Below are 72089 nucleotides of genomic sequence, written 5' to 3'. Positions count from 1 at the left end.
AAATTTCAAAATCCAAATACAAGCAGTTTTATCTTAGACAATTCCAGACTGAGCACCATTTAGATATCAATATGTCTTTTACACCGAACAAACAAACACAACTCGTTCAAATCAACCATGAAAAGAGGACTCCAAGAATATTCCAATATCATTATTTCTATTCTTTTATTGTAAATCCATACATTTTTATGACATGGGAGTCTGAGATATGTAAGAAATATTAATATTCACTTTATGATTTGGCCAGAAAACTATCAATAATAATGGCAACACCAGAAATATCAAATTGTTGAGAAACCTTTCTAAATGATTGTTTTCCTCTTCAAACAGAGTATAACTTTCAATTTATCCTTTACGTCTGACAAGATACATTCAATTTTTTCTTCCTCAACAATACAATGTGTCTATATGTATTTTTTCATGGGTATTAAGTTTTTCTTCAGTGGACACAGATCCTGTTCTGGTTTATTCTTTGATCCTATTAAATTGTTCATCACTCTAAATGAGTTTATCCCATGGTACTGAGCAAATATTGTCCTACCCAATATTATTCATGCAAAACTTGTCTTCAATTTTTTCCAAAAACAAACCAATGTGCTAAAAATTTACCCTCATTTTACAGATTCTGATGATATCCTTTCTATTACTGATGCTGTCTTGATATACAATATGGCGACACCATTTTTATCATACAGATATCCTGATGAACTTCTTATATCCAGATGACAATTGTTACACAAAGAGTCAAAATTTATATTGTTTCCTAAAAACAGGTTCAGGTCCTGATTAGTATTTCTTGAAACCCTGATCCTGATCATTGATCATCATACACAAAACATAAATTCTGGCGATAAGGACCTGACACAGAAAAGTTCAATCATTAAATGATCCAACTAATTTTTTCCTTTTCAATCACTCAACATAAATCCATAACCAATGATTACATGCAGCATTATCCAATCAACCACTTCTGTTACACTTTGTCCAGTCACAGAAATGCAAAATAGTAGTACAAAAAGTAAAAATGAGAAAATTATCCCATTGTTAAATAATGATTACAGATGATTATTTTTAGCTAGAGAGGATAATACATTAACATTAGGATAGCCACATCAATCAAGTAATTGTTAAAGTTGACTTTGTTCATCTAAACTTGTTTGTATAATAGCTACACTTATTTACTATTTCAAACTTTCACACTTATAAAAAACCTTTTCTATCTTTAATCAGGCTATGACAAATAATCTACCTGTTTTAACTCAAGATTACTGGTTTACCAACAGTAGTTAGTAACTCAGTTCTTATTCTTTTTTTTGGGACTGACTGAATTGTTTCATTTCAGGTAACCGATCCTGTTGTTTGGAAACTGTTCCATCAACAAAGACAACAGCACTAGATGTTAATTGTATGCATTGAATGCAACTTCTATGCTAGAAAAATATCAAATTCCTAACTGAGAAACATCTCCATCATTCTAAACTTTATATAAGTAAAGGAAAGACAGGAAAATGTGATCATAAGCTACTGAAGTATTTCTGAAGAAGGCAGTTAGCCGAAACGTTAACCAACAGGACAATAGTACATACTTTTATTGTTTCCCTATTTTATGGGAAATTTGTGATATAATCAAATTCCTATGTCCATAATTTCAGGATGCTATGATAAATGTTTTAGCAATTTTAAAACTCTGCAAGACAAAACTTTATGAACTCAGGAACAATCTGCATACATTTCTTTTTAAATTTGAGACATGATTTCAAATCCTTTGTTGTGTAATATGTGCACTTTTGTTTAAGATGAAATATTAGAGGTTCAATGAGACCATTTCCTTTCTTTGTCCCAAACCTGAATTAAGTAATAAATTTTTCTCACTCTGGCTTCAAATGAGTTTCATCTTTGAAAAGAGATGTATCAATCAATATTGAATCAAACTATCAGTCAGTCAATTTTAGATGCTTTATGTCATTTCTTTTTAGTCTGGCCATAAGTTTTGATTGTATAAACTAATACTAATTAAGTACATGGTTATAAAACTCAAGCACACAAATTGACAAATTAAATTACTCAAATTGATTGTAATTGTACTTTATGACTTAAGAAATTTCAAGTATTTGAATAAAAAATTTATACTTTACAAAAACTGACCTAATCCTTGAGAATGTTTTAAGTCCTTCCCTTTGTGAAACACACTACAATCAGCAAAATTACCCCAAAAAAAAAACAGAATATGAAAATTAAATAATTCACATTATCCTTAAAACTGATAATTTCGTATGTGTGTACCAGTTTTTTTTTTCACCAATTCAATCTTGAGTAATTTTGATTCTTCCTCTTTAACTCAATATATTATATTGGAGTGAAGAGATATAGGCTAAGTAAATAATATGTATTTATATATGTCTATATTATTCAAATAGATACTTAATCAATATTGCCCTGCAACAAAAACCCAAAAGCCATTTTTTAATGTTAAAATATTTACATTAAAGGAATGCTTTCTAGAAATTTGTATTTTTTTGAGAAATTTAATAAATAAATAAATATATTCTTCTAACTCTAACTTCTAGTTAACTGATCCAGGCCAATCTACAATCAAAATAATATTGAAAATTAAAATTGATGTAACATGGACACCAGTCATTCCAACATTTACACAAATAATCTAAATTAATTTTTAGAAAGTTTACATTCAGTAATGCCTTAAATCAGGGGTTTTCAACCTTTTTCTTTCTAATACCCCTTGCAAAATTCTTGATCAATTGCATTAGCCATCCTTCCTCCTATAAATCCTTACCATTACCCCCCTTACCTATATATCCTTACCATTACCCCCTTTACCTATAAATCCTTACCATTACCCCCTTACCTATAAATCCTTACCATTTCCCCCTTACCTATAAATCCTTACCATTACCCCCCTTACCTATATATCCTTACCATTACCCCCTTACCTATATATCCTTACAATTACCCCCTTACCTATATATCCTTACCATTACCCCCCTTACCTATAAATCCTTACAATTACCCCCCTTACCTACATATCCTTACCATTACCCCCTTTACCTATAAATCCTTACCATTACCCCCCTTACCTATAAATCATTACAATTACCCCCCTTACCTATATATCCTTACCATTACCCCCTTTACCTATGAATCCTTACCATTATCTCTCCCCCTTTAAATCTTTATTTCTTGATTTTCTCTAAGTTTGTTTTCCCTGCAATAAATTTCATGTCGGACAATATAAAAAAAAATTACCCCCTTAAGGATAATAACCCCCTGGTTGGAAACCCCTGCCTTAATTATTACATGACTGTAGGCTTCTACCTTTCTCTTGACATACAAAATATCAAATCAATTTTAACATCTTTTTCATCTAGCCCTTCCAAAATTGATATATAGAGAATACCACTATTTGACTACTTTAATGAGAAATATTCATTTACTAGGTCAGCTAATATATCTCAAGTTAAGATATCTGACTTCAGATTTTATTTCTGAAAAAGTTCTTCTATAGCCTTATTAGCTAGTAAAGCAAATATTGTGATGACTGTACCCTTTTAAAATGGTACTTTCAATTTGTTTATATAGGCCAAAATCACATGAAACAATACCTTTAATATGATGAATCTATTGTTATATTACATACTGACCACTCCTAGTCAATCAAAATACAAGATATTTCCCAGGCAGGACATTAAGAGTGTATTCCTCTCACACTTCTACTTAAGATCAAGTTAATAAATATTATTGTATACTATTTATTATTAACATATTAAAGAGAGATTCCCCTCCAGGGATTAATAAAAGGCCATCAGTCATGTCTGGTCTTCTAATTATCATATGTAATATGGAAACAAGGTTATTCATTATTATAACATAACAAAAAACCAGACTGCCATTATTAAACAAAACATCAATATCACCAGTCCTTTTTGAGATTTGCCTTATTTCGCCATTTATTTGACATTGTGAACCATTACAGGGAAATGACAGTCACACAATATAAAGGTATTACAAAGTCCATGAAATACCTTGACATCCATAGGCACTTTCCTAGTATCACAGAAGTTTATGATTTGATTGGATCAGTACAGAAATCAGATCCCTCGGCAGCAAGACTGTATATAATATGTGTTGTTAACTCACATTACAATTAACAGAATAAACCGGACTGTATTTATATAAAATTATGTAAGAAAGAGCCCGATGATGCCAAGGTATAAGACAGAGTATGTAATACCTTGACATTGTAAAGATGTCAGAAAACAAAATCACATTGTGCTCCAATTTAATCTGGCAAATTCCCCTTTTTATACTGTGTTGCTTGTTGTATCATCATTTAACTACTAACATATAAAACAGCTTCATAAAGCTACAGCTCTTACAAAAAAACTCTCCAACTTTAATCCACAGTCAGTGTCAAATTATATTTTACCTGATACTTAATGACACCTGTCAGTGTTAAGATCTTTATAATGATGTACATGATTTCCTTATAATAACATGTAGATGAATAATAACTTTCCTTAAACATTACATGATGACAATATATAAATATTATTTTTAATATCAATCATTTAGTTCATGACAATTCCTGATTTATCAAAAAATAACTGGAGCACATTAAATTATCAGGCTTTGTTCTCATATGAAATATATATACAGTTCCAAACATTCAGATAATAGAGCACATCAATAAGCCTACCTCAGAATGTGCTGAGTAAACAAGAAAATGTTCATATTCTATAAATAATCAGTAAGCACCCAATTTCTAAAAAGTTCACAAATTCTTGTTGTTTAAATTTCAATTTGGTATTCAGGGCAAGATTAAATTTGTACACTTTGTGTTAATATGAAGATTGGCAAACTACATGGTAGCCTTTTAAAATATTGAAATCTTCTGTGTACATACATGAACATACAAAAAGCTTAGATAATTATCATAATCAACTGTCATGTATGTTTAATTATTTCTTACAGCTTAATTCCATATTCTTTTGCAAGGTCGTTGAAAATAGTCAAAAGTACGGATTAGATGTCAAACAATAGCCATACAAAAGATAGCTTGCCAGGCAAGGTTAGTTACACCCACTTGCGGCGGTCAGAAAAGATGATACAGTGACTGATTTTTCTCATATTTAAGATATAATGCATTTGCAGTTTGAATTCATTGACATATATTTACTGTTAGTTATTTATACCAAATGGAGTAGTATATGAAATTTTTCCACAATAATTTTTAGAACCAACATCATTAATACATGTACATCAAATTTATAAATCACACTGCTCTATTGTCAAGGGCAATAACTCAAATTTGCTGAGTGAGAAATTGTCAAAATTCAACTAGATCTCATCAATATCAATTAATAGGATGTAAAGCTCTGTTCATTTCATTTCATTTCATTTATCAATATAACCAAAATACCAAATATCATAAAAAAACAGTAGAAAACTGTAGTTTCTATTGTGGTCATGAACAAAAAATAAATATAGGGCAACAACTCAAAATCCATTCATCAAAAAATAATCAAATTTAAACTTGACCAATATATCATCAATATATGAGATCACACCAAAATGTCTTAAAAATCATATAAAAACTGTAGTCTGTATTGTGTTCACTGATATATTTTGATGCATTTTATCTCAGTTAAGGGCAATAACCCCAAAAACTGTTAATTGAAAATTCTTCAAATTCGAACAAGTCTATGATTTCATCATTATACTCACACAAAATTTCATTAAAATCAGATAAATGTAGTCTTTTTTTTGCTCAAGAACAAATTTTGATTCGTTTTGACTTAGACAAGGGCAATAACTCAAAAACCCTTCATATAAAAATCTTCAAATTTCGAACATATCCAAGACCTTATCAATGTATATAAGCACACCAAATTTCATTTTAACCGGATGAAAACTGTACTCTCTGTTGTGCCAAACCAATTTTATCAAGGGCAATAACACCGTTTATCAAAAAGTTTCGTCAAAATTAATGATCATACCCAGTTTCAAAACTGTAGTTTCTATTGTGCTCACAAGAAATGTTGACAAACAGACCGACAAAGCAACAGACTGACAGGGGCAACGGCAATATACTTCCACATGTCTAAGTGGGTGTATAAAAACTTGGTATCAGGTTATGAGGGGAAATAGTTTGCGATATCAGCATCTGCTGGAAGTGAACGCTAACTTATCATCTACCAATCTTATGAGGGGAAAAAAGGCTCACTTTGATTCAAGCTTCAAATATATCTCCAAAAGTTACACTACAAACTCCCCAGAAGGCATGATACCTTGACAAATTACCAATGAGATGGAAATGATTCATTAACAAATTTGGTTTTATGTCATTTTCAATGGAAAAGATTAAACAAGCTGACTCTTTTTCCGATTACGATATAAAAAAATATTTCAAGATTTTAACAGATTTTCTGAAAGAATTTTTATAGTTATGGAATCTTGCTACTTATTTCAATCAAATGGAAGAAACTTGGTGAGGTGGAATAATGAGGAAAGATGACTTATTCACCATCAGACGCTGTCGATTGGAGTTTGAATTCAATATTTCTCAATAATCCTACAGCCACGACAGGTTCATTTCCTTTATTTCAGGCGTTTAATTAATTCTAGAGAGATTTAAGTCTGTGTGGAAAGAATAAAATTTAATTGGTAAAACCTCATACCTCCTGACACATGTTTAGAATATACAATCCATCATATCTTTAATTAACCACAAATCATCTACATATCGTTATCTATTTTCTTCTCTCGGTGGAGAACTTATTTTATATTACCAATAGTGCAATAATTTCTGATTCTCAAAACTACTGAACACACCCACACAGCAACAATTTTGTCACATTTTTTGGTTCAAGGGTTTGACCATCCATACTGGAAATGGGAATTTTTTCAGTTAAGCTAATTAGTAAAAGTGTTCACAGCTCATCTTCAAAATTTGAGCCTTCAAATCCATGTGTGTTCGGAATTATCTGCATTTGAATGTTAAAATAACTTGTCTTTTTTTGAGACTCTACCATATGAAGAAAAGACATATAAAAAAACAGAAAGTGAAATTTCTAGTTTGAGGTATATTTAAAGGGATTATGCCATTATCCTGCAGTTCTGAAGATTATTTACATAAATGCAAGACCCCAATAAATCTCGGAAAACGGCAAACTATTTTTCAACTGTCATGTTTATTAAAGAATTGAAGTCATACAAAACGAAATTTTGTTTAAATGTGATCAAAACTGTAGCTCTATCATAATCACGGCAGAGACAACAATATATATTTTGACCCAAATTTTTTTTTGGTTTCTCAGACACTTTATTTAATAATCATTGTTATCATTTTTCCTGAAAATATAATATCAACCAAATAAAGTTAATATTTAAATAGCATAAATACATTCTTTCATGTTTTAAGAATTTTCCTGTGTTAAAAACTAGAGAAAAAAATAATAATTATAATTGGTAATAAATGAGAACTTGCATCATTCACACCTCAATAGAAGTGTTAATGGGATTTTAATAACATGTCATACTCCATTCCATGTACTGCATTTTTTTGCATTCTTTTACAGGGAATGACTTAAAGAAATTGTCTGTCTTTTCTGAAGAAAAGTGGGTTGAATGTGTTTGTTATAATAATTTGATTTTTAAGTTCTTTTAAGATCTTTTAAGATGTCTGTTCTTGCTCATCTTTCTAGAGAACTTGTCGATTTGACATCATTTCAGAAACTCCAATCAATATTATTTTGGAATGAGATTAAACAAAATGGCCAAAGTACAACAAACTGTGGATATCAAAAATTCTTTGACATCCTTGCGTTAAAATGCATAAACAGGAGGTTAAATCAATACAGTTTCATTCATTGCCAACTTCATGATATTACTTGTTCCCATGAGCTAAGTAAGTACTTCTGATTCATCTAACTGAGCTGACACACAATTAAAAAACATTTTTACTTGAATAACAGTTATCATCAAATCTGATAACCTTTTCATTTTCTATAAATACCCTTTTTTCTTAAATTTAGAATAATGAGAATTCATTTAAAAAAAATAATCGATAAATAGATTGTATAGCTACAGGAACTTATTACTTCAATCTATCATCAATTTACTACAACACACACAGAGTAACATATACCCACATTAATGTTATCATATTTTTGGCTGACAATGTCTAGAAGAACCATTACAGAGCAACAATTCTCATATTTGTCGGTTGATTTGGGTCCTATATATATGTACATAGTTTTCAGAAGTATTAGAAATGTAAGAAAATCCCATAATCAGATGACTATACCAGAAACTAGAAATTTCATTTTCATTTCTATCTTCTCCGGTTTCACCCTACCTTAATATTGTAAATCTTGTCCAAAACATCTATAATAGGAATTAATGTGTGCATGCGCTGCCTAGTAGAAACTTGTGCCAGGTTGTTGAAATTTGAAAAATACATGTACTATTATTTAAGTAATAGATTCTGTTTCCTGACATTTTCCAATAAATTTGAATTAGAAAACTTGATATTTTACATGTAGTACATATAGACATTCACAAATCTTGAAGGTAATCTTAAAGGGATTGTAAATTGATTTTCTAAAAGTTTTATGTGTATTGGTGAAACTGATAGCATCAATTTGCACCATTCCAATTTTCAATCAGACGTCTGTGGTTCCTGCAATTCTAATAAAACTTAGTGTTTGATGACATCACAAATCGCGATTGGCCTCATGTGATAAAACATATTTTGCAATTAGTGACGTCATCAAAAACTTCATTTTAGTGGAATTGCAGGAAAAACAGTCTGATTGAAAATTTGAATGGTCCCCAATACACATAAAAACTTTAAAAAACCTTTTTACAACCCCTTTAAGTAATTGTATCTTCAATAGTTTCTTCAAATAGCGAATTTCATCATTTTGTTACTTTGGTCTTTTAACATTTCAGAGCCAATTTCAGGAATGCTTCCTTTGTTCCCGTGATGTAGTATTCTGTAGAGACCATTATACCCTTAGTATGAAATTAACTCTTGTACATTGATGACAAAATTATTTCCTTCCCAGTTTCTATGTGGGTGTAGAAAAGTAGACAAAATGACCGACATGACTTCCATAGCCCAGATATAATCACTTGTCACTATATATTTCAGATTGTGGCAACTTCAATTAATATGTTGGTAGTCATTTCCTTTCTTCAGCTTCTGGCTATATATAGATTGATTTGACCTTTTTCAAATTATGAACCTATTAATATCCAGACAAATATCGTGCTCTATAAATCTTTATGGAGGGGAAATATCAACCAGACATTTTTGTCAGAATTTAAATATCACCACTTTTTTGTTTGTCATTTTTTGCTTTTTAGAACGTGACTAAAGAATGTAATACTTCCAGGAATACAGGTTTTTCTTCAACATGGCATTGCTCTCAGTTTTTAATATTATCAATTACTATTAGACCTACAGCAATGTCTACTTCATTGTTCTAGCAGTAGGTGGTAATATTCTTCACAAAATACCATTGTTTCAAAAATAAAATAGTGCTTACTACATTTTAGAGTTCTGGGCATCATTGAGTTGGCACAATCCGAAATGCTCTGTATGTAATGTCAATGATTTAACTGGACAGTAGTAGTCTCCCTTAAACGCTGAGGTAAATATGGTCTGTAACACATTGTGTAGATCACAAGGGGTATATCAGGTGACAAATAAAAACATTATACCTTTCATTACATAGTTAAAGTCCACAATGTGGTACTCACAAGAAAGATTTGAATGATAAAACAGCTGTCTTCAAAGAAAAAGAACTGAAGGACAGAATAAGGAAGAAATGTAAAAAAAAACTCCAAAGTAAAGTGTCCTTGGAATTACAATGGCATTCACTTTATTGACAAACAAGTTTTAAAAATGCTGCTTTTTCAAAGGGATTCAAAATATGACGATAATTTTTGAATGTCTGGCATCTCTAAAATTATGAGGTAAGGGGACTATGGTCTTAGCTTTGATTCTTTATGATAAAACTTAAATGAAAAGTTATCATATTTTGAGCTACTAATTATATTTCAAAACAGAATTTTCCAATCACTGCAAATATCAAACAAAAACCTATCTGGTTAGAAACAATCACAACTTGATGTGAAAGATTCAAAGTAATGAAACAAGGACTCATTCGACTACAGGTATAGTTCTGCACTTAAATAAGTCAGAAACATTTGCCTCTATTTCAGCCTCTGATAGCTAATTTGAAAGTTGTCTGGTGGAGAGATAGAAAAACTAGGCATTGTTTTATGGGATATTTCTAAAAATGTAATTTAATATTATGTTAGAAAAATGCATCTTCAGAGGTGTGGAAAATCCCCATAAAACAGGGTCTAGTTTTTCTGATTCTACACCAGCCATTAACTGTCAAAATATCTATCAGAGGCCAGAATTGAGTTTCAAACTACACTTCAATGTAACCAAAAGTATATAACCAAAAATCAAGAGATTCATTGATAAATATATAAGAGATTCACATATTAAGTGATCATTTTGACTGTCAGGTATGAGGATATACTTGTAGACTAAAGTTAGTGGTGGACAGTTCGCCATTCCAAGATGAGTCTTTTCTGAATACCAGGAAACACATGTTATCATTATATCTGTAATACTTGCTAGCCCAAACAACCATTATCATTGATTGTATTTCTCTGTTAACCTCAGTACCACCAATCATAACATAATTCTATTAAAATATGCCTGTACAAAACTCAGGAAACTATTAATAGACAGAAATTAAGGACTTAGAAGTGCAGGTTATATGATTAAGGTACCTAATGAAAAGGGGATAAATTGAAAATATACTTACATTGAGCATTTAAAACAGTTAATATGGTATAGATTTCCTCTTATTGACACATGTTTATCTGTGATAGGAAATCCACATTCAGTACATTTATAGTCTTCAATACTGCTAGAACTACCACAACTTCGTGTTCTTTTAGCCCAGTTCTCACGACTACGTCTAAGTAATGATGGGGAAAAACTTTTCCTCAGTAATGATGGAGTAAATGAACGTCTTAATTTAGGACTTGGGCTGGATGGTGTTGATGGAGGCAGGTTGTCCACTACTGTGACTAAAGCATTGCGTTCAGTAATTGGAGTATTGGGTGGGTTGCGATTTTCAGCATCTGAAATATAAAACACACAATCATTATGTTATATGACTGTCTCCTTACTATTTATACATTGAGGTAAATTAGATATATTATATTAGGAATTTCCTTCTATACTTCCCAAAGCATTTCAAATCAAAATGTGAAATCAAACCATATTCAGGGTGGAACACTAAACACATCATTCCATGTAAGGAGGGACAAATACAAAGCTATAATTTTTTTTGCTTAATTTGTCTGATTTTACATATTATGAAATATATTTCACTTTCTTATGCTTGTAAGTTTTAAAAACAGAATCTTTTAAGTTCCACATTTCCACTCATTTCTGCATTTTATTCATTTCACTTTCCCATAATGGCTGAGAACAATTTTTAAAGAACCACCCTAGTTCATATCCACACTACACTACCATAGAAGGTAATTTTCAGTCAATAACATATTCTGATAGTTAGTAAATCTTCCACATTTCCAATAGTTTTCAAGGAAATTTTACAAAGAAATACTGAAATCTGTTTATATTATTCAATATATGATGTCCAAAATCTTAGATAAGAAAAATACTTATATCCTTGTTAACAGAAAAAAATTATCATTCACAAACAAACAAACAATCTAAGTACCTGCTTTTAACATACAGAACAATGCTTGGTATTTCCTAATTAGAGATTAGTTGATGAAAAGTGTAAAGTTGCTACTCAACAGCACAATTATCACAAAGTACCAGGTGAATCCTATATACTCCTGAGTAAAACATTTTGCAGACACAAACTGAGTAAGGATAACCCCAGTGTATTTCACGTGATTAAACAGACTATGAGGAAACTAAGACTTACAGATTGATTTGAAGAGTAGAAATGGAAACATGTAAATGATCTAATCAAGTTATGGTCACTAACTACTCATACACACTAGAAAAATTATCTTGTTACTCTTCATTGAAAATTCTCATCTTGTCTTACCCCCAAATGACTAATTATCTTAATCATATCTGACGTAAGTTAATTAGATACAGATTAGTGCTAATTACTGAGATATTGATTATGATATTGACCTCTTAACATATAAACAGACTGATAAATCAACATTAATAGACATATCGCTCACTTGGTTATATTATTACTTAATAGTTACCGACCCTGTTGGTTGATATGCAGTAATTGGGTTTAATTATACAATTTCAAAAAATAAAATTGAGGCTTGAACATATCATATATATACAACTATAAACTACATTTAAATGCATGATTATATAACATTATTAAATCACCATTGACCTTAAATGTAGTAATAACCTACTGATTATGTGAAATTTTATCAAAATAGCTTAGATGAGAGACAATTATGATATATCCCAAAATTCAATGGAAGTAATGTGGCTACTATGAAGTAACATGTATTGAATGTGAAATAATGAACACATAAAATAATTTGATATACGTCTGGATTTTCTTTGATATAAAGATAACAGGAGTACGAAAAATACCTCAACAGAACAAAAAAACAAGCTCTTATATTTATCCAAAGATCAAAAATGATACAGAGATCATTGATGCAAAAGCAGAATGTTCAGAATGATCATCTATACTAATAAGCTGTTTAATCGAAGATGACACTTGGTTTGTCCAAAACATATTGGCTTTTCTTGGATCAGAAAATGTTCTCTTCCAGTTATATAAGATCAAATTTCTCAACATTAAATTTATTTCTTTTCTCAAAATCTCTTTATTCACTGTCATTCACATGTGTTTTATGCTAGAACATCCAGACTATTATACTTTAAATTTATGTGTGACACTAATTTTCAATAGTTCAGTTCACATTACCTAATATCTACACTTGAGTCTAATGTTTTTCCCCAATAATCACTAACTGGTACTTTCTTTTTAACTTGAACAATAAAAATCATTAAACCAAGAAATCTATATCCTTATTTCTATTTGTTTTCACCATGTATTTATTGATAATAAAATTCAATAAGGAAATACAGTCATTTGTCAATACTTATTATCCTTATATTGACACCATGTACAAACACATAATCTTTATTCTATAGGGATAATTTTCTATGGTTATCGAATGAGTTGAAATGGTTTTGCTTTGCCAGATGTTTTTTATGCCCTGTCTATATTTTAAATGTAAAATTTCAGTTTCATATTTCTAGACCAGCCGTTTTGCATCTGGTTGAAATTTTGATCATGTGAGAGACCAATTTCAAACAGTAAGATTACTTTACATGGTGATATAACTACTGCAGTAAGAAATGGGAAAGGGGGATATTTTGAAATAAAAAAAAAAGAGGTTGTGGGTATGAATTCTTGATCAAATTCTTATATTAATCTATCTAAATTTCTCCATTCAAATTTTTCAACCACACCCTTCCATTTTTAATGGAATTCAAGGTCACATAGACAAATTGTTAATATGAGGAAATGAATATGAAATGAATTCTTAAATCTTAAATTCAGTACAAAATGGTTATTTACATACGAGGAATCTTATCTTTCCATCTAATCTCCTCTTTTAATCTTACACAGAAGCAGGAATTTTTATTCAAGCAATTTGGACAAAAATTAAGAAAATACTCTAAAGTTAGGAAGACAGGATTACTAGAAAATAGCAAGAAATATTTAATTGGTTAAGGAGATTAAGAGTCAAATCCTTGTTTGCAGTTTAAATTATCTTAAACTTGTCTTATATACGTACTTAAATTTATTAAGAAGGGATTAAATTGTAGACTTATCTTATATTAAAGGTAATACTAAGTCTACATAAACTTTCAATTATTTTCAGAGTTATAAAACTTATATGAAATGTGGATTTTTGGTGTATAAAACCAAAAGTCTTTCAACATTTATATCAGCTGTAATACTGCTTGTTCAATAGTTGATCTGAATTTGAAGTCAGCAATAATGACCCTGATAATAAATAGTTTATGAGCCAATGTTATTTTGTTTAAAATATAAATATTTATGTTTTTCAATAATGATCACCTTTATAACTCTCTATCACTAATGTGTCAAGATTTGATAAAAACAGATGTAAATTGTCAAATTCTGACTCAAGTTTAACCATTCTGCTAATAAGTAAAATATATATAAAATCCACACTTTAAATTACTTTTTTTTACCTTCACTTCTAGTTTCCAAAAGTGATTTTTGGAGTGAGAATCCAGCAGCCAACTGCTCTCACTGGAGCCTACATAAGTTTCTAAGTAACTATCCTGATGAGATTCTGATATCCAAAACATGTTTCAAAACTCTTACATGAACATTAAACATACATTTTATAGCACAATTTTTGCATCTGAATATTACAATGTTGTAGCTGAACTTATTGTGTTGATTTAGAATTGAAGTTTTAGTATCAAATTAGACTTACCCATTTTACCCATAAAAATATAAAAACTCCTGCTAAAAATATATTCTTTTCAATTCCTTTGAGATAACATATCAAGATTTAAAAACAGCAATTAAGAACATGTATTATTGTACTTGATACCAAATGTATTAACGTCTTATTATTTTAGTAATCATGTGTGCCTGGTGTTTTCAGGAAGTGAAATTGTGTCAGTATTTTACTAGTTGATATGGTAACTTCCTAAAATATGATCTCACAACACAAGAATGACGGTCCGACTCTTAGACTCATTGAAATTAGAGTTTCGAACCTATCAAATGTATAAAAATATATTACACCATCAAAAACCTTCATCATATTTCCATCCTTTCATGTGGTTTATTATTTCTGTCTAACATGTTATATTTAAAGCATTCTGCAATCATATGGCCTACATTTTTATTTCATCAAGTTAGCTTATCAAACCTTTACCAAGAACAAGTCACTATAATTGAAAGAAATATGACAAAAAAATGGTTCACCTTATCGTACAGTATGTAAATATTTTAAACTTGGACATTATTAGTTACATTGGTAGCTGTCTGTTTTAGATCTCAAGTTTTCAGAACATTTAAAAATGCATAACCTATATGAAAACATATCATTTTGTCCAGTGTCAAGTGTCACTTTGTGTGAAAAATGCAAGGTAACATAAGCCCACTGGTGGCTGTCAGAAATGATAACAAAGCCTTTAGTGACTAACTTTTATTGATATCTCATCAATTTACTTGGGTGATTACAAACAATCAAACCAAGTATTGTCAAAATCAGTCAAGAATTGTGCCTTCTAAAGTGTTTACGAGCAATTGTGGACAGACCAACATGCGTAACGGCAATATACGACCCCCATTTCATGTGGGCATATAAAAATGAACAAGTTTTCATTAACATACACATTTGTTTCAACTTTGATCAAATTGTATAATTGTAGCCTCTATCATATTTCAAACCAAAACTGTCAATTCAAACTTGATCAATGATATATATACTTGAACACACTCTTTCGTGTCTACAATGTCAATGTAGTGTTTTACAATGTCAAGAGCATTAACTCTAAAACCCTTTATACGAAAATTACCAAATTTAAAATTGACCGAGATCTCATCAATATATTCATTTATATCATATAACTCAAAGACAGTTCATCCAATTATTACCATATTCGAACTTGACCAAGATTTTATAAATATATACATGAATGCCAAGTTCCATCAAGATCAGATAAAAACTGTGTTAGCTTATATCATTTTCAAGTCAAATTTGACACATTTTTACTAAGTCAAGTGCAATAACTCATCATTCACATTATTATTACCCATTGGAATTAAACTTAGATTTCATCAATATATCATGCATACCAAGTTTCATCAAGATACGATAAAAAACAAATTAGACGGATGACGGACAATATTACATTGGCATATAAAAAGCAAAATGTGATGGAATGATTAACATTAACATGTTTGCAATAAAAATTCTATGGTACTGGTACGGTACTCACCAAGCAAGCTGGAGTGACTATGATGTTCATAATCTTGTATAGCAGCTGAATAATTTTTATAATGATTATAGATAGTTAGATCTAGTCTTCTCAACTCTTCTCTATAATAAGATGGATAAGGGTAGGGATATAGGTCTTGAGAATCCACAGGATACAGCCATTGTTCATCCAGATCATCCAGGTAATTAGCATGTTCCTCACCACCTTCATAACTACTCGGCAAAATATAATCAAAACTGTCTATATCTGTAAAGAAATTAATATCAAATAAAACAAAACGAAATTGAATTTTAATAAATAAAATAATAAAATAAAAGGTAAAATGGATCCATTTCACTTTACCCAATTTAAAATTAAACCCCATTAACCAAAAATTAGATGTCAGATTTCTTAAAAAACAGTAAAGTTTGCTTCAAGCAGTAAGTCACGGAACATCGTCAAACTATTTGCTTGCTGGAGGTGGTTGATTATTGAAGTATTTAGTAAATAAAAGAACCTGAGCTAAAGTGTCCTCATGCTTCACAATATCAAGGACACATCTAGAGGCAACCACATTCAATAAGTAGTCAGTAACCAATGCTTCAATTTATTTATGGATATTCAAAGCTACTTGAAACTCCTCTTAATAATTTTCTGAAGTCAGAATGTCATTCTGATTGTTTAAATTGGTCCTCAGCTATTGTTGCCAAAGGAAATTTACATGTCTTCTTTGCATTCCAAGACCTTATTTTCAAATATGTCAAATGTAATCAACTGTTATGAAAAGAAACAAAGTCACAAGACTAATTAAACTAAACATTGTGAGACTATAATCAGACCTGACTGGTAATTACTCAAAATGATCAAATGAACAGCATTGTGCGTAATGGATACGAGAACGACATTTTTATAGACATCTACATAAGGTCAATGTATTAAGCACGAGTACCTCGACACAGTATACCATAACATGACATTGTTCAATGAAACCATGATTAGTATGCTGCCATGACGATGTCAAATTATCTGCTGAATAGATGTTCCCATTTAAAAAAAATTAGCCTTGCTTCTCTGTAGAGACTCAATGAATCTCCAGTTTAAATCAGGCTTAGGATTAATTTGAAAGCCTATATCTTACCATAAACAGGATTCATACTGGTTGCTTCACAACATAAGAGGGTAAAGTAGCCTCTTTTAAAAGGATATATAGGTTGCATGGAGTCAGTAATTCTGAGATAGCACGAGATAAAATAGTTGAACTATTGGCACAATGTTAAATAACAAACATGTATATTACAGCAAACTCTTATCACAGACAAATCTTTCTTTACGACTTAATTCCAGGAATCCAATGGCAGCTTTAATTACATACATTGTGACTGCCAAATCAATTCCAAATTCATAAAAAACAAACAGAAGCTATCATTCGTTAGGAATAAAGTTGAGATGATTATTACCGCATAAATTGACAGCAGATATTTTATAAGTTTTTCAAAATCTTGACACAGCTTTGCATGCTTATGGTACACATGAAATAATTCCACTTTGAATTTGTATCAATTTCATAAAATTTGTAACTAATATTCATATATCAAAAAGAAAGAAATACACAATAAATTTGAGAGTAACCTCACAGCTCATCCAGTATTTGAAACTTTCAAACAAAGAAAAGTGATAACTTCACAACTTCACAACTGTACAATAATTCCAAAAATCACATCTATTCTTTAATTAAAGAACTAGAGGAAATATGAACACTATATAACAATTCAAAGAAAAGAACCACTGCTATTATTGTTAGGATAGAAAGTAGTTTAGTATATAGAAAGATGTGAAGATTATTTAGCTATATGATGAGAGAGCTATTATTAGTTCCAATATATTGGCCTAATTCCTCATTTTACAGTAGCAGACAGAAAGTAAAAGGTGCTAAACATTGAGATATATAGTTATAAAAACAGATAACATTCTTTTCATTTCACTTACTAAAATTACACTTTTCATATTGGCTTAGATTTGATATTGTCTTGAACAAACTATCTTTTCATTTCATATGATAAAGAAATTGTTTACTCCAACTTTGGAATGCTGTTGTGTCCAGTTTGATTCCACATTATCAAAGCCCAATTCTAAAGAGCATTCAAATTCTTGCAAACCACTTTCAATTTGATAAGGACTTTAACAGCACTCTTAATTTTCATTCAGTTTTCATAAAGCTCAAACTTTATCAAATACATATTATTCAAGTTTTTTGACAAAAAAAAACTGGCTGAAACATTTATAATCTATGAGATCACAGGGTTGAACCCTTTTAATATTTTAAGTCTCCACCATCATAAGGTTAAGCAGTAAAACCTCCATACAGAAAGATGTAAGGGGTATGAAACTTGTCATCTACCAGCAAAACCAAACTTTTTAAAAAAAGGTATAGAGATGAAGTGACAGTTACATTTGACAGTAAGATTGTTCTGTACACATGTTAAATAGGTTCACCTTCCTAACTTTGACAGACACTGATTTCAAGGAACAATTTTCAACATTTTCACTGTCACCATTTAATTCAGTTAATGTCTCTTGTATCATTAATTTAAAAATTTAAAAAAAAAAAAAATCTAAGGAATGCTTACTCAATTTTGTTCAGTTTCTTCAACAAAAACAGTCATTAAGCTGAAGCAGACCTTTCTGTGTAAAAAGAGAAAAATAGAGCTTGATGAATGTTCAGAGTGATGAACAAAGCTCACCAATTGATTAAGTATGAAGGAAACAGGGTAAAGATATTTGAGTTGATTGTTAGTATTTGTGACTGCTTAGTGTGTAATCTTGTAAATCATTTAAGTGATACTGAAATGCTTAAAACCTGTACACTATATTACAAAACTAAAAGACAATCAGAATGCTGGTTTCATTCATTCAATATCAAAAAAACTGATAAACATCAACTTGAAAGTCTGTCTATTGACCACCAAATTCAATCAAAGGATATATGATTGTATAAATAGTTACAATATACATGTATATACATTATAAAAGTTTTTCTTCTTTTAATAACTATCATAGCTAAACATCTGTTTACAATTTCACCATTCCGTGCATATTTTAACAGGTAAGTTAATAATTAAAAACAGTATCTGTACATCATTTACCTTTACCAGTTCAACATTATGAAATAAATCAAACATTGGGGCCATGAACTCCTCCTCACCTAGGGGATAATCGATGATAGGATAATCACTACCCATTCACTTTTACAATGAGGAAAGATGACTTATTCAAGGTCACCAACTGAGATTAGAGCCCACGAACACTGATGTTCAACATAACCAAGCACATGACATCACGTAAAGATTCTAGTTCACTAACTAACTATTATAGCTAATAAGTATAACAATGTCTGTTCACTGTTACACCATTCCACTAAATGATTAAAGGGAGATAAACTCTAATTACACTAGCCTTAACAGTCTGCTTGGGATTTTCCTCAGTTTCAATGAACTTGAAGAGACAAAACAGTACAACTGAGCTACGATTATAATATCGCATCAATAGATAATAAAAAGAGACAAATTTTCAATTGTTGGTTTTTCTTGTGTCTCTATTACTAAGAATGTTCTAATATCCAACTGCTTAGCCTACGTCAGTTGGAAGAAGCGGCTCCATCAATTGTAAAGTTAAGATAGTATTAACAAAAAAATATAACATAAAAAAAACAAGCACGAACGATCAGAACTGCATAACGACAGTTTGGCAATACATTGGTAGCTAAAAATGAACTATTCATATGAAGAAGTATAATAAAGAGAAGAAATATCAGGTATTAAGAGGAGAAAACATACCACACCTGGTGTCACGCTGCCCAAAATTATTCTTAACTCAAGATTGTTGAACGCCAACACTATGATACCTAAAACTAACGTATAGTCAGACTCTAGCTGGTTCCACAGGTTGTTGCTGAAGCAAAATTATCATTCTGAATCAGATGATGGATGGCTGATGTAGAGGTCATGGAATGTCAACATCAGACAACCTAGATTCTATCATCCATACTCATTTAACGAAAATACTGAGGGTCAGTGACTATCGGCTAATTTTACATTGTTCATCGGCTCCTGTAACAGTATTTGAACGCTGAGTTATGCAGTTTGATAATCTTATTAGCCACAAAAATTGGTGAAGACCAACTCTATCGTGTCCCAACCACTGTAAAAAGTGGTGGGACCGGTCCCTGTGCTATCTGCGCCCTTGGTGCCGGGGCTCAGATTTTGTACTCAGAACATTAGAAGAATTTTAAGTCCCAGAGAACTCATTTCTGACTAATTTGAGATACCAAAAACGTATAAAAATCTATGATGACTCTACAAATGAATCTGAAGAGAAAAATGAATGAGAAAAATTGACCTTTAAATGATGCATTCTGTAGTTAATCTGAATAAATATGTAGGCCTAACCCATGTTATCAAATCAGAGATCCTCATACGGCGTCCGAATTTCTCATCGTCTTAGTCATGTGACTCAAATTCAGGGGTCACGTATTTGTATTCGCTTTATTATCCATGCTTATTTGAGGTTCTGGTGTTGTTTTGTGGCAGTGCGATGTTAGATCTGATTGGATAAAAGCAATTATTGTATTTACAAATCAATGGTACTCGCCAAGCTGTCTCCTATTTCGGTCCCTCCTAGAAGGAGAAGTAATAGAATGCGAGCTTTTTTCGCGTACGATAGGCCTACGTTCTGGTTCGTGTTTTGTGACTCTGTGATATTTCGCGTTGATGCAAACATTTCGACTTTAACTGTGATACTAATACCCCTCGTCACACCGGACTTTGGCTATTTGATATTTTTTGCCGAAAAAACATATTGCACTCCCGAAGCGCGCCCACCTTGACTTATACGTATTCAAGGCTCTTTGTGACTCTTTTGGGTGGCTATCCCCAGTCTACTACGCCTATTGATGGCGCGCTGTGAGATTTTTAGATTATAGAATATGTAATTGTATAATGAAGTCAAGGTCTTTGAAATTAATTTCCGTGTTGTCGACAAACAACAGCTAGGTACTTACTTAGTCCATGCATTTTTAAAATCTAATCAGCGTCGTTCAATAGAGAATTAATATAATTGTGCTAAAATTGTATAAAAATGAGTTAAATATAGACTTACGTCTTTGTATTGGGAAGAAATTAAAGGTGTTTTAATTATTGCTCTGAAAGACGTTTGTTACTATGGAGGTCAATCGTATTCAGAATTAGATGCTATGTACTTATGTCTAATACATACGACACGACACATCTGTGCAATGTTCAAAGACAAAATAGATAATGCAGTCGAGATAAAAACACGTTCGCTAATGCAATGTAGAAGATACTAAGACGAAGATGTAATGTAACTAGTGCAATGTAAAAGACAATTATGCTTTGTTCAATGTACAATGTCGAAAGTGAAAAGACATTGCACGTATAATTTTAGGTATTGTGTCGGTGGTTTTATGTAATTTAACATTTGCATTATGAATTAGACGTATTATGACATAAGTAAAAGAGGTATTTTGTCTTTGAACATTGCACAGATGTATTGTGTCGTATGTATTAGACACAAGTACATAGAATCTAATTCAGAATACGATTGACCTCCATATTATGTTACAACCTGTTAAATTGGAATCGTCTATTAAAGACGACGTTAAGAAAGAATCCGGGTGTCCCGGCGATCCTTTGCGGAATTTAGAGGGCACTAGTCATTGTGGGTGTCCTAATGTGGGATGGCGGAGAAAACATCTAACGCGATTTTGGTAGGAAAAAATGTCTCTATGTATAGACTTAATATGTTTTCGTGTTTCAGAGTTGTCTAAATTTTTGCTCTGAAAGACATTTGCTATAACCTGTAAAATTGGAATCACCCATTAAATAATTGTCCCAATTTTTCATCAACTTTTTTTCATTTTGAATATTTTTTTTACATGATAGAGCAACTTCAAAAATTAAAAGTAGAGGTATTTTCTTGAAAGCTGAGCGTATATACTTTAATCGTCGTAGTTGTTAATCTGTAAAGAGATTGCCTCAGTGTATTGATTTCTATTTCAAATTTTAATACCAGCTAACGTTGTTTTTTTTTTACCCCTGATTGATGACCTTGGTAGACATATTAACATTTAAATCATGTAAGCAGTACAATGAACTGAAGGTACAATATTTATGCGGATCAATATTTCATGATTGGGTTCGTTTGAAAATAGGTTACTATGGGAAAAAATCATTTACACTGCATAGTTCACGTCACGCACTTCAGGAAAATCACACTATCGTTGGGACAGTCATGTGGGCTGGTTGAAAAGTTCCAAGCATAACTTTGAAACTTCTGTACCATGTCGGTGGTTTTCATTTTTCTTTTTTACAAAACCTCTTCCCAATGTCTAACTATTGCGAACTTCGTCTTATACCTTGACTGCAATAACCACCTTTCTTCCAAAGGGGAAGAATGAAATATTGTCTGTCCAACTATTCCCTGAGAGTTTAATTACGATAAAAATAGTACAAGGGTTAAGTTTTTAAAGCCTCTATTCCACCTTCTAACAACGATTTTGACAGTTATATAGCTATGCTATGGACAGAAACCTATGGAGTCCTCGCTTTTGAAAAAACGAAACTTGAAAAGTGTCTTATTTTCATCATGTATTTTAAATCCACCCATACCCCATTTGCCACATCTCAACTTGAAATCAGTCACGGCATTACAAATCATTACAGATCAGATGTCGCATTTTGAAAAAACGATCGCCAAATATCCTACCAAAATAATTTTTACCTCCTCATATTCATCCCTCGAATTCCCCTAATAAATTGTAATTTTTTTTAAAATATCTGTGGGGAAACCCCCTTAAAACCTTTATTGAAGGCCTACGCTAAGGGTGCTTTCGCATTTAGAATCTCAACTCGGAAAGTTAATCACTCTGCCCCCCTGTTTTTACCCCCAAGATCCAAGAGGCTGGAGCCGCCAACTGTACCTACTAATTTTGAACTTCCGTGATGAATACTGTAAAATCAGGTTCAAATAAGCAATTATCTCAAACTGTTATATCATCAAGAAATCTAACAGCGTCATCACCTCCTTGGTCAATGCACAGGAGACAATTACAGGCTATTCTTAACCCAATTAATTAAAAATTGATGTCCATTTCTATCGCTGACTTTAATTAAATCCTTCTGTCGTCACCATGTTTACAAGCAATCTATAAGATATGTAAATTGGGTGTCTTTTAGATTTGGCTGTTCGATTATTTAACACTTTTCATTAATTGAGGTGTCTTCAGTTGTTACAATTTCGTTCAGTATGCCAATAAGAATAAGGCTTTGACATCAGCTTCAGTAAAATGGGGATTCGATTTTTAAATAGACCTAAAAAACGACAATTTTTGTGTCTGTTGTCGCTTTTATGGATGTCTGCAAGTATTATTATATGTAAGTATATTGACGAATTCTTTTACGCTATGCACATTTTCAATAATGTTAATGTTAAAGGGGTCGAGGTATTATCGAGGGGTATTATGTGGAAGGCAGTGTAGGGCTAAAGGACCAAATGCATTTTAAACTTAAGCCTCAGAAACGGGATTTTTTTTTTAGCTAAGCCAATCAGTTATAGTGTTCAAGGCTTCTCGTCGGAATTTGAGCCTTGACATCCATGTGTGTCCAGAATTATCCGCGATTGAATGTTAAAATATCCATGTGTGCCCAGAATTATCCGCGATTGAATGTTAAAATGACGACTCGTCAATTTAAGATACTCTGTGATATATAGGCTAAAAAATACATATATAGGAAAAGTGAGTAAAATTCCTAGTTTGAAGTATTTTAAAGGAATTATGCGAATTTCGTACATTTCTATTACTTCTGGAGACTATTTATACATATAATCAAGATTAAAACCAATCCCTTAAGATGGCGCATCTGTCCCCGTTAACTCTTACATATATTGCATATCTTAAATTAGGCCTACTTTGAGGGTGAACAGGCCAGTGGCCATTGAGACACATTTGTAAAGGTCGATTCGACAACTATGTAAAATTGTAAGTTTTAAAATAGGGTGGGTACCTACACCTATTATGGTAGGCCTACTTCCATCTTCACAATGTCAAAATATTACCAACTTCGTCTAATACCTTGACTACAATAGCCACCTTTCTCGTACACGGAAGTTTGTAAATGCAGCGATTTGTTTCGATTAGGCCTACGGTAGCGAATTCAGCGAGTTCTTGACAGAAACAATAAGCCATAATGTTTTCTGTCAAAACGCTGCATTCCGTGATACAAGAAAGGTGGTTATTGCAGTCAAGGTAGGCCTTAATACCTTGACCATTGGGAAGTCAATCAATCCATAGACTAACTTCATTCAACATAAGTTTGAAGCTAAACACACTAAACAATTTTGAATAATTAGGCCCAAACCACCCCCTCCCCCTGGAGAAAGAATCATTCAGCTAGTATTAGTGACACTTAGTGCGAAAGGTATTTTCTGCTCAAGGCTGGTGTTATGTCAAGCCAGCTATAGCCACCAAAGGTGTTGGCTTAGCTGTAGCCAGCTGATACAACACCTCAACCAGCCGAAAATTGGCTCATGTAACCTATAGCTGTAAATAATCCTGGAGACCGCCTGTGAATTTAAGTAAAAACTTGTTAGAAGGAAATTATTGTTGTCTGGTTTCAAAGGGTTATCAATCTTTTGTATTCTTTTATACAAAGAGGCAGATTCTGTCGTCCGTAGAAATCTATTTCTTGTGGCTTTAATAGTTTGCTTATTTCTTCAGATGAACCATTAGTTATGAATATGTGACATAATTTAAAAATGATAAATTGTTCACCTCTGACTCAAAATAATTGACATGTCATATAGAACCACTTGACCACTTGAAAACACCATGTCTTTGTCTTTAGTTTTTCGTGATTATTCAACCAGTCTTACATGATAGTAAATATCTTAAAATTAAATGAATTTGTGTTGAAATGTCATGGGATCCATAGAAATGAAAGGTTTGATAATTGATACCTTGAAATGAAAACACTTCCCTCCAAACCCTCCCCTCCAAACCCTCCCCTCCAAACCCTCCCAACTGTCCCAGGAATTGCACACAGAAGTAGTAACAGTGGGATTCAGTGAGATTCTTTTCATCTAGTATAGGCCCAGTCTGTGTATTTTGGCAAAATGCAACTGTCAGCATTGTGGTCAAACAGACACTTGCACTCTAACTGAGGGTCCTATGCCACGAGATCTAGAAAAAAAGTTCAAGATTTAGTTACTCCTTTAAACTTTAAGGGACAGACTTGCCATTTTTGGAGGTTGGACTTGGGTCTTCAAAAGTACTGGATATGTACAAACATTGCATAATTCCTTCAAAAATACCACAAACTATTTCTATTTATGTTTTTTGTATATATGACAATCTTCATTGTAAAAAATGATAATTCTCAACAAACATGGACTTGAAGGCTCAAATTTTGATGGTGAGCTGTGAACACTATTACTGATTAACTTAGCCAAAAATTCTAGTCTCTGAGACTAAGGTATGACTGGTCAAACAGATGGTGAATTTGTCCCTTTAAGTCTTAAGATTTGTCTCTGCTAAGACATGAATTTAAGACTGATCATGAAATGACTTAGCCAACTATGAAATTTTGTGTTCATAATGTATGCATGAGTAATGACATGGCATACACAATTATGTCAGCCTTGTCATTACACCGCAAAAAATGACTGGAACATTGTCTTGAAATACAGCATTGTTACATGTATGTCAATTAACAATATAGCCTTCGGATCAAATCTCACCGAAAATGAAAAATGCACTACAAATCTCATAAAATTTTCTTTGCTCATTCAGACTAAACCTTGCTTTCACACCTAAGCAGAAATGAGGGAATAGGTTTATTTTTAAAGGAAATTGATTATGATTAAATATCTTTCTAAAAACTGTTATGAAAGTAGCCCCATGGATTTAATCTGTCATCCATTTGTAACAGTAAATTCTCTTTTGCAATACTTTAGTAAGGCACATTCACCATCAGCGTTGAACAAGACAGACCCACTTTTTATCAAACAATTTTTTTTTCGCATAGAAGTAGGCTTTATATTCATTGATATGAAAGTTATTTAAAACTTTTGAAACTTTTGAAAGCATTTAACCAAATCTTATAAAATGGACTCTTGTTCATACTTCGCAATAAGGTATATATCTGCACCTATGTTATATGATATGAATGTAATATTCATGATAATTATTAAAATACCATTCTAAATAAAAGTTCACATGAAGCATTGCCCTTGAAAATAATGTACATTTCATTGTATTTCCTCAGTCACTCTTCAGTGATTATATTTATAAGTAATCTAGTAGTATCCTGTAAAATTTTGGTAAAATATTGGACTGACTGTGTATATATTCCCTTCATCAATACAAAATATGGAAACAATATATATATATATGATAATAAAGATTATAGATAGATATCCTGAAACTGTATACAAAATGTTTTTGAATAACTTAATTTTAAGTGTAGGCTATGATTAATTTACTAAATTAAGTAGATAGAATTAATAGAATATATATATATGGTTTATAAGACATATAGAAATAGGCATAGATAAAGAAGCACAAGATTTATCATTTTTCTATTTTTAACTTTTAACATGCTCATACAGACTTTTCTCTTGACAGTGTGCCTATATGAGTATGCAAAATGTTAATAAATGTTACAATTAGTATATCCATGTAATATATATATTATATATAATATATTATCTTGTGCTTTAAAACAGATTTGTAATGAAATACATTAGATATTTTAAACCACAATGAAATATTGTGCTTGACAATAATATATTCATACTACTCTGTTCTACTTCATTAATTCAATTACCAGTATATCAGTTTTCATATCTATAGGAGCATTAATTCTTTAGGTTACAGCTGTAGTATAAGGCTGACTGTTGAACTTTACAGGTTACAATAAGTAGTGGGAATGTGACATATATATATATAACAAATAACTGTGCACTGTTTGGAGATATGATTCTACGTTGTAAAAGGATGTGGTACTATTACTATAGACAGTCTTCATTTGTACTGTGCCTTAGTTTCTTAACACTATGTCTTATATTACTATGTAAGTTAGTGCAACTTTAAAGTATGATTTTTATAATAGAAAACCATTATGAGCTACTGTATTTTAAAACATGGTGATCTGGTAAGCTAGGCATGACATGACCTGTTTGAGTTGTCTGACAGAATTTAAAGTGATTGTGCAGGCATAGAACTGTATTACAATTCTATGGTGCAGATTGATATACATAGAATAGTTTAAGCTTACAGGCTTTGTTTTGAAAATACTTATAATGATTTATAGTTTTCATAAAAAATTAAAAAAAGGGTTGCCTTTGGTGAAAAATTTGACAGTACAACTGTTTTTGACAAAATTATCAGCATACATATGTTATATTATACATGTATAAGCTTAAACTAGTACTATTCTATTGACAATATATACAGTATTATCAAAAACTGGTAATTTGTGTTCAATGGGAGAAAAGGAAAGATCTAGCACAACCATTTTAAATATAGTAAACTAACTAGTATCATTCTGGAGATAAATATATTTTTAAAATGAACTTAATACAGAGTTTCTTCTATTTCAGATTTATTTTTACTTGAAGACACTAAAAAGCCAGAAAAGCATTATGTGTTTCAAAAAGAAGTGTTCAATGAAAATAAGAAAGATCTTCAAGCAGCACCCCCTGTTCCACAAGAAATTGATAGAAACAATGAAAACAGCGATGGAGGTGTATTGAAATCTAACACTGAAGAATATTGTAATATTCCGAGCTTTTCAGAATCTGGATATGAAGGTGAAAATTTATTAACATTTCAAGTTTTGTTCAGAAATATCTCAGACAAAATATTGTACCCCTTCAAAGCTTAAAAGTGTCTGTCATTAATTGTTGAGATAAGAATGTTTTTGTAATTTGTTGTTTTTTAATGATAATATTAGACAGCATGGAATGGCAGTGAATCATGTCAACAGTGGTCAAAATTTACTATAGAAACATTGCTAACTGCCTTCTACTTTATATGCTGTGGAGATCAAAATAAATTATGTACATAGTTTGAAGATTACAACTAAATTTACTTTGTGGAAAATTCAAGAGGCGTGACTAATTTTTTGACCGATCGTACCTTAGTCACAGAAATTTGAATTTTTTTTTATCTAAGCTAATCAGTAATAGTGTTCACAGCTCACTGTTGAAATTTCAGCCTTCAAATCCGTGTGTGTCCAGAATTATCCACACGACAACTCATATATTTTAAGATACTCTGTGATATAGAGAAAAGACATATAGAAATAAAGGGTAGCATTACTAGTTTGAAGTATTTTTAAAGGAATTATGCAATTTTTGTACATTCTATTACTTTTGAAGACATATATTCAAGACCCAATCAACCCCAAAAAATGGCGAACTTGAACTTGTCCCTTTAAGGAAAATGTTGTTTAAACACCTAATGCTTTTATTGTGGATGGTTCTCTTTTCAGGTGAAGGTGCTGAAGGATATGAGTTAAAAGCAGTTTACACTGTAATACGTCATGGTGATCGTACTACATTATATTCATTCCCTAAAACTTCCAATCCATCTATTAGTTGTCATATTGATCAATCTCTTCATCCTAGATTGACAGACTTCATAGACACCATGCAGATTAATACTGGTAAACAGAATATAGGAAGTCAGTTTGAAAGCTGGGCATTGTATCCCAATCGTCAAATCTGTGACAATTCATTCTTAACACCTTCAGGCTCCTTACAGCATATATTAAATGGGGTACACTTAAATGAGAAATATGTGAAAAAGTTAAACTTGTTTAATGGTGAATTTACCCCAGATAAAGTTAAAATCAAAGTCACTGAATATTCACGAACTTATCAAAGTGCTGTAGCGTTATTATATGGATTCTTACCACATTTTAATTTAACTCAGCTCGATATACAACTGTCAAGGGGTGTATTATTTTGTTCTACTAAAACTGTTGGATCTGTGTGTTCATGTCCAGCAATACAATATTACAAAGGACGTGGTGTCCAAGAAGTTGCTCAACAAATACGATGGAAAAAGGGTAAATTAAGAAATGTCTTAAAAACAATTGCCAATGTTTTGAACATAGAAACAAGTCAACTACCATTTAATTTTGCTGTTTTTGATATACTATCTTCATTTGTTTGTCATAATATACCACTGCCTTGTAATGAAGACAATCAGTGTATAACAAAAGAACATATAGTGGACTTGATGGATTATCTGAATGAACATGCTAGAGTGTTACATAACTCAGCCAGTTTTAGAAAACATAACAGTTTATCAAGCTATGCTATATTAATGGACATAGCTCATCATATGATAGATGTGGCTCAAGAAAGAACTAATCAAGTGTTTTCTCTGTATTCTGGACATGATAAAACTGTGGCACCCATTCTATCTGTGTTTGGTTTAAACATTGGTAATAGTGTGAAATATGGAGCCAGAATAGTTTTTGAACTATACAAACATCATCATGATAAAGATCATTATTTTATAAAGATTTTACATCATGGCAAGGATGTTACTGCTCAAGTGAATTTCTGTAAAGGAAGAACAAGAAATGGTGTATGCAAAATCAAATACTTTCTTGACTTCTTAAAAGTTGACCTTTTACAGGAAACTGGACAAAAAACATTTGCAGATGCCTGTAAAATTGTCAGAAAAAAATGAACAGATTTTTTCTAAATTGTTTAGTTTTTATTGTGAAAATGATATTATTTATTTAAGTTTCTTTAATTCCCAACCTTATAGCCTTTCCAAGCCCAAGCAAAAAAAAAGAACAAAAATTTGTACATCTGTACCAGAAACATTAAAGTCTACAGAGATATTGGAATCATTCCTAGATCATTACATACATGTACATACATACCTTGCTATTACCCTGTGTATACATTTGAGGATGGAGATCATACTAGGTTACACCATGAAGAATGATTTTAGAAGAATTTATACACAATTTCTGAACTGGGCCTACAACCCTTGTAAAGCACCTTAACTTCTTGTAAAAAAATATTTGTAGAGGAAAGCCAAATCTATAAACAGGTTGAAATCTACAGATGTATGCTTTAAAGAATTCCTTATCCTTGGTATAAAAATAAGATTTAATTAAATATGAGATACATATTTAATCACACTTTATTCTGAGATATCACTGAAATATTTTATGTGGTCATATTTCATATTAAATATTGTCATTGTTTGATACAATGAAGTTATTAAAGTATCTCGTCCAAATCTGTAAATTGATAGTTGGGAGATTACAATTAGATTAAGCTCAATCAAATTATGGTTTTAATCACTTCAATTCATGACAGTTGACAACGCACGCGTTTAAGCTGACTGATTAGTTACAAAAGAAAAGAAATATTGTTTTATTTTTGTTGCTATGTCGATATATCACGTTATATATTGATTGTAATCTAAGGTAAGAACATTTCGGATTATATGCTGGTTTTAGTGTCTGGATGTTCGTGAGTTATTGATGTGTCAACAAGAAAGATGGCAGCCAACAACAAAACCGATTTCAACTTGGAGACACTTTTAACTGTATTCAAAAATTGCAGAGGAGAAGACAACAGTCTCAATATTGATAGATATAATGATGCTTATGAAGAACTATGCAAGTATGTGTATTGTTTGTTTTTTTTATTAGAATGGTAAGTTATTACAGTTCTACACAGGTGTACGATTCGTTTTCATGACAATCTCTCAATGCAATCACTATCGTGGCGATACCAAGGCTTGATCAATAAATTCCACGTTAATACTTAACGCAGAAACTTTTAGTCCGAATCATCCACCTCTATTCCAGCCTCTGGTTGATATTTGACAGTTGTCGGTTGGAATAGGGGCAGAAAAAATAGGCCCGGGTAAATGGGTATTTTCCGCACCTTCGAGGATAAGGTTTTTCTAACATAATATTAAATTGCCTTTACGATGACTTAATATTAAATTACCTTTATGATGACTGTAAATTTGTGTTGGGCATCACCATGACTTTCGTTTTGTTAGTATAATGTGACTCTGTGCACCAAACTTTGAACTTTTATAAACTGAGGCCCCGTGTGCTACAGGCTGTGCACGTTAAAGATCCCTTGACAGTTGGAAATCAAAAAAGAGCTGGCTAATGCCGCTGTCCTTGCAAAATTTCCCTCACTGTACCCTGCATGGCGTTGCCCACATGGTGCAGAAAAGTAGAATGTAAAAAATTCATTTCATTTCATAGGGTTAAAACCTTAGCTGCAGAAGGTCCCCTTCTAACAAGGCCTATTTTTTCTGCTTCTGCACCAGCTGTCCAAACAGCTATCAGATGCTGGAAGAAAGACATATGTTTCGGTCTGTAACGGATTGAACTGCATGTGTGAGATCAGTAGATTTTTTGTAAATAATTAGGCCTTCAGAAATAGTACCTGTGCTCTGTCTGGAAGGAATTACAATGCTTACCTTGCCCGACAATTTCATATTTGTTTGACTGTTTTAGAAGATTATCATATAATAAATCATCAAATTTTATTGTACAAGAGAATGATATCAATGTAGTCTGTACTTGTGTAAATCCATTAAATATCTTAGTGTGCTTCAGATGTTACTTTTTATGTTGTAGATTGTTTTATTTGTTGGGAAAAGTTTTCTCCTTTGTCGCATCTGATGTTGAAGAAAAGATTGGTATTTTACGAGAGTACAGAAAAAATGATGAATCAAATCATTATAGGACTATAGACAGTATGATTCAATATGAAGTTGATAACAAAATTACTAATAACAAGAAAAAAGCGTCTGGTTGTCGAACATTATTACGACTTCATCGCGCGTTAGAATTTACTTATGAGTTTATGATTGAAATTAACAAAGCTGATATAAAGGATAAAATGTCCACTGCTGCCTCAGAATCATATGGTAGATCATTAGCCAAATTTCATCCATTTTTAATACGTCAGGCAGTTTATTTAGCAGTTCATACTTTACCCAGGAAAGAACTACTGATGAAAAACATGAATATTACAGATGAAGAGAGTGGAAAAATAACCTTGGAGCAAACTATTCAAGAAATGAAAAAAGTTTATGATATTACCCAAGATATTTATACTAAAAATAAATTATTAGACTTACCTTAATGTGCAATAAACTTTCATTATTTTTTATTTTCATTTGTGTTTACATCCATCTGCTGTTTTGTCATAATGCACTGTTTATGTTAGAAAAGGATTGAATACAAATAAAGGGGAAGTTTTTAGTAGAAATGTATATTATCTCAGGTTATAATGAAGCATAATAACAAACCATTCCAGTATGTATGCTTAGAGAAAATAATATTTATTGAATTTTAAGATTTTTGTGAAGAATGTTTTCATTTTAAGGAATTAATAAATTTTTTTAATGTTTAAAGATTTGAAATTATCATGTAGAAATATTATTTATTATTAACTGTCTTACTCAAGTTGCACAAACTGAAATAATATTCATTTTAAATTCTTTTATTTGTAATTTGTTACCTTTCCACCACCTTAACCTGTATATTTTTTATATTGATTCCTATGTTAGAGCCATCAAGTCTAATTAAATTTGTAGGGTATTGTTCAATATTGATTTTGAATAAGTTAAGGATTGTAAATGTATTAATTTCTTACCACATATGTTAAATTTTTCAATTAGTGAATAGATTATATGTTGAACATGGAGAAAATAATGTATTGCATACTATTTAGCTTGTTCAAGACAAGTGCCGTTATATATCTTGAAATGTATATTGAAATATTTTTGTCTGTGATAAAATAATAAAATACTTGACATAATGATATTTAATGATAGCAGAAATTCTGCTTTACACATCTTTAAAGAGAATCTGAAAAGTTGGGTTAATCAGGTTAAGAGAAAGTGGTGTACAATAAAACTCAGGAATAGTATACCATACAATTGCGTTTGTTATTTAATGTGATGTCTACCTCTTAATCCTAGCGGTGGCTTTTACTGGCCATGTAATTACACAATATCATAGGCCTACCTGAGCAACCGGTAAAACACTTTAAATTATATTACTTATTGTTAGCCATCACAGGGCAATCTTTCAGACAAACTCCATGTGAGAATAAGAGGACAACCTTGAGAAAATGGTCCGAGAGTGTTAATCCTTGAAACAAATAGGAACTGATGTAGGGGAACTGATGTAGGGGAACTGGTGTATTGTTAAAATGTGTAAGTTTAATTGGAATTACTGATGCATTGTGTGATCCTTTAAATGGAAATGGTAGTACAATAACTGTTTCCACAAGTTCAGATTCAGTGGAAATGTAGTGGTGTATGATTCTGAGATACAAATATACAGCTTATAGAAGAAGACTATGATTTTATTCTAAGTGTACATAGTAAAATAGAGATAAAAGTAATAAAGGATTGAAAAGTTTAACAATATATTTACTAAAACTATCAAGTGACTAAATAATATTAAAAAAGGTTTGAGTAAAATAAAATATTTCTTGAAAAACTTATATATAAAAAAACACATGGCCATAAGGTATCAATTTGTTAAAGTTGGAGATATTCACCAAATTATATATTCATCATTAAAATAGACACAATATCACAGAAGTCAACATATCACAGACAAACATAAAAACATAGAAGTGTCGAAAATATAGATTTGTATATAAGATTAGTTACTATCTGTATATCCACATATAAAAATATTGTTATATTTATTTCTGGTAAATTTAGTGTAATAGCTCTAAATGTAGAAATGGGAGTATCAAGCCTTTAAAATTTATTGAGAAACTAATTCTATTTCTGAACTAGAGGAATTCTATCATTCAACTTAAAACAAAACAGTATGCAACTAGAGGTCACAAGAAATGTAGAGGTCAGATCTTGGTTAGAATCTCAATAGAAATAAGAATATTTTAAAGAATAAAAAGTTTGATATACATTGTAAAATAACAGATATAAAAATTAAACACGTGACATGGTGATTGTTAACAAAAGATCTATATAGTAATACTACACCACATCAATTTTATATTCAGTTTATTTAACACAATAATGAGGTTGATGAAATTGCATAATCTTGCTCTAAATTTCCCAAGCCAAATATGTTAACAGTAGTGGTAAAATCAAAAGTTTCGTAAAAAGTCATATGCCATCAAAAATATGAAACAAAGGATTACCTTAAACATGTAATTTCACAAAGTGCAAGATAATTTTTTGTACATTAACAGCAGTGGACCAATCATAACCTTATTTAGCACTTATTCTGTATGATGTTATATATGTATTTTACTCTACATAATGTTGGAAAATATATGAAGAGCAAAGAGAACATTGTGTGGCCATCATATAAATAACTATCATCTAAAGTAATAATCATACATAAATACTTAAATATAAATAAAATAAATTAATATAAAAATTAAAGCATAGGTCGTGCATTTCAAGCTTCCAGTAAGGCATTGAAACATTGGCAACATTTGATAAAGTTCATTATAGAACATGCAGTTACATCAATATAATTCTAAATGAGTACATTGACCTCTACAAATAATACTTTGGTAAATTAAATTAAAAGTGAAAACTATATATAACTATACATATAAAGCTAAAACCATATTTACAATCACATTGATAAAGTGAGTAATTTGGAAGAAAAGTGATTTGTAAATGAGCACAAATACATGTTATTTGATTCCATATTCCCTCTACTTCTAAGTTTGATTAGCTCACAATTCCAAATATAATTTTACTTCATTGCCTACTTTACCAGGTAGACTTCTATTATAAATAAACTCCTTAACATCTTGTATATCATATCAAATATAATCTTCTTATATCATATCAATTTTATCCATGTTTACATAGAAATAAAGAATAAAGAAATTAAATCTAAAAATGTGTATTGAATCTTTGAAATAAGATAAGTTGTGAAAGTATTGTTGACAAATTTGTTTCAAAAATGATATTCTAACAAATGTGTACATATATATCTAATATTTAAATTTGACAATTTTCAAACCAATATGAATCAATAATTAGACTTTCTGGCACTAGAAGGTCTGGCGCTAAATCGTGACTGTTTAGGTGAAGATCCAGTAACATGAGCTAAATATGGACTACGGTGATATTGGACTGGTAATGAACTTGCTGAGATAGGTCGTTGATCCACTGATATTCTTGAGTTACTTTTCTTATAAGCTGGTTTATGTCTGATAAATATTCTATCTGAACCACTACTAGTATCATCTCTAGTAGGAGACATGTTCCTTCCACCATGTATTGATAATAATGCTGAGTCATCAAATGCTATTCTCACATTTTTAGCTGTGGAATTTTTTGGTTCATGAGCTAGGAATCCTGCAAAAATAGATTTTGGAATGATAATATTATCATGGTGTATATACTTTAAAAATATAATCTGTTATTATAAATTATAAACAATAGCATGGATATTCATAGTTTATATCCCATATTTTTGCAACACCATAGCCATACTTGATTGTTTGTAAGGGCAAGTAATATATCAGTGGGCCAATAGGGTTGGTTTTAGTTGCAGTGATGATATCAGTAAGCGGTGAGAATTTGTTGTTTTTCTATCAGGGACCAGCTACCATCCATCCAGTACCATTTCAGCAATTACTAACATAAAATGAGGAGATATTTCAAATCATTATTACCTAGCGCCTCTTCATCAATAGACATATTGTTATTACAACAATCACAATTAGATACAGGACAGGGTTGATGTATTACTTCATTCAGGGTATGTTTCATAAAACCATTAAATGATGTATAGTCGTATGCACAGTAACGTCCATGCCAAGCCATGTACCCTGAAAAATAACAGGAAATGTTTATTATGCTCTGTTGACTAAGCCAAATGGGTCATCAAAGAGAACCCTTTTGAAGAAAAAGATGAAATGAAGAAGACTGACGAGGGAGCTGCAGAGAGTCCCAGAAAAATTCTTCCAGGAGTACTTGCAAGAGTGGCAGAGAAGAGTGGGAAAGTACGACTCCATGGAGATTTCTTTCTAGATGGAAACTCAGATTTTGAAGTTTGGATAAGTTGTGATCACTGTAGTACAATAAAATGAGATATGTTGTGATCACTGTAGTACAATAAAATGAGATATGTTGTCATCACTGTAGTACAATAAAATGAGATATGTTGTCATCACTGTAGTACAATAAAATGAGATATGTTGTCATCACTGTAGTACAATAAATGAGATGTTGTCATCAATGTTAAGAGAGATATGTTTGTTGAAACTATAAGTGAATTATCTTGACAGCAGTGTCACTATATAATAAATTAATACACTAACCTTGTGGATGTATAATAAACATAGTAGGTACACCAACAACTCCTAATAATTCTGTTAAATCCATTTGTTTGTCTCTTTCTTCCTCATTGATATCTATATCTCTTCCTACAAAAGTTAATTCATGACTGATTAAACAAAATGTTATTACAGGTCTTAAGATAATAACATCGTTTTAGAGGGGGTAAATTAGGTTTTCAGGATAAATCATTAAATTTTAACATGTCAACAAAATTAAACCGAAAACCTGAATGTTATCAGGCAAAAATATATTAAAAAGCCTTCAAGAGTAATTTTCGAAAAAGTTTGTTGTTTACAATCAGTTTTAAAATCTTCCATCTAAGTATTAAATGCTTCAGAAAACAAATAGTGGACTTACCTGAAGAGTTATAAATGATATCATTTCTAGTTCTACTAGAAGAACATTCACTGGTGACATGCCACACACAATTATCATCTCTCCATCCTTTAGCTGTTAATAGATCAGCTAGGTACTTTCTATTGGTAGCTTGTATACCAGATATACCACATGTTACACCAATAAAACTGGCCTGTAATATATTCATTCTTTATAGTTCAGTCAGTAAAGCCAAGACCACTCAGCAAGGTCGTCCAGGGTCCAGGTTTCAGACGTTGAAAATTTTTCAACCCAGTGTCTTTTAAAAATAGTTTAGTTATCAATCTTTTGATATCATGAAAGCCCTTTCTTACCTCACTGTTTGAAGATTTGGCAAATCTGATAAAATGATCAAATATTTTCTTGGAAGCTTCACACCTGAAATAAAAAGAAAACTAAAACATTCCTTTCTGAAACTGCATGGTTCAATCAAGAAATCTGGGCTGCATAAAAATAATCAAAGTTATACATACATTTATAAAATCTCATGCTCAAGAAACAATATTTGCTGTCAACTCTTGAAAATTAATGATTTTTGCTTTGTGTTATAATTACTTACCAAGGTGTCCAGAACAAGACTACTGTAGGGAACTGTGGTTTATGAGTTGACATGAATGGTTTAAAATCTCCATCAAATATATCTAATATGTTACATACAGGGGGTGGTACATGTTTCTGTAATAAACCCTGATTGGCTAATTTCTTGGCTACCTGTCGTTCATAGGAAGTAGAATCTTCAAATTTACAGCAACCAGGATTGGGCCATCTGAAATATTAAAAAAACAGAATTAAAACTCCTAAATAATGCTATTTTTTCTGCTGCTTCTGTAGATTTTCATCAACAAGGTAGAAAGTAAAGAATTAACAAATTTAAAGTTACAAGGAAGTGCATACATGTACATGAACGTCACATAATGAGAGAGTATTACATTGATGCAACCTATTTTGGGATTATAAGGAAATTTGGCCGATAAAAAATGGTGACGTTTGGTAATAACTGAAATCCGCCATTTTGTATTTGTCAAAGTATACATTAATACATTTTACCTTGCTTGAAACTACTGGATTCATTCTACTAGCTGACATTGTACAGAAAACCAATGTTTATCAAAACTAGCAAATGCAGAGGTCAAGCGAGGTCGCACATGTAAATTATCAATCCTTTCAGGAAATGCACGAAAAATAGGTCAGCACGAAATTAGGTTACTTGACTGTATGATAGGGGTCGAAAACGGACTGGACAGACTCTTAAAAACACTTGTTGTGGCATCCGAATTTTTCATACCTTGAGGGAGATTCAAACCACAGCACCTTGCAGACAACAATCCAACTTACTACTGTGTTCCATCCCAACCTAAGAGGAGAAGTACTTACACAGTTCATAAGTTGTTAAAATCAGTGTAAACTATGGTAACTGTGGTAACCACAAAATGTTTCATACTCACTTGGCTGTTTTGTTATGAATACCATGGTAACAATAGAATGAGAATGGTTTAAATGGTGAGGTGAGTAGTTCTACCATGTTAGATTCATCACTACAACCTTGTGGTTTGTCTGTCATAGCTACCATGGTCAACTTATAACTGGGTTCACTAAGATCCAACTACAATACACAATAGACTTCTCTTGAAATAAGTTAAAAACTGAGAATAAGCGGCAAAACCATTTTTCTTCATAACATCCCAACTTTAATGAGATACAAGATCTTGTCAAAGGCTAGCTGATGTATACAATCAATGAAATTACATTTGTTCCCACAAAAAGAAATGTGGACTTTGAAAAAAGGGTTAATATTTGCTTTTTTTCAACTTACAAAAGAATTTTGGCAATTAAAATATGGTCAATTTCTTTTCCAATTTCAGATGACCTAAATTATTAGTTCAACAAGCAATGTTGTGCAAAGTTAGATATAGAATTTTATTATCGACTAATTCAAACTTTTCACTCAGATATTCTACAACATTGAAGATATGTGCATTACTAAAGTATTAATTTTGGTATGAACAGCACTCCAATAGCATAAAGCAGTTAGCCTTAGCAAGCCTGTATCAATTTTATCTTATGATGCCAGTAATACCTGTATTAACACAGACACACCTGTAAAATGTTAAACCTAAATCTGTATGATCAAAAATATCATTTCTAAATCACAAGCCATGCTAATGGCTTTAAAGGATCAATAGTGAAAAAATCTTAAATTACCAACAAATTTCTGCCAACTAATTAAAAGTCTAGACATGCCAGAAAAGAACTTCCATTTACCTTAACTTTAACTGTTTTAACACCAGCATGTAAGGCGTTTCCATATTGTTTACCATCAATTAGCACTTTATAACCACTAACACACATATCAGGATTAGATTGAGGACATTGCCATGATACATAGGCTATTAACTGTCCTAGAATAATGAATTATTGATAAGAGTAAGTCATACATATATTAAAATTTATGTTGTTAAAACTTTTTTTCAGGACTTTGCAAATAATTTACCAAAACATTAACTGAAACTTTATCTGAAGAACACATGCCTTCATTTCTTGTCAAAACGTAAGACTGCTGACGTAAGATGACAAAGATGATCATATGTTGACTAGCTCTATTAAAATAAAAAGTATGCACTCAAATTTATATAATTAAAAAGAAATAGTACCTATATATTGTTCCAGACCAAGGAAACATTCCTCTAATAATTCTTCTACTCTAGTCAGAGTATGAGCACCGATAATTATATCCTACAAAATATTAAAATTGACTACAATAAGGAAAATTTGATTCCTGTAACTCTACTTAGCTTGTAATCATTAAGATTTGAATATCTGCAGCTGAATAATATATCACATGTACAATAATTGTGTATATCGTAGTAGATCTATTAGCATTTCAAAAGATTCTTAAAAAAAACTTTAATTTGACTAACCTCATCTTTTTCAGCTTTAACAGGATGAGATAAAGCTCCTATACGTTTTAATTTATGTCCTACAGCACGAATTAGTCTATCTCGTTTATTGACTAAATCACAAGTTAATTTTTCTAACTGGCGCCGTTCTTCAAGTCCTACCATAGTTACTGCTATCTGTGGTGCATCAGGAGATAGAGACGGTTGCATTCTAATAGTATCTGATCTTACTACATCACCAGTACCATATAACTATTACAGAAAGACAAGAATAGATAAAAACTATTATAGTCAGGTACATGTGCTCATAAACACAATATAAATCTGACTTGTATAGTTCAATTTTTCTCAGAACAAAAGAATGTAACAAGATATTGGAGCAGATATATGACTTTCAAGTATACATTACAACTGAAAACATAAATACCATCGTAGAGAGAACTTTAAATTGAGGTAGCTTAAGTGGTAATAAACACAACATCACATTTTAAACATTTAACAATAAAAATAATTACATGAGTCTCTAAATAAACTGAATAGCTGCCTTTCTTTAGATGATTAAATTCTGCTTCTCGTGTTTTAGGATGTATTGGACCAACAGATTGGACTAACTTCTCTGTATCCTCTTCTATACAACATAGCTATCAAATATATTCAATAATAAAATATAAGATAAGATAATGTAGTAATAAATTGGTAATTACTATATGGTTCATACTAAAATAGAAGTTCATTATACATAAATTGGCTTTAAATAACCGGTCCAATTCCTTTATTTCTTATTACATTAATCTTTAACCCTTTGAGCATCACTTATAATTTTTTCTGCATGTCAATAAAGGTAAACTTACTTTGAAATGTTTGACTTTAATTCCATCAGTAAGATGAGGATCTTCCCAACCGACACGTAATGTAGAACTACTAACTGATGGAATACGATGGATAGCTGGTGATTTAGCTCCAGGCCAAGTTACTATTAGTTGATCTGACACTCTACTGTTCATTTTCTCATCTGATGTCATAGCCTGTAATATCAGCTCAAGTCAGTTATATTTCTTCCATGACAGTAAAATCTAATTCTTTGAACTATGTTATTTCAATAGGTCCAATACAATCAGTGATTATTTTGATTAAAGTAGTCAATGAGTCAACTGTACCTGAACTTGAAATGAGTACTCATGACACCATCTACCATTAGTAAAAGTATAACTCAGTTGGTCTGCAGCTAAATGTGCTTCAACAATTCCATTAACAAATACTTTATATCCTGCTATTATAGCATCACCATATTCACTAGGTTTCTCCCATTGTATAGCTAAATACCGGAAATTACTTGCTCTGTTAACAACAAAAAAAATATACATAATGGCAAATTTGATAATGATTAGGGAAGAGCATAGGGTGTTTTTTTTTTAAATATGAAAATAAGAAAAACTGTTTTGTTATTTAAGGCATCCATTACCACAATTTGATAATAATGATTTAGTTGGTGGCAACTTTTACAATATCTTTTTGTATCTTTATAGTATCTGATGAAGAATAGAAATACCTGATAGATAATATTGGAGCATCAGGTGGTGCAGACGTCTGAATTGTCATTTGTCTGGATTTCTCCCATATCTGTCCGCCTGAGTCAAAAGCAACGAGTCGTACAAAATGGTTAGTTCCTGGTAAACATTTATTTATTACACAGTTTGTATCTTTTGCAGACAATTGAACTTCTCTTTGCTGTAAATTAATAATGTTAAGGTGTAAGATTTAAAATCAGAAGACAACACAATCAATCAACTACCTCCACTAATAAAAATAATGTGGTACATGTATTACAGGGTATGCCTGCAATTATGATATCACTCTGGGTTTGTCAGGGTTATAGTAACAATACTTTATGGTTGTAGCAAGAATCAACATGCTCTTGGAGAAGCCAGTATTGCTATATTGAACTCAATTTTATAGACAACAAATGAAACAGAACGGAGTTCTACATTTCTTCACCTTATGAAGCACAGTAACGTGGCAAATATTCGCTATGTAACATGGAAATTTACAAGTATTTTAAATCATGAACAGATAATTTGAATTTCCATCATAACATTAACAGTCTGCCTGGAAGCCTGAGAATTACAGCTATTCTCAAGTCTGACTATTAATTTTTAACAAACATAAAGAACCTTACCGTAGGTTGAGCAACAGAGCTCCACTGAACTTTATAATAAGCCACCTCCTCTGAAGGATAATAGGTACTCCAATCTAGATGTATACCAGTATCTAATACCTTAGTAATTTTCACTGGTATATCACTGTCGTCGGTAGTAGAAGCCCAGTCATCAATAGTAACTACATCACCAGTCTGATGTTGATTAGTAGAAGTATTAATTAGTAAGGTATTTGATTTAAGAGAATCACTGTATTGAGAATTAGCACTGAGAGCCACCAAGTTTATTCTGTAGATCCTGTTGAACAAAAAATAATATCATTACTGTTGCATCTGGTTAACAGTATATGTTAATGCTAAAAACATCTCAGAATGCAAAAGACAGTTAAGTACTTCTAACTGTAGTTAAAAGCTTATTCCTTTAATGGAAAGACAAACTTTACAACTTTTTGTGCATTATAGTTTACAAAAATTAACTACTTACCTATTGGGTCGACATGGGATAACAGCTTTTCTATGAGAATTACTGAGTTCTGCACCAACTTTCTTATCGTTCATATACACCTAAAATAAAGTTGGAAAAAGATATATATTGCTATTATGTTTCTATAATAAATCAGATCCATATACAGACATGAAACAAAAGTGACAATCTGCAAAAGATCAAAATATAAACTTAGCTTAACTCAGATTGTGAAACACAACCTATCAGTCATTGCAGTTTCTTGAGCTCTTTAATGCTTGTAAATAAAAAAAAAAAAAAATACCTGATAGCCTTTGACTTTAACACCACCAAAAACTCTAGGTTCACCCCATTCAATGATAAATTCTTCAGTATCTACAGAGCGGAGATAGATATCAGGTGCATCAGGTGGTCCAGGTATCATGATCTGTACATCTTGTATTGTCTGTGATATTACATCAGTATAATATGTTGGTTCTACAGTAAAGTTGTATAAAGTCCTGAAATCATAAAATGGAATAGTAAATACAGTTATATCATGTCTTGAAATCTTAAAATAATACGATGCATGAAAATAATTTTTCAAAAATTAGAGCTTATATATATATAGTAAGAACTATAAACAAACAATCTGACCAACAGATACCTTAACATTGTGTGGACTTATAAATATACATGAGATATCATAGATAAGTTACAGGATATCTTCAAAATTTTGACATAATTCCTTACTTGATCTTGGTGACAGGAATACTACAGTCATGTCTGTCAGATGTGATATATTTAGTCTGTATAATTCTATCTTCTACACAATACCATATAACACGGAACTGTTTTATTAGGTTGGTACGTCCTTGAATCTTCCATTTTAAATGTGCTACGCCTACACCATCACTTTCTTCACTACCTTTATTTTTATATACAGCTTGAAGAGATGATAAGAATCCTGAAATAACAAATACAGAAAGTGATATTGATTTGTCCACATGGCTATCAATTTCTAGTACTCAAGCAGCATTAGCCACTGTTTGAAGAGATGCAGTTAATACATGTGAGGCAAATCATAATTAAACTTGATAACTTACACTTTGTCCTTACCAACTTGTGAAGAAAGAAAATGTCGAAGAACTGAATTAAAACCTATGTAATCTATTTCAATTTATCCCAAGGGGAATTTGGACAATGTCTTGTTACCTTCTTGATCTCTAGGTAAACAGATTTCTAATGGTTCTGATGGTGATTCATCTAAATTTTCATCATCATTTAATATAGCAGCATAGTCAATATCTTGTGGATCAACATTCTTAAAGAATCCTTTCAACTGAAATGAAAAATAAAACAGATTTAAATGAGCTATCCTTACATATGGAATTGTTCATGAAGAAAGAATAAACGGTATTGAAAAGGATTTGCAGCATCAAATAATTGATTTTTAATTGAAAAGTTAAATTGTCTCAGTAAAATGACAAGAAAGACATCAAGATATTCATATGAAAACAATCATTCTGAAAATAAAAGCTTCATATATACACATCAATAAACCTCAGCTTTGTAAAGCTCAATGTTCAAATATGAAACAATTAAATACCTTCTGTTTTCTGGTCTTCTTAGATTCCTCTGTACAAGTGACAGCTACCAACACCACACTGTAAGCTTTACCAGGTTTACATTTAGTCAGGGTACAGGTTTGAGCTGATGGTCCAAGATAGCATTGTAATTTACCATTAATCTCTAATTTATAACCTTCTAAGTAACGTCGAAGGTACTTTGGTTTTCCTTCATCATCCTTTCCAATAACAGATAACAATGGAGGTTTCTCCCAGTAGAGGTAACCTTGATTTTTATCAAAGGAGGTCAGGAGTAAACGAGGAGGTTCTATTGGAGCTCGAGTTCTAGCTAGAAGTGGTTTAGACATGACATGAGCAGTTCTTCTATACTGTTCAATACCTGATCCACTTTTCTCTCTTTCCAATGAAGTTTTAATGCTAACAACAGCCTCCACAACTATCTTGTATTGAGCTCCTGGACATAGATCATCAAGTTTAATCCTATCTTCTGTAGGCAAGACACTGACATGATTGGCTATAATCATACCATGTTCACCTTTGTTTCTCTTGACATCAGACCAACGAATAATCTGTCCTAGTAGTTTATTGGAACCATATATTATAGGTGGAGTCCATGTCAAGGTCAATGAAGTCCTTGATGATTCAGTGATCTTCAAATTAGCAGGAGCTTCAGTACCTGCTGTCTTAGCCAAGATACTTGAACTGGGCAACCAGACTGAGTCTTCAGTAGATACCAGGACATCTCTAGGTAGTGTTCTGGATTTCTTTAAAGGATGTTTATCAGGTAGTCTGTCAAAGTATTCATCAGTAACAGCAATAACACGAACATTGTAGTCTTTCTTTTCATGAAGAGTATTAATATCTGTACATTTTGTATCTGGCATTAGGTCTACTGTGACAAAATGTTGATCTTGTTCATCAGCAGCAACACACTCAATACGAATTCCTAGGAAATTCAAAATTATAATCATTAAGTCATTACAATATCAAAATATTTTCACTTCAAAAATAGTGCTCGATACATTATTTGAACAGCGATATAGAAAGATTGAACTACAACCTCAAACATCTTGTTACATGGCCTTACACTGGAAATCTTACGATAATAATTCGGTAAATATGGACTTCTATTTTAAAATGAGAAAATTTGGTCATAAAATTATTTAAGAAACAAGTGTCAGATCAGGTAAGTAATTTGCGTTTGATTAAAAATACCAACCTATAACTTCAGCACCATGTTCCTCTGGCGGATCCCATATAACTTGTAGACTATTACAAGTTGTAGCTTTAACACCTAGATTACGAGGTGGGTTAGGAGGACTGGCTGTTGTCAAGGAGATATGTTTAGATTTGGCTGTTAATATAAATGAATTGAGTCCATCTGATGTCTCTCTATCATCTGAAAATAACAGATTTTAAGTACAGTCAAGTAACCTAATTTCGTGGAAACCTATTATTCGTGGATTTCCGGAAACGATTAATAATTTACATGAGCGACCTTGCGCGACCTCCGCATTAGTTTGTTTTGATAAACATGGGTTTTCTCTACAATATCAGCTAGTAGTATTGAATCCAGTAGTTTCAAGCAATGTAAAATGTACTAATGTATACTTTGACAAATACAAAATGGCAGATTTCACTTATTACCAAACGTCACCATTTTTTGTCGGCCGAATTTCCTTATAATCCCAAGCGGTAATCGGAATTCCAAGTGTCGTCTGCTAGAATGTAGTCCAACGAATAAAGTCACGTGATCAACTAGCGGATTCCGTGTCAGCAGAAAATTTCTATGGAACACAAAGAGGACCATATTCTTATGTTGTTTCAGTGACTTTTAGCAATAAATCACGCTACGTATCTTATTTTGTCAGTCACTATTTTTTTTTTAAATCCTGGTTCTTTGAAGGAATTGTCACTAGTTATAATGAATTGATATTAAAGATAAATACTAAGAGAAGTTAATTATATCACCCAGTATCCATATAATGTGTTTTTCTAGACTTATTTATAGTTCAAACATTGTACACGAAAATAGGCGACGCATTCTGCCGCCGTTGCCGAGTTGGTTGCTCATGAAATATGGGTCAAAGTGAAGAATTCATAAAGAAAATCGAAACAAACCAATTTTAATTATTTTTGTAGAATATCTGAGGAAACATCTAAGACATAAAAAAAAAATTTAGTTTTTTTTAACTTTGATGAAATTCGGTGTTGAATCCTTATATCCACGAAAATAGGTTACACCACTGTATAATAAATTGGATTCTACTACTTGTCAGATATTCACTTAAATCAGAAATTTCTTTCCTTGGACTAATATATATCTAGTAAAGAATTTCACAGTAAAATGAAATAGAGTATAATTCCAAGACCTGTTGCAAAGTCTTCAATGGTATTGTTATTTTTCATTAATCTAATCAAGAGCAAAATACAAGTTTAATGTATAGCTACTTTTAAATTCTATAAAGAAACAGAAGCATCCTAAAGCCTTCAGCCAATCGGTTACTTACATAAAGATTCATCAATATCAGTGTATTTCTCCATCTTCCTAGCTTCTACCACTATTGTATAACAAGTACTGGGTTTTAAATTAGTTATTATTAGATGATCATCTGCAATAAAACACAAGTATTATATTAAAAATCATGACAGCATTCTGTAAAACAAAAACAACTATTTGTGACAAAACTTAAAAAATATCTTCATTGGCCATATTGTAATGTCTGATTTCAAATTGAATCGTTTTTTAACACAACCTTATAAATATATTAACCATTTCCATTTTATTGTAAGGTCTATGATTTGAAATCATTTATGTCATGATAAACTTAAGGAATTCTTATGTATGTCTCCTCTTTCTAAGGGGCAGTATACTTGTTACTCAAACTCTGGTCAATCAACACTAAATCTCATCAGTGGAACTCAGTATAATGAAGTTACTTTACCTGAAGTACTGTCACTGTTAATATCATCTTGTGGTTTACTACCAGGCCACCATGTTACTTGGTAATTCTCAGCTCCAACAAAGTGAGGTTTACTGCCATTTTCTATAACAATCAATATAAGGTTAGGTAAACTATATGATTTAAAACTTGCATATTACTATAGTTATCTGCAGACTGTAACATTCACTGAAAATTTGCCAGCACTGATGTACTTAAATGCATCTGACTTGATTAGAATATATCTATGAAATTACTTGTTATTTGTGTATTTGCTTAACAAGTTGATTGAACTCAACTTCAGCTATCCATAGTTCTATGCAGAAATAAAATCCAACATACAGTTCCTCTGCAATTTGACGAAAGTTAATCATTGATGGTGAGACTGATGTCACCAAAATTTACATGATAATATGTATAAATGACCATTGATATTGGTAATATCTGTATTAGAGAATGAGAATAAAGTTCTGAAAGAGACCAGAACCTAAACTTTCTTAATTTGTTGTAGTTCACTATTTAAAGTTTAAGTTTGTTAAAGTTTAGTTCAGTTGCTAACTCAAATACTGAGATGAACTTATTCCTTTCTAGATATAGAATTACCTTTATTCCATACAATCAAAGCTGAGTGACCTGTGACCTTTTCACATCGCACTTCAGTTGGAGCTTGTACTAGGCCAGTATAATGTATGGATAATTTGGGGCCTGGTTTACATCCTGAATATCTTTCACCCATAAATATATCTACAATAGATGGTAAGTTATCAATGATAAACACACTGATTCAGTTCTGGCATAAAAAAATTCATCTTGACTCTTGGACAAAACTAAATGTGATAAGATAATGACATAGCCTGCAGGATTTCATTTTCAAGGAATCAAGTCCACTGTTATCAAAAGATATGCCAGTTTGGTACTTATTTTGAAGAGTGAGAATTTTATGCCTAGTACCAACCTCGTTTATCATCAGGTATAGTAGAACCACCTAGTCCAGAATCTTTATCACCAGCTAGACTACCATCAGTTTTACCCACTGGATGTTCTGTTAGAGCTATTAGTTGTAGATTAACCTTCTCTCCTAATGACATGTCTTTAATCTTCAAACTATTTACATCAGGGGGAATAACTGCACCATATAATTTATTGTCTTTCAACATTTGATAACCCTACAATCATACAAGTCACAAGTCTTGAAATTTGTTTAGAAAATAGTTATAGAGATGTTTTAAAACAAAGAAATACCACAAAACAAAGAATCAAAATGATATAAATATAAGTATGTCCTAATCATTGTCAATTTTTTATTCCTTATTCTAGTACACTAAGTTTTAAATGGATACTAATGATCTTTTAAAGAGTTTTGGCCATGGACCAGCTGGTAGAACTTAATCTTATTATCCTTTTAAATTATGTTTCGTTTCTGTCTTTCTTTTGAATGAAATGATGATCTAATAAAACTTACTGATATAGAAGCATCACCAAACTGTTGAGGAACTTGCCAAGTTACATCTATACCATCTGGATGTAAACCTTCTAGTCTGAGAGTAGGAGATTTAGGGGCTGCTGGAGCTCGTACAGTCACAATATTAGACATTGGACTATCACTTAAACAATAGACATGCTGTGTTTCTTTATCAACATCTCTCTGACCACAAACAGACTAAAAAAAACATAATTCAAATATATCAATTACTATCGATTTTACCAAATAACTTAGTGGATTAGATATGTTTATGTATTGAATCATAACCTAGATGTGCATCTTGTGTTGTATTAATATTTCCGAATGCCTGACATTGCATATTTCAAGATTACCACATTTGATTTAAGGGACTAAATTTCTGTCTGTGTTACCTATTGAGAATTGTTAAAACAAATTTACCTTAACTGAGACATCATAACATTGTTCTGGAGATAAATCAGTAAGAAAGAATTGATAACCCTGTTTATCACTGATTTTATTAGCTTTAACTTCACCATGCCATATTCCATCAATATATACACTGAAAATAACAAATATCATTTTGATATGAAAACACATACAAATTCGAGACAGAATTTTCTGACATTGCAATTCTCCAGACTGAAATTGATATTTTCAAAATTTATTAAGTTAAAACCAGGCTTTGGTAATTCATAAACATCAACATCTATAGGACCAACACTTACAAAAGTTCTTTAAACACTTAGTCTGTTCTTGATATGTATGATTGAAATATGTAACCACTTCATCTACTGGCTTGGTGCCTGTGATAAAATAGTTGAAGACACTATTTCTATAACCTGTACATACCAATAGGCTGATATCTGTTCAATATTAGAAGAAGTTGATTCTTTAGGTTTATCCCAGGCTATAAGTACACAGCCTTGTTTAAATGATGGTTGTTGTGTGATTGTTGGTGATGGAGGTCGTCTGGGACAAGACAGGTAAATAGTTTTAGAAGGATCACTCTCTTGACTAGCTCTAGATGTTACAGCTATTACATGGACTGATATAGTTTTACCTACATGTAAAAAAATGAAATGAAACTATATTACAAACCACAAAAAATAATTAATACCCAAAAATTATATTGAAAAGATTTGGTATGAATAAACACAGTAATTCTGTTTTCAATTGAAATTTGTTGATTATTCAAATTGGTTTAATCATTGGATTCTGCTCATACTTATCAATTAAAGAAAAGAAACCTTTACAAGGATAACTCAAGGTTGCCTGGCATTATTAAAATTGTTGACTGGAAAAATGATAAGAATACTTGTTGATGACAGAGATCAGAGAAATACATGTATACTTTTCTAAGGTATCAAGATTTTCCAAATTTAGTCGTAGGATCAGCATTTCTATAAATATCTATAAATCATTTTACCTGGTATCATATTATTTATCACCATCTGTCTTACATCACTGTTTCTAACATCACCTAATGGTTTATTATCAACATACAACTGATAACCTTTTATTTTAACACCTGGATGTACAATACTTGGTGGATCCCATTCCATAGTTGCCTACATCAAAGAATTAAAATCGAATCAATCATATACAACTTGTAGGCCTACATCATATATGTAATACCATATTAAAAATCAGTATATTCTGAAAGCAATATTACTTTTTCCGATCATTAAATACTTTTCCTGCAATACCCTCACGAAGTATTGAACCAAATTTGCCTTTTCCATTTTGACATTCTTCAGATATAATATGGAAAGACTTCCAGTAGTAAGCCCGTTATGAAGGCAATAAATGAATGTTTACAGCCTACAGTAAAATTACAAAACGATTTTATATTATTTTTAGTAAAAGTAGGGCTACCGTAAAATTTATTGTAAAAGCAAAAGTAGAATCTACCGGATGTTGTTATAAAAAGTGTGTCACGTGTGCTTAAAATACACATTATCGGGTGAAAATATATTAAATTATCATCTTAATTGGGGAAATAAAATTGGGGTATCCCGCCGGTAGAGAGGTAGACAACATGCAAAAGCGGTAGAAAACCGACAACATCGGTAGATTACACATGTATGTATACAAGCAGTTCTCAAGATGTCAAATCAAGTTATACAACCTTTTGCTAAGATGTCATTAACACATAGGTACTTTTATATCATTAGCATTGCAATAGTGACATCATAAACTCTTAATTTTGGTCGATGCAAGAACCACAGACAAAAAAATTAAAATGGTGCAAATCAATACTCTCATGGTTCCCAATACACTTAAAAAGTTTACAAAACCTCTTTACAATCTCTTTAACTATATTTACTGTTTTATACTGTAATGTTCTTACCTGGTAGAAATCTACACTTTTAACAAGAGTAGTAGGAGGTTTAGGTGGTCCCATGGTAGTATAATATAATACTGATGATGTTGTTTGAATTTCACAAGCTTCATCACCATGTAGATGGGTATAGTTGGCAATAACATAAATCCTACAAAATAACATTTAACAATAGAAACAGAAATTAATGATAACAAATATTTGGAAAAAAAAAATCATTATCCGTCCAACCACATTATTTTGTGCTATTTCTAACCTATGACCTATGTGAACATATGATATTATATATGATAAACAATACCTGTAAGTAAGACTTGGTAATAATCCTTTAATATTACATTTTTCTTCTCCTTGTACATTCCAACAATGTTGAACACCTCGTACTTGTTCTCCTTTTTCTACAAGATTACACTCAAAACTGAAAATACAGACCAACAGCTTTAGATATACTTGAAAATAAACATGGTGAATATGTTTCCCCATGGCTTCACAAATCCAATCAGACTTATTATGACATAACAGAATAATGATAATAAAACATAATATGGTCTGAATGTGTGCTTGGATTGCCACATTATAATATCAAGATCTACAATCATTTTGTATTAATTTACCCATAACAGTTATTACCCTAATGGGTAGTATATTTATAAGTACTCTCAACCCATGATCAATAATAGAATAATAGAATCTACGCCTACCTGATGTCACTATTGATGTCTTTAGAGAATTTATAACCAACAACATTAACACAATATAATATTAATTTATAATTGGGATCAGGACTTTCTGGTAGTTCCCATACAACTCGAACACCTCTTTTACCACGAGATTCTACCATTATAGATGGTGCTGGTAAAATACCATCTCCATCTCCCAATATAAACTGGAAAAAAAAATTAAATTAAGTGATAGAGAACCTCTAAGAACTAACAAAACCTCCAATACTTCAAAGATGTGGAAAAACTCTTCTTATAGCTGCTTTTGCACACAAAATTTGAAAGTTCACAATTATTGAAAATTGTAAACACATCTTGACTAATAATAATTGTTCATGTTGACCATATGAAATGACCTTTTCTAAAAACCGAAACCAACCATAAAGAACTGGATAAAAAGCTACAGAAAGTAAAACATTTACCTCGCCTTCACCAACTGGTAACATATTAGCACTAGAAGAGACTGGTACAGCTAATCTTTTCTGTTCTGTAATTTCTTGATTATTATCACCAAAACGACTATCTTGTACATCCAATTCTACTGTTTGCTGTACTTCCACAATAGCTGTAGTTCTACCAGATTTTCTCTTACCATGTCTTCTCTGATGTTCATTACCCTGTCTTCCTCCATCAGCATAGTCTTCATCATCATCATCATCAACATCCACATAACTTGCTTTACGTGGTGAGAAATGTTTCCTCTTACGTTTCGGTTTGTCTTTTCGTCTTCTATGTTTCTTTTTGGATTTGGAATGTACAGTGTCATGTGTTCTGTTACTGGCAGCATCAAGGATCACAATATTCTGTTCAAGATTATTGTCATCATCTGAAGCTACATCTGAATCTTCAGTCTCAGTTTCAGATTCACTCTCCATAGAATCAATATGGAATGTATTTCCTGGGCGTTTTTTACCTCCCTTTTCATCACTCTTCCCTTGTAAATATTGATCTTCTGTGAATGTACTTTGATCTGAAATCATATGTACACTTTGATGAATACACTTTCTAAGGATGAATTCATATTTCTATTTTAAATTTACAAATAATAAGATAGAAATTCATAAATAATCTTTGACTATAGAAGAAGCACAAGCATGACTGAACATAAACACTCTTTCACAATAGGAAATATGTAAACAAATGATATATAGGATGGATTATCTGGTCTTTACACTTCTAAACACTTCCAAAGATGAAACTAAACTAAAATCAGAGGACACTAAAGGAAACTACATGTAGCAAAACATTGATCATTACCATCATACCGTCTAGCCACAAAAACTTGTTTTTGGTCACCAATAACATCCTTTTAAGTTATCATAATTCTGACCTTTCATCATAACACTTTCCATTCATCATAATAATACAACAAAAGACTTGGTTCCAGAATTGACCAATGAGCTAAAACGATGATTCTAATAAAGACACATGCTTAACATACCTTCTGGTGGCATTTGCTGATAACATTCCAAATAGCGGTCAAGCATACCGCCATATTCTTTAGGTGGCAAAACTTTTCTATCATAGTAATTTAACTGTGGAGGATAAATACCAATTTCATCCTTATATGGGAAATTATCTTTTATTATTTTTTGGGTATGCTCTGGTTTTCTGCCATACAAAGAATCATAATGATATATTTCTGAATCTGTTTGTTCCAAATCATGATGCATTCTCCTTCTTGGTGTGTCATAATCCACTTCTAATTGTCTTTCATACAAATCATGGAAATAGTTGCCTGTTTTACCATGACGACCAGGTCCTCTACTTTGTTCACCAAATTGGCCAGAGTCTTCAGCACGTTCTACTACTCTATAGGATCTATCTGTGGAATCATCAAATTCTGAATCAAAGGAGACCTCTTCAATATCATCTTGATAATAATCAAATGATGTTCTGTTATGAGATGTATGTTTTCTTGGATCATGCTGATGATATCTCCTTTCGTCTTCTGATCGAACATTTCTCATCTTGGCAAACCCTTCTCGTGATCTTTGGGCATATTCTGAAGGATTATGAGAATGTTGTCTTGGTAACTCAAATCTGGTTTCTGAGTAATCAGAGTGGGACTGAGACATCTGTCGTGGCATGTTCAATCCTCGATCAGAACTGTCTGAATAGCCTTGTGAGCTTTGACGCGGTAACTGAAGTCTTCTGTCAGACTGATAACCTTGGGAGTGTTGCCGTGGTAACTGTAATCTAGTTTCAGAGTGATCAGATCTTGATTGTGAGTTTTGTCTTGGCATCAGATGTCTTGTTTCAGTTTCTGATCGACTGAAGGAATTTTGTTTTGGTAATTCAAATTTTGTTTCTGTGTATGAAGGGTTCTTTTGAACTTCTGGTGTAGGTTGTTGTTGTGATGGTTTTACAACTCGAGATAACTGTTGCTTGACATTTACAAATCTTTTTAGTTTATTCAGGGGCAATCTTTTTGATGGCTTTACTTTGACTTCCTCCTCGGGTTCAGGATCTAATTCAGGAATGTTCTTTCCAACTTCAACATGACCATGAAGTTGTACTGTTTTGTGAAAAACGTTCTTTAGTACTCCCCAATTTAGTGGCAGCTTCTTGGGACCCTTCTTGAACACTTGCAAACGTTTTTGAGCTCTAATAAAGTTCATCATAAATTTGGCTACAGCATAAAATGATTTCTGTGATTGTCTAGGGGCAGTGAAATTTCTTTTGAGATCATCTTCTATGAAGAATTCTTGTCGACTTTGATCAATATTATTTGATTTTTTCTCTAGAAATGCTTTGGAGTAGGTATCCATAGAAGCATATGTCTTCATAGATCTTTTTTTCTCTGATAATGGCTCAATACCTAGAATCAAAAAGTTTCCTTGAAAACTGCATCCATATATTAGATGCATATATAGTAGACTTCTGTTATTCATATTTTCATACATTTATACAATGATCAGATTAATCCATACATTCAATGTGTACATGCTCAAAAGTGTTCTGTGTGTTCATGCTTATTTATATATTCATGCTGATTCAATTACACAATGTATCTGTTTCTTTGTAACATTAACCTCTTCTTATACAATAATGTGGTCATGCTGATTCAGATCTTTGATGTGTTCATGCTGATTCAGGTCTTCACTGTGTTCATGCTGATTCAGATCTTTGATGTGTTCAAACTGAATCAAATCTTCAATGTGTTCATGCTGATTCAGATCTTTGATGTGTTAATGCTGATTCAGATTTTCAATGTGTTCAATCTGATTAAGATCTTTGATGTGTTCAAGCCGATTCAGATCTTCAATGTGTTCAAGCTGATTCAGATCTGATCTGGATCTTCACCTGCATATACAATATACTATATATGTATATATGTGTGTGTTTATGGTTTAATAGTTTACATGCAATCATTGCGATGAAATCATCTCCTGAATATGAGATGTGATGTCAGAATGTATATTATGTCATTGTATAAAACATAGATAAAATACAGTTTGTTGTGAATGTAGCAGTGGTTTATATCCAAGCCGTAAATGATTCAACCTAAACAACAATAAACTGTTTACATGCTCATGCTATTTTCCCATATTCCATATTAAAGAGAGAAACTTTCGGCAAATCTCACAAACCTGAACAAGCCAACAACTAAACTGAATATACCTGTATGTGATTTGTATCTTAAATACATATAAATGACAACTAACAAACACAAACAAAAAACCTAAACAATATACATGCTTCCACAACATTTAACATGCAGTTAAAATTAATATTATCACAGGAATCATTTAGAATAAGTTATAAGTTGAAAAATTACAGCCAAAATGCTATTTATCATAATAAAAATCAACAGTTCCAATTTCAACCATCCACAAACTTCTTACAAATGTTAAGTATTGCGATTTAAAAAAATCTAATAAACTGTAGGACTGCCGTAACTGGAAGATAGGTAGAAATGCCATATTGTTCCAAATTCAGCAACTGGTCCAGAAAGATCATCCTAAGAAGGAATATTTGGAAGATTGTATAATTCTTACCTTTTGAGTAATTCATATCAATAACTTCTTCTTTTGTATTCTTCTCATCTAAAAAGAAATGGAGATTCGTTGTTTATTGGTCTAAACAATGTGTATGCAGAATAGCAGATTAAAAATCAAGTTGATGGACCAAAAATACTTGAAACTGTTTTGATAGAACAATGATGGAATAAAGACTTAAAATAAAAAAACTTACCATCCATTTGTGGTAAATAGCCAGAACCTTCATGTATTTCAACATATTCACAATATATCTCTTCATCATTATCTCTCTCATTCTGTGGTGGTAAGGTAATACCACTTGTATCTAGAGGTAGCTGCATTTCAATAACATTAGACATCTTAGTTTCACCAGTACCTACAAATCAACATGTATATCCAAATGTCAATTTTTAGACTTTTTGGTAATAGATCCAATGAGATGGACATATAGATTTGTTTTTTTTACAGCTCTTGAATGATGTCTTTTTTTATGAAAACATTGAAATGGCTCAATGAAAGAGATAACATTTATCTATGACCAACTTATGCTGGTCCTTGAATCAATTAAAATTTCTTTTGAGTAATAATGCTATCTTTCTGAATTAATTTTCCTCTCATAACTCAGTATTAAAATAACAATTATTAGCATAGGCCTACCTGATACTATAGCATCAACAAATATTTTATATGGTATATCATAGGAACAACTACCAATTATAACTTTACATCTATTACTGTTAGGATCTGGTACTAACTACAAAACATAAATTCAACTCTTTAATTAGAATCTAAATTTACAGACATGATGGCCATCACACATAGATAACATACTGGGACATTTTCATTATACCTACAAATTATTCAAACAATATCATGTACAGTGAGGTAAATTTGTGTTTATTCATTTAAGCTGGAGAGGAACCAACCAAGACATCATGCACATCATTTGAGTATATTTAGAACTTAGGTGATCACATGTTAGTAAATTAATAAATACCTTAGGCCCACACTGTTGATCATTAATATATACACTATAACCTTCTATTTGACAATCTGGACTATCTATAGCCATCCACACGATAGATATGGAGTCCTTTTTATCAGGTATTTCTAATGATATTACCGGTCCGCCTTCGTTTGTTTTGATAGGACATCGTAAATTCTGTTTAAGAAACCAGATAAAATGATATCAAGTATTGAGTGAAATAATAAACATCTTAGTTTGTCAAGGATCCTGTCTACTCAATAGTTTTTGACCAAATATTTTGGCTTCTTTTCTGGATTATTTGTTCAATCCAACTAGAAAAAAAGATTTTCTCAGCAAATCAAGATTGCAACTCATGTTCACCATTTTTCTAGCTTTAAAAGCAAAGGACATGACAAAATTCCAATGACAGGATATATCTTATCATAAAATATTAGTTATAGTCAAACAAGACTGGCAAATTTACCTAAATACTACCTTTTAACATACAAAAAATGATAAAATCAACTTACCAAGACATTAGATTTGAGAGGTCTATTATTGGTTTTAGAATAAACCTCCACAAATATCTGATAAAATCTATTTCCTGCAAGACCTGTTATATTCAGACTATTATTGTGGGCAGGAAACAAGGGACAATAACTCACGCCATTTAGCAACACCTGCAATATAACAAAATTAAATCATGCCATATCAGTAACTCATCTAAACTTTTATTGAGTGCCTGCAAACATCAGAAAAAACTGATACCAGTTCAAATTTAGGAACATTTAGAAGTTCCGTCAGAACAGCAGTAATTAAACAGTACTAGCAATTAGTTGTACTTGTAAGAATGTCTATCATTTAATAACTTACACTATATCCTTTAATCAAATGTCTATTGGCTTCTGCTGCTTGTTCCCAAAATAATTCCATTTCACCAGGTCCAGTAAAACATCCTTTAATTTGTGGAGCACAGTTTAACCAATCCCAGTCACTGCTGTTTGACTGAAATAAAAGTAGGAAATAATTAAGAAATAGCAAAATTTTGTATGTCAAATTGATTACTATTCTCAACCTTTCAAATAAAGATTATGTATATTATAATTACTAAGAAATACTCTAGAAATACAATACCTTAGCAGAGTTCTGTATATTTTCATTGACAACTTCTACCTCTACATCTGATTCATTATCATCATCATCATTATCATGTGATTGAACTGTAAAACGACTGGAAGGAAAAGTAATTGAGTTAAAAGGTTTTTAAGGCACAATCTTAACCTAATTCAGCTAATTCAAACTTGAACATACAGATTAGCATCCAAGCATCAAACTTACTGCTGATGATTTTCCAGTTTAATATCCATAAACACACTCAATACTTTTGAAATGTACCAAAGTGTATTCTATTTTTCAACATTATCAAGAAGAAATTGTCATACATACTTTGAAGTAAAGGTGTGGCTAACCATACAACTTTCAGCAACAGATATAGCTCTTATAAAACAATATCCTTTACGGCTTAATATTACACCATTTTTCTTGTCATATTTCTGGAATGAAAACAATATAATTATAACTTCTTTTGAAGTTAAAATAAATTTCGAGATGTCTAATCAGTAAGTTACAGACAAGTGATATCAACCCTACAGAGTCTCATAAGCTACAACCCTTTGTATATAACACACCAAGGACAATAACTCGAACGAAGCTGGGTTGTGAACTATCAGTAGTATAATATATATCTGATATCAAGGACAATAACTCTAGGTTGACTTACCTTAGTTTTAGATGAAGCTAGACTAGGTGGTGAACTATCAGTAGTATAATATATATCTGATATCACGGACAATAACTCTAGGTTGACTTACTTTAGTTTTAGATGAAGCTAGACTGGGTGGTGAACTATCAGTAGTATAATATATATCCTATATCACGGACAATAACTCTAGGTTGACTTACCTTAGTTTTAGATGAAGCTAGACTGGGTGGTGAGCTATCAGTAGTATAATATATATCTGATATCACGGACAATAACTCTAGGTTGACTTACCTTAGTTTTAGATGAAGCTAGACTGGGTGGTGAACTATCAGTAGTGTAATATATATCTGATATCACGGACAATAACTCTAGGTTGACTTACCTTAGTTTTAGATGAAGCTAGACTGGGTGGTGAACTATCAGTAGTGTAATATATATCTGATATCACGGACAATAACTCTAGGTTGACTTACCTTAGTTTTAGATGAAGCTAGACTGGGTGGTGAACTATCAGTAGTGTAATATATATCTGATTCTGGGGTATCACAGTATAGCTCTACACAGTGATTCTTATCAACTATTCCACCATTTCCCTCCACTATCATTGGCTGACTTGATCTGTTAGCTAAACACAATTCAATATCATATAAGAGTATAAATAATATAAAAGAGCAAAAATTTTATGGAGTGCATATACAATACTGCATCTTAGTTGGCACAAACAGATAATGCCATGCAGTGTACAAGGACAACATTTATAGTAGCCTACATCTGCGACAATTCCTCAACTCTTATATAATATTCAGGCATTTGCATTTATACACATAACAAAAAATATGCAAAAGAATATTTGAAAATCCTGGTACTTACCATGACTTTTGATGTAAATATTACAAGAATAACCAGGAGCTCCTTGTGAAGCAACAGTATAAACACCTTCATCATCAAATGTGTAGAGAAAACTATTATTACGTAATAATTTACCACTGTTAAAGGATTTTATTCCTTCAATTACATTTAATGGTTGCTGAAATTGACAAACAATTCTATTTTTATAAGGAATTGTCTTCATTTCTGATTGAAGGAATCAATCTCTATTTTGATCTTGAGTTATATACCAATTGATTCTTCATCCATTATGGAATATGAGCAGATAGATAAGACATGAGAACCATCAATACAAATCAACATGATATATCAAATCTAAGAAATACTTACATCTGAATTGGGTGAATTAACATGTATTATATTATGTTCTTCATTTGTTCCTTTCCAATTCCATAAAACAGAATGACCCTAAAATAGTTTTATTATAAACTGGTCAAAAATAATTATACAAAATACAGAAACATATCATATTATGGCAATGAAAGTACATGTAATGTATATATACCTTGGAGACAGTGCTTCAAGAATGACATGTGTTCATATCGAGTCCCTGCCATCATTGGCATCACACAAAGCTTTCTCCTTGGGCAATAGAAGGATAAAGTGCAGCCTGTAATAAGGGTAGAGGTATCTTTACCTTGCTAAGATAAACTTTGGTAGGATGGAAACCATGTTTATCTACTCTTACAACAGCATTATCATTTCTTTCATCACAAATAACACTACTTGATATTTTCTCTTCTTTACTCTAAAATATAACATGATATATAGCATTATCATTTCTTTCATCACAAATAACACTACTTGATATTTTCTCTTCTTTACTCTAAAATATAACATGATATATAGCATTATCATTTCTTTCAATACATTATATATAATGATTTACCTGAGCTGCTCAAAGGAAGTATCATAATATTATGGAAATTAGAGATCTAAATAGATAAACAATACTTACTGCTAATTTACCATAATGAAATGATAAACTATTATAATGGCTGATACCACAAGTTGTAACAGCTAAACCATGACATCGCCTACAAAATACAACAATTTGAACAGCTAAAATACATCATGATGACATTTGGATGTTTTGAGATTAGAAAATGAGCTTTAATGTATATAATAACAACATTCAATTTGGTTTCTTTGCCACAAAGGCTACAATACAAGTGATCTGACCTTCTGACATCATCACTTAAGACAATATATTTGCCAGGTTTCCGATTAAAATTATTGAGTAAAATATTACCTAGGAGAAAATAAGGAACCATGAAGAGATTCATTCGACTTAACATCAAGTATAGCATGTTTTTGAGGCTGTCGGAACACCCAGCAAACTATATCATTTAGTTGTATAGTAATAGGGTCTGGTATTAATTCTTTTACATTGACTTTAACTTCATGTACCTGAAAAAAACAATGCAAATTAGATGTAATTAAAATAGTTGGGCATAGTTAATTAGTTTGAAGGCATATAAGGGTGGTAGAAGTATTAAGTTACTAACTGTTGGATACTTACTTGTGGTTGTGAAGAAACTACAACTGCTCCAAATAATTTGGGTAAATTAGCACTGAAATAGAGAATAACACATTTTATCATACATGTGTACAGGTCAGGAAAAAAAATCTGGAGATTTGCCTTGAAAAATCTGGAGATTGGGTGAAAAGTCGGGAGATTTTTCCAAAGCGTGTAAATTCGTGATTTGAAACTCCAAATTGATTGTTTTTTTTCTTCTTTTTTTTTCAAATAAGCTTTAAGCCTTGTAAATTAATTAAACTGATCATAGGCCTACATGACACAGTTAAAATTAACAATCTATAATTATGGATAATTCTAGAAATAATGCCTGATATTTTAAATTTAGGGGCCCGAAAAAAATTTGATATTATCATTCTTCAGTATTGATTGAATCAAAAATAATGTCAAGGTGAAATGTTTGAAAACAAGAAATCAAGCATGATCCCAGCCTTCTAAATTAAATGGTACCGGTAGGCCTACATGTAATACCATATTAAAAATCAGTATGTTCTGAAAGCAATATTTAGTAAATAATATGTACTGGCAATGTTACTTTTTCCAAAAGTGTAATTCATAACATCTTAAATATCTCAAGTGCGATCATTAAATACTTTTCCTGCAACACTCTCACGAAGTATTGAACTGAATTTTCCGCTTCCATTTTGACGTTCTTCAGAATGGAAAGACTTGTAATAAGTAAGCCTGTTATGCAGGCAATATAATGAATGTTTACAGGCTACAGTAAAATTACAAAACAATTTTATGAAACGAAGTTTGAGTTTACATAAGAATTAGACATCCAGTCGCGTATGATAATCTACCGATAATGAAAATTAATTCTGAAACGATGTCTATGTTATATTGGCCTATTATAGACCTCGCAGATTGACACTGACGGTATAAAATACTGAGAAGACTTCAAGATTTCGTTTTTTATTAAAAGTAGGGCTACCGTAAAATTTATTATAAAAGCGAAAGTAGAATCTACCGGATGTTGTTATAAAAAGTGTCATGTGGGCTTAAAATACACATTATCGGGTGAAAATAGATCAAATTACAATCTTAATTTGGGGATTAATTAATCAGGCAATGATAATATTATTACGTGATGAGATTAACGCGTGTTACCGGCAATTAAGATGCAAGTGATGATAGATATTTAGGGTAGAGAGTTTGAACATTGAAAACGGCAGGTCCTGTGAAAATTGGATCAGGAAAAAAACAAAAATCGGTAGAATTGGGTATCCCGCCAGTAGAGAGGTAGACAACATCCAAAAGCGGTAGAAACCCGACAACATCGGTAGATTACACATGTATGATTTTATGGTAACTTATGTTTCATGTTACAAAGTAGGTTAAATGCTAATTGTATTCATTTGCTACTCTTTTAACGACTGTTCTAACATCTCCAGATTTTGAAAAAAAAATCAAATGTTATTGTCCACAAAAAATGTGAAATCATATAATTGAGAAACATGGAGGTATAAAAATGAAAGATTATTTGATAAACCAACCTAATAAAATAATATACACCAGGCATGATAAACTGATGAACATAAGCTGATGGTGAATCTCTTGTCAATCCACTAGAAAATCCTTTTTCAACATAACTCCCTTGATGAGTCACCTAAAACAACACATAAAGGGATTGTGATTTATTGGAAAACAACCAATATTTTTATATCATTATCATATATCACCTAGGATTACTTTAACTGAAACAAATATATTCAGAAAATGATCCAAAGGCCATTCAGAAATAAAACCTGTAACATTTACTAGCATGTGGAATTTTTGTCTATGGTAATATATTTGAAAATGAAATGAAATGAATTGAGTTTTACATCCTACTTTTCTGCACCATGTGGGCTAATGAAAATGGGCAATGCCATGCAAGATGCAATGAGTGAAATTTTGCCAGGACAGCGGCATTAGCCTGCTCTTTTTCGATTTCCAACTTTAACATGCACAGCCTGTAGCACACGGGGCCTCGGTTTATTGTCCCATCCGAACGACTAGACGCTTTTTCCATGTCAGCCCCTCTTAACTGCATCACTGACAATGGGAACCAGGTTGAAAAATCCGAAGGCATTATCTCGACCTATGCCGGTATTGAACCCTGGACCTTCAGGTTAGCGAGCAAGCGTCTAACTCACTGAGCCACCGCGGCTCCGGAAATATATTTGAGGATTAGCCATTGTTTGGAAATGAAAATTCCAAACATTTACCTGTATAATATTATGCTGTTTTTTACAACCTTGCCACACCCACCAGACTCTATCATTAGGTCTTATTGTCACAACTTTGGGTTCAAAACCATCATCTGTTAAATGTACGGTGTTATTCTGAAAAATAATAAATCAAATCAAGATATGTGAAAATCGTAGCCAACAAAATAATAATAAAAAAAAATTGACAAAAGCATATGCCTTGTACACATAAACCAACCAACCTTCTTACTAATATTTTCACATACATACCTTGGATCCAGGATTAACAATGACAGAACAGGTATTAATATTTTCATCTGTTTCTGCTATTCTATAATGATAAACTCCAATTGTTGTAAATTGACACGTAGCTAAACCAGACATAGTTATTAAGCTAGCTGATTCTTCATCTAACATATGATATAAATCTACAATAGAAAATAATAAATATTTGATTTTCAGTTATTGATAGCATTATATTATATCACAATTTAATAAAAGTTAATAATACCATATTCTGACATTGAAATAATAATATTTCGAATTATCCCAATTTACAATGCTAATGATACCTTCTGATATTGAAATAGTGATAAATTTTTTTTTTCATAATTGGAGAGTATCCTTCCATCTTGTGGCAGTGGAATAACTCAGTCGGTTGCTAGTCGGATTGTCATCTCCAAGACGATTAAGTGCCATGGGTTTTAATCTTCAGTTCGGGAAGAAAACTTTGAATGCCAGTGCTATTGCTTCAAAAGGTTACCCTGGTGTTGTCTTTCTTTCCCTATCACCTACCAGCAGACATCAATTACCTATTATATTATTATCATTATCTAGTATTCAACTAATAAACAAAACTACCTTCTGATATGGGTTCACTAGTTCTATTATTAGTGGCTGGATTTAAACATTTATCATCTTCTATTATAAGTAAATTATCAATAAAATTAGTGACTGTTTCACCATCCCACTTCCACCATATTCTATCTCCTGTACTGATATAACTTAATTCTAAAAAGATGATAAGGGCAATGTAACTCTCCTGTTTAGGTGGATGAGTGAAAGAGAGTTGCACGGTGCAAAGTTGAGACACAGAGGCTAAATAACTAAATTCACACAGGCAGGCTATTGTTTTCCTTGCTTGTGGGTGAAGCAGCCCAAGTTTGTTTAGACATAGAGGCCACTTAAGACATATTCTTTGATATTGCATTTATTAACACCTTATTTCAAGTTTACATTTAATCACGATTCCATTCACACAATTTGATTGGATAACAGCGGTCACATGCATTTGGTTTGCATCTGTGTAAACAGAATGTAAATATAAGCTCTGCCCCTAACAGACTACTTTTATCATTGACTTTCATGGACATGGCTGCTACACTGTGTCTACGCGCATTTATACAGGGTTTTTTCTGTTTAAACATTGATAAACTGAAAAAATGTTCAGGTCATTTCTTAACTAGATTTATACACTGATTTATTGATGGTACTATAAGAATATTGTGTGAATATTTTCAATAAATTCTGTTTATCATGCTGAAAGTATTTGTCAAAAATGCCATGAAACTATGGGACAACTGCCATATACTCCGCAAATTGGATAGATAATTTCATAATCTGAAAAGACTTTGTTGAAGAAAATATTGTACTTACCAGCACTAAAACCATCCCTTGTTAATTGAATAACATGTTCTTTTTGTTTAGGTTTAACAATAACAGATCCAATATATTCTGCCGCTTCATCAAAATTCTGATCCGAAAAATAAAATACTCCAGTTTTATGAAATTGATGAGATAATAAACCTTGTTTGCTAAAAATAAAAGATCAGATTGATACAACATAAGGAAATGAGAAGTTAGTAATACAATTAAAACCACTGTGGATTGAACAAAATAGAAATGTCAATAACAGTTTCACTTTTGGTGTTTAAAATAATTTGAAATAAAAAAAATTCAAATGTCATCTGCCATGCATATGATCTGACTCCTTAGTAAAGCCGTGAAAAGATCAAGAGAAACTTAAAGCTTTTTTAGTATTTCACACAATATCTTAATTCAAGGCCACAAAGACAAGTAAAAAAATTGTTACAGCACATCAATCAAATCTACAGTAGATAAAAACATGAACTAATTACCTTGGAGCTGACCATCTAAACCCATCTTTAGTTGGCTGAAAAACACATTTATGTCATGTCAATTATTATTTCTGTTAATCATATTATCAATACCCAAAATTTCAGAGGTAAAATTAAATTTTAAAATTATATTCTAACATCATACATATGAATTGTCTGCAAATGTAGAATTTCAATTACTTGGTGCAGTGTCCTATTGCTTCTCAGTCCCTACCCTAAATTAAAATAAATTCACTGTAACTTACGATATAAGGTTCATCATCACTGTATCCTAGTGGTGGGGCTTCAATTTCATATACACTGTGGGATTTCTTACACTAAAATGACATAATTCATAGAAATTATCAAGTTAAATTAATTAAATACAAACGCGATTAAAAATGTAAATTAAGTAGGAAATGTAAATTAAGAAGGAAACGTAAATTAAGAAGGAAATGTAAATTAAGTCTGAAATGTAAATTAAGTCGGAAATGTAAATTAAGTCGGAAATGTAAATAAAGTAGGAAAAGTAAATTAAGTAGGAAATGTAAATTAAGTCAGAAATGTAAATTAAGTCGGAAATGTAAATTAAATCGGAAATGTAAATAAAGTAGGAAAAGTAAATTAAGTAGGAAAAGTTAATTAAGAAGGAAATGTAAATTAAGTCGGAAATGTAAATTAAGTCGGAAATGTAAATTAAGAAGGAAATGTAAATAAAGAAGGAAATGTAAATTAAGTCGGAAATGTAAATTAAGTCGGAAATGTAAATTAAGTCAGAAATGTAAATTAAGTCGGAAATGTAAATAAAGTAGGAAAAGTAAATTAAGTAGGAAAAGTTAATTAAGAAGGAAATGTAAATTAAGTCGGAAATGTAAATTAAGTCAATCAGAAATGTAAATTAAGTCAATCAGAAATGTAAATTAAGTCGGAAATGTAAATTAAGACAGAAATGTAAATTAAGACAGAAATGTAAATTAAGTAGGAAATGTTAATTAAGAAGGAAATGTAAATTAAGACAGAAATGTAAATTAAGACAGAAATGTAAATTAAGTCGGAAATGTAAATTAAGAAGGAAATGTAAATTAAGACAGAAATGTAAATTAAGACAGAAATGTAAATTAAGTAGGAAATGTTAATTAAGGCAAATATAAATTGTGTGGGAAATAACAAATCAAGTAAGAAAACGTATATCACATCAAAATAACATTTATATGATCACAATATTTTGGTTTATGTAAATACCAACCTTATTTTTATCCCAATGAAACCAAACTCTATCTCCTTCTTCTATTAATAATATCATAGGTTGAAATGAACTGTCCAATACCTCTAATTTGTATTCTCTACAAAAAAACACAAAGTACAAACTGAACTAATGGCCAATTTACATGGTATATTTTGAAATGTTACTATAATTATCTAAAAACAAAAATAAACTGAATGTAATGGTGAAAAAATCATGAAAACAGATTGTTTTTATGAAAGTTAACTCACAGAAGATCATTAGGATCATTCCCTCTTTTGACATTAAAGTAAAAACCAAGTACGGTATGAATTTAATAAATCAGTGTTCAAATGGAGAAAGTAAACTAACACAACTCTTATTTATTTTGAACTAGCATTTTAAACTTTTAAAAAATTTGTTTGCACTATAAGCATAATTTTTTTATTCTTATATCTTACTATGATATAAATATGTCAAAATGTATGCTGTAAATTGGACAAAACGGTCACTATAATGCTTTACTAAACTTATCTTTTAAATTACAATATAATTACCTGCATGTATCATGTACTTGTACAACACAAAGATGTGTTTTTCCTACTTCTTGTCCACTTTCAGATAAAAAATAATAAATACCAGATCGTCTAAAATGAGAAATCATTCAGATGCATAAAACTTCATCAAATAATGATTAGAAAGTTGATTAGAACTAAGGTAAGAAAAATAACATAATAGAGCCAATGGAAAGAATTAAAAAAAGGCAATATTAAAAAGTATCAACAATTGGGTACTGAACTAATCCTTCTGAAAGTCATTAGATAATACCTGTGAACCAGCATCATACTGAAGCTATTTTTATTGACTTTTTTTGTATAGATATAAAATGAACTTACTGAAATGTATGTTTGTAGGCACCAGTTACTGTGGCAACCATACTGTAATATCAAACAAAAGGACAGATAAAAACTAAAAGACATTTCATGAATTTGAATTTAAAAATTGGAGTACTTTAGTTCATTGTTATGAACCTCAAAACATGTTGTTTTGACTGCATGCAACAGCTTTAACTGATCTATATTGCATTGCATATTGAATAGGTGATATCTTGAGTTTATGGTCTATGACATCACTGAGACTTGTTTTAGAAGTACAAATACACTTTGATTCACTTTTCTGCAGCATTTGGCCTACCATAGTTCTAGCAGAGCAAAGTTACAATTCTACATTTGACACACCAATAGGCTACCAGTGTGAAATGTTGTATGACCTATTACCTAGGAGTAACAGATTGTTTCTGGAAACATCCTCTATCCATGATGTAGGTGATCTCTTGTATGGTATGTGGTACCGAACAGTTCTTCCACCACCATTTTACTGAATGTCCTATATCTATATTAATAATCTCTGGTTGGAATCCATTATCTGTTACTCTAGCATCATAGTCTGATCTTTTCTTGACAATAACATTGAGAGGAGTACATCTCATTCCAGATCTAATTTGCAAATAAAAACTTATCTTTAAAAGAACAACAACCTGTTTGATCTTATCTGCTATGAAAAACAAATATACAAGTATGGTCATTGGGTAGCTCCTTCATTAATATATGACCTTTCATCGGATTCATCAGAAATAAGCCTGATTTCTATCAATCTCTGCAAAAGTCTGCAATTGAACTAATTAGTTTTGGACTAATTACTTACTATTTCCCTCTAGATTATCTACTATTTTCAAAGGAAAACTTTTCATTCTGGAGAAGCATAATTATATAGCAAATGATATTTCAATTCATATTATAATCTCAATTGATTGATTTGAAAATAACTTACAGAGCAAATTTATATTCTCCCTCCAGATTAAACTGTTGTCTAAACAGGCCATCACAGTCCTCAGGATTAGACTGGTATCCACCAATAACAGGTCGTAATTTCTCACCATCATGTACAACTTGTAATAAACTTAATTTAGAAGATTTATCTTCCCATAAAAATTGTATGCTCTGAAAAATATACCATGGTACCAGCATTTAAATTTTTCATCCTGAAATCAGTTACTGAGTGAAACTAAGGGGTCAATTTTATGAAAATTCAAGATGGGTTTAATTTTTGGTCATGGCCCTAAAATCCTATTACCATTAGTGGTAAAGTATGAAGGTTTTAAGACTCAAGTCTTCAACTATATTCATAGAAATAATCTCCTCTTCAATTGATAATTTTGGTTAAATCCTGAACAATAACTCTTATATTGTTCATAAATCAAACGGCACAGTCAAACTTATTGACGATGTCACTAACATTCAATTGTAGAAGAGTCAAGATTATTTTTACAAGCCATTGTGATAATATAAAAAAAACTTGGTAAGAAAAAAACAATATAATCGATATCATCATATTATAGAACAAAGTTTTTTATTTGCCCTGATGTTACTTTTTTTGTCGTATAATATGATTGGATTGAAATACTTATCCAATATGATTTGTTTGAATAGAATAACAAACAGTTAATTCTATGTAACTATATATAAATAAACAGACTATTCAACATAGGAATAGATTTATATACTTATCAAAAGTAAACAAGAGAACTAATAATGATAGAGCTAGCCAAATAAATAATTTAATATAGTGATAAATATTGATATTATATAGCTACTTACTTGACCTTCTCTGACCTCTATTTGATTTTCGGAGAATCCAGATTGTGCTACATGTATCACTATACCATCAAAACTACCGTCTGTAACAGATGATAATTTGTTTTTAAATAATAAGTCATCTTATTATTTGTTAAAAACATCTGTAACATATTTCAACAAGTGGTTGCTTGGCAAGATACAACCACTTTTATTTTTAACACATGTTTGGTATATCAAGGGCTGTAATTCAGAAATTATTTCATATTCTTTAAGATTTTAACTTGTCCAACATCTTGTAAACAAACACACCAAATTTGGTAAAAATCTAACACAAATGTGACAAGTTGTTATTGTGGACGTATAGATGAACAGATGAGGATGACAGCAATAAACTTCCACATTAAAATTTGGTAAAGTGAAAAATTATGTGACTATTTGGCCTCAAAGTTGTATGTGTTTTGCAATTTTTCTAGTGACTTAACCTTTATTGAATTTTTGTGTTTATCAAGTTGTAACCAATTTTTTGTCATTTGTAAGAGATATATATATATATAGCATTTTATCCTCAGGTTCTAATCATTGCAGATAACCAGAGTCCAAAACTTCATCAAAATCAGTTGAAAACTATAAAAATCTTTTATGCTTAAGGTCTTGTGAAGTTAATGATGGATATTGATGTCAACAATATAATTTTCCAATTACAATGTGGACGTATATAAACAAAGAAAAATAAGTCATAAGTCTATTCTGTATTTCCTTCACAGATTTGGAAAATATAAACAATGTTATGCATCAGGGAATAGGCACTTATCCATCCTAATCCAAAAATCAATGTCTAATTGACCTAGCAATAGAAATATCAATAAATCCCAGTTTAAACCTTTATACAGAACCTTACCTTTCATTTTATACGAACAGATTATCCTAATCCCTACCAGATTGAAGAATATGATATACAGTATGTTATAAAAGGACTCTAATCCAACCTAATCCTTTACACAGTATATTTTAAATGACCTGGTCTATATGAGGTATATTAAGTAATGTATATGGACAGATGTGTGGAATTAAAATAAAACATTAAGGGATAATCTAATTAAATAATTAGTACATTGTTTATAAAGATAAAGTAATTAGGCCACTGAGCATTCCAGTTAATGTTTCTAACATATGTTAACCAACTATTTCTTCAAAACTGTTATCACTTATTTTCTAAATAAGACTAGTGCAAATTAATTTGTTGTTTTACAGAGGCAAGAGGGAAAAAAGAATAAAAGGAAACTTTAGTGTGAAGGTCCCTAGAGAAATTCTTATATTATGAAAGCCACGATTGACCTTCGACTTTCTCACAATTGATTTAATCAAATACCATATATTTCATTAAGAAAGGGAGTTTCTAATAATGAATTTTTTTTTCATTGGTAATAAAAGTTGCTTTTTTTCTAGCAGAGCTGATTTTGATATTTGTTCTTTCAGTTTTATGAAAGATATCACTAGATATAGTCAGCATGTTTGGGATAAACAATAGACTAACCTAGATATTCAGGATGAAGTTAATTATACTTATCACACATCATTCATTAATATTTCATTACTAATCTCTCATTTTATTGATTTTTTACCCTAAGAAATGAAATGATCACCCCAGTCGAAATCTGACACATCACTGATTATTTACATATATAGATGATAAACAACATGTTTTTAATGAAATGAAACAAAAAATATATGCTAGTACCGTACGATAAGGAAACAAAAAAGAATATAATAAATCTTTTTTATTTTGACCATCTGCTTATCTACTATATTTACAAATTTTTTCCCGATAAGCTGTAAACTAAGTTCAAACCAATATACTTCTAATACATTTTGTCCATTGTAAAGAAAATCTTTTGGCCACTACGCATATTAACTTATAGATAATAACTAGTATAGTACCAAAATATTGGAATATTGGACTGAAATAGGTATTATTTACAAGAAACTATCCATTTTGTAAGATGAGATTGTAAAAACTGATATATTTTGATTTGATTACTATCTTTTACAGATCTTTCATAGAAACATAGTCAATTTTGAACTACCGGTATCTTAAATATCCCTCCTGCCTGATTATAAATACCAATTTTCAATAGAATCAAAAGGATGAAAACTGAAGCTTCTTTCAGAAAAACCCTGATCGTTCACAGTAGGTAACTCACCTATATCTCTTCCTTTTTCTTCATTAAATGAAGAGTCTCTTGACTTTTGTGGGGTAGGTGTTTTCCTAGCTTTAGATGCCATATTAGAAGGTGTTGTGTTTCTGCTGCGTAATTGTTGTGAACCAGGATTTTGGGGGTTTTCTACAATTATATTACCAGTCTCTGTCGAGGCTCCATTTCCCATTATACACAAAACTACAAATAAAATATTATCATCATTACATAGTATTACTCTTATTTTTTGCCAAATTGTAAAACCTTTTTAAAAGAGTGTTTGTTTACATTCAACATGATAATTCAAAGTCAATATAAGACTATGATTGATATGTACCAGTATATTACTATGCAGCTAAAATTCAATTCACTTTAAAAATAATCAGTAAAACTTTATTAAGGCTACTGATCAAAGTAAAAAGACTTTAAGTTTAGCTGAAAATAATTATATACAAGTATCTCATGTTCTAAAAACAGCAAGAAATCAAACTTTCACACTCTCTTTTAGAAACAAAATGGTTTGTCTAAAGTGGAAAGAACTATTACATACTGAAATAATTCTGAATCTATATGATTTTTATACATAATATCGTCTTTTAATTAAAAGGTAATTTGATAGTATAGTAAGCTTATGTCTGGAAGTCAGAGATAGAATTCAAAGGACGTCACTATATTGATTAAATATTGATCTATATATACATTCAACAGTCAACACAAAGGTGGATTTTTATGTTTTTTTGACAAAACTCAGGTCTTCTGAATGTACAATGTTACTCAAAACAGAATGTCCATAAGACAAACTCTTTGAAAGAGTGGCATCAGGTGTTCTGAAAGAGCATACATGCCTTGCCCAAATAGCAACAACATCCTTCATAGTACTTACAGCACCCAATTTTTTATCAAATAAAGACTTCCAACAGCACAGTAATTGTGTAATATTATTTACATCGACCAAATACACTGTCAGATATGTGGACTCAAAAACCCAGTGTCATCAGGAGATGTTTGCTTCTTTAGAATGTTCTCTTAAAGAGGAATTCCGCCTTTTTGTAAAAAGTTTTCATTTTCAAAAGCATCGTAAATTATATCTGAAAATATTTCTAAAGTGTGCTATTTATATCTATGTATCTTCTGAATTAAACTGAATTTGTTTTAAAAGGGCATAATTAGAAACAGAGAGTACTAATTGTTAATTAAG

At 31.3% G+C, this 72089-nt stretch overlaps 4 protein-coding genes across 4 annotated transcripts; 2 read left to right on the top strand and 2 right to left on the bottom strand.

Annotated features, from left to right (window-relative positions):
• Nucleotides 1–7343: 7343 nt before the first annotated feature.
• LOTGIDRAFT_228854 (hypothetical protein) lies at nt 7344–17872 on the bottom strand (the record flags this gene model as incomplete). The annotated part of the gene is made up of 4 exons (XM_009059882.1): nt 17193–17872; nt 16076–16321; nt 10869–11190; nt 7344–7368 (listed from the first exon to the last, which is right to left on the bottom strand). Exons 1-4 carry the CDS (start codon nt 17269–17271, stop codon nt 7344–7346), a joined length of 672 nt encoding a protein of 223 aa, XP_009058130.1. The 5' UTR covers nt 17272–17872.
• A 10025-nt stretch (nt 17873–27897) lies between these two features.
• On the top strand, nt 27898–29831 carry LOTGIDRAFT_105832 (hypothetical protein; the record flags this gene model as incomplete). The annotated part of the gene is made up of 2 exons (XM_009059881.1): nt 27898–27960; nt 28644–29831. Coding segments are annotated over 2 exons (1251 nt in total), but the record flags the coding sequence as incomplete, so codon positions are not given.
• A 778-nt stretch (nt 29832–30609) lies between these two features.
• LOTGIDRAFT_182734 (hypothetical protein) lies at nt 30610–32951 on the top strand. The gene is made up of 2 exons (XM_009059880.1): nt 30610–30784; nt 31765–32951. The coding sequence occupies exons 1-2, from the start codon at nt 30660–30662 to the stop codon at nt 32273–32275; spliced, it is 636 nt and encodes a 211-aa protein (XP_009058128.1). The 5' UTR covers nt 30610–30659; the 3' UTR covers nt 32276–32951.
• A 2218-nt stretch (nt 32952–35169) lies between these two features.
• On the bottom strand, nt 35170–71081 carry LOTGIDRAFT_153880 (hypothetical protein; the record flags this gene model as incomplete). Its single annotated transcript, XM_009059879.1, has 64 exons — nt 35170–35498; nt 35819–35974; nt 36467–36571; nt 36843–37014; nt 37175–37238; nt 37420–37626; nt 38306–38463; nt 39123–39259; nt 39512–39593; nt 39779–40009; nt 40273–40398; nt 40609–40782; nt 40915–41095; nt 41307–41485; nt 41934–42210; nt 42397–42476; nt 42680–42875; nt 43108–43321; nt 43570–43696; nt 43964–44889; nt 45163–45342; nt 46454–46555; nt 46889–46990; nt 47489–47629; nt 47841–48051; nt 48348–48545; nt 48768–48888; nt 49179–49389; nt 49756–49897; nt 50680–50821; nt 50972–51088; nt 51372–51556; nt 51812–52359; nt 52831–54210; nt 55391–55438; nt 55587–55748; nt 56030–56126; nt 56370–56534; nt 56870–57019; nt 57213–57344; nt 57474–57570; nt 57786–57892; nt 58211–58267; nt 58575–58726; nt 58972–59128; nt 59320–59397; nt 59627–59737; nt 59948–60026; nt 60242–60399; nt 60512–60563; nt 62026–62138; nt 62740–62856; nt 62992–63149; nt 63583–63732; nt 64378–64535; nt 64860–64894; nt 65105–65176; nt 66085–66181; nt 66618–66707; nt 66957–66998; nt 67338–67556; nt 67891–68060; nt 68718–68797; nt 70898–71081. The coding sequence occupies 64 exons, from the start codon at nt 71079–71081 to the stop codon at nt 35170–35172; spliced, it is 11388 nt and encodes a 3795-aa protein (XP_009058127.1).
• Between the last annotated feature and the right edge of the window lie 1008 nt (nt 71082–72089).

This window comes from Lottia gigantea, assembly GCF_000327385.1.
Source record: "Lottia gigantea unplaced genomic scaffold LOTGIsca_4, whole genome shotgun sequence".
In the NCBI taxonomy this organism is placed as follows: Eukaryota; Metazoa; Mollusca; class Gastropoda; family Lottiidae; genus Lottia; species Lottia gigantea.
The sequence above is the reverse complement of the archived record's forward strand: the minus strand, read 5'-3'. Positions and strand labels throughout refer to the sequence as shown.

Coding starts and splice junctions, on each gene's coding strand:
- LOTGIDRAFT_182734 (XM_009059880.1), top strand. CDS start 30,660: ATGGCAGCCAACAACAAAACCGATTTCAACTTGGAGACACTTTTAACT. Junction 30,785..31,764: donor GCTTATGAAGAACTATGCAA/GTATGTGTATTG, acceptor TTTATGTTGTAG/ATTGTTTTATTTGTTGGGAA.